The following is a 71,122-nucleotide window of genomic DNA, read 5'->3' as shown; positions in this document are numbered from 1 at the left end:
TAGGGTCAATTTAAGTTGGAAATTGACTCGATGGCAATGGGTTTGGTTTTTGTTTTTTTTTAAATACAGTCAGATGGTTTAAACTCAAAAGGCACAAAAGTATACACAGTGAAAGTGATTGCCCCTCACTATCCCAGTCACCCTATTTGCTTCCCCATAGACAACCAGTGTTTTCCGCTTAAGTAAACTTTCAGAGAAGTTGTATGCTGATACAAGCAAATATACATATACTTTAAAAATCAAGATATGATTCATCACGTTCCAATTCTCAGAGCCTATTAATCACAGAGGGAGCCCTGGGTGATGTAAACAGTTAACGTCCTCTGCTGCTAACCGAAAGGTTGGTTGTTCCAGTATACCCAGAGGCGCCTCTGAAGAAAGGCGTGGGGATCTACTTCTGAAAAATCAGCCATTGAAAACTCTGCGGCGCACAGTTCTCCTCTGATACTCGTGGGGTTACCAGGAGTCAGAATCGACGCCACAGCAGCTAGTGGTGCTGGTGGTGGATTAACCGCAGAGCAGTGTCTGCCTGCGAACCAGACTGAAGTGTTCTGCGTATACCAGGCAAACTGGGAGTGTACCTGGACCAGGCCAGAGACACACAAGTAAAAGGGACCAGGCAGGGCATTCAGGGACTGGATGCCTCCAGCCCATTACAGTTACGAGTCACTGTGGCCCCATTTTTCCAGATCTTCTGTTTGTTGAGGGGAAATCAGTAACATGGATTTTTAGGTGAAACATCCAGATTGTAAATGATTGTAACTAGTTCATTAAAAACAAGCATACACACTCTTGGACATATAACCCAGAAGAAAGAAAACTTCTGTTCACACAAAAACCTGTACATGAATGTTTATAGCAGCTTTGTTTGTAATAACCAAAAACCAGAAAGAACCCGAATGTCCCTCAACAGGTGAATGGTTAAGCAAACTGTAGTACATCCCTACCATGAGATACTACTCAGCAATAAAAAGGAATGAACTACTGATAAAAGCAACAACTTGGAATTCTGCTGAGTGAAAAGAAAGAGCCAATCCCAAAATGTTACATATTGTGTGATTCCATTTATATAATATTATTGAAATGGAAAAATTATAGAAATGGAGAACAGATTAGTGGTTGCCAGGGGTGAGGAAGAGGTGGGGTGGAGAGAAAGGGTTCCGCTATGAAAGGGCAACGTGAGGGATCCTTGTGAGGATGAAAATGCTATGTATCTTGACTGTATCAATGTCAGTATCCTGGTTTGCTATTGCATATAGTTTTGCAAGATGTTACCATTGGAGGAAGCTGGATAAAGGGTACAGGGATCTCTCTGTATAATTTCTGACAACTTCTTGTGAATTTACAATGATCTCAAAAAGTTTGAATTAAGTGAGCATACAAACCCTGGGCAGGCCTAACAAAACATATCTGCCTGGTGGACACAGCTTGTTAAACTCTTCCCTCCCCCCTCCCACCCTAAACCCCTCCCTCAAGTTCCATTTGCCAGCAAGTCTGGTAAGGGGTAGTGTCTGGTTAGCACACATCCCCTGAGTCCATTAGTTTTTTAAGAGAAAGCAACCATATGCCATGCATTCCACAGAGAGCCCAAAAACTCAGAGTGGAGTGTCTTTGAGCACCACCAACCTAGGCCATGTTTGACGTTGGGCCCTGTGTGGGTTGGGAGTGTGGTTTTGAATTTAGCCCAAAATTATTTGGGCCCAGCTGGTGGTCCATGCTGGCCAACCCCCACCTTTTCTGGGTGGTTGATTCCAACTCCCTTTTCCTGGCCGCAGTGCTTTTCCGAGATGTGGAGAGGCAGACCACCCTGTCCTTGGCACAGAAACCCTCAAGGACAGAAGGGGCCCGCAACTTGTGTGAGATGGCTGTCTACCTGATAGAAAAATGAGATAGGAAAATGTGTCCTGTGACTTCTGTAAGTGGCTCCCAAACTTCTGTCATTTCCTACCACCCTAAATTTGTGTGTACGTATGACACATTTTTGTTTATTTTTTTCATTTGCTTTAGATGAAGGTTTACAGAGCAAATTAGTTTCTCATTAATTAATACACATATTGTTTTGTGACATTGGTGGCCAACCCCACAACCTGTCAACACTCTCCCCCTCTCGACCTTGGATTCCCCATTACCAGCTCTCCTGTCCCCTCCTCCCGTCTCGTCCTTGCCCCTGGGCTGATGTGCCCTTTTAGCCTCATATTGTTTTATGGGCCTGTCCAGTCTTTGGCTGAAGGGTGAAATTCAGGAGTGACTTCAGTACTGAGTTGAAAGGGTGTCTGGGGCCATAATCTCGAGGTTTCTCCAGTGTCTGTCAGACCAGTAAGTCTGGTCTTTTTTTGTGAGTTAGAATTTTTTTGAATTTTTTTACTTTTTTTTTATTGAACTTTAGATGAAGGTTTACAGAACAAACTAGCTTCGCATTAAACAGTACATATATTGTTTTATGGCCTTGGTTAACAACCCCATGACACGCCAGTACTCTCCCTTCTTGACCTTGGGTTCCCTATTACCAGCCTTCCTGTCCCCTCCTGCCTTCTAGTCCTTGCCCCTGGGCTGGTGTGCCCCTTTAGTCTTGTTTTGTCCTTTGGGTCTGTCTAATCTTTGGCTAAAAGGTGAACCTCTGGAGTGACTTCATTACTGGGCTAAAAGTGTGTCCAGGGGCCATACTCTCGGGGTTTCTCCAGTCTCTATCAGGCCACTAAGTCTGGTCTTCTTTTTTGAGTTAGAATTTTGTTCTACATTTTTCTCCAGCTCTGTCCGGGACCCTCTATTGTGATCCCTGTCAGAGCAGTCAGTGGTGGTAGCTGGGCACCATCTAATTGTACTGGACTCAGTCTGGTGGAGGCCATAGCAGTTGTGGTCCATTAGTCCTTTGGACTAATCTTTCCCTTGTGTCTTTAGTTTTCTTCATTTTTCCTTGCTTCTGAAGGGGTGAGACCAGTGGAGTATCTTAGATGGCCGCTCACAGGCTTTTAAGACCCCAGATGCTACTCACCAAAGTAGAATGTAGAACATTTTCTTTATAAACTATGTTATGCCAATTGAGCTAGATGTTCCCAGAGACCATGGTCCCCACAGCCCTCAGCGCAGCAACTCAGTCGCTAAGGGAGTTTGGATTTGTTCATGGAGCTTCCATGACCTTACCCTGAGCAAGTTGTGCTGGCTTCCCCAGTATTGTGTACTGTCTTACCCTTCACCAAAGTTACCACTTATCCATTGTCTATTTAATGTTTTTCCACCTCCAACCCTCCCCTCCCTCGTAACCATTAAAGATTGTTTCTTTGTGTGTGTAAACCTTTTCATGAGTTTTTACAGTAGTGATCTCATAGAATATTTGTCCTTCGGTGATTGACTTATTTCACTCAGCATAATGCCCTCCAGATTCATCCATGTTGTGAGATGCTTTGCAGATTCATCATTGTTCTTTATTGTTGTGTAATATTCCATTGTGTGTGTGTACCATAGTTCATCCATTCATCTGTTGATGGGCATCTAGGTTGTTTCCATCTTTTTGCTATTTTAAACAATGCTGCATTGAAAATGGCGTGCATATTTCTATTCGTGTAACGGCTCTTATTTCTCTAGGATGTATTCCTAGGAGTGGGATTGCTGGATCATATGGTATTTCTATTTCTAGCTTTCTAAGTAAGCGCCATATCGTTTTCCAAAATGGTTGTACCATTTTGCATTCCCACTAGCAGTGAGTAAGAATTCCAATCTCCCTGCAGCCTCTCCAGCATTTGTTATTTTATGTTTCTTTGATTTGTGCCAGTAATGCTGGGGTGAGATGGCATCTCACTGTGGTTTTAGTTTGCATTTCCCTAATGGCTAGTGATCGTGAGCATTTCGTCATGTGTCTGTTAGCCGCTTGAATGTCTTCTTTGGTGAAATGTCTGTTCATTTCCTTTGCCCATTTTTTAAGTGTTTTTTTTGTCTTTTTGTCTTACCATCCTAAATTCTGTTTAAAATACCTGAGTACCACCTGTACACGTTTACTAGGTCTTCAAATCAAAGTATATACATATGTTTATTTAAGAAGCAAACTCTAAGTCACTCTGTAAATAGAAAACCAGTATCTGTTACCAAAATAGAAGGTAGCCATAAATATACACACGAGACAAAGAGATGTCTTCATGTTACGAGTAGATACTGTTTCCTGCCAAAGTCTGAGATCCAAGGCCTGCTCTCTGTGTAACCAGGAGATGACCAAGCTCCAGAGAAGTGTTGAAGGCGTAGCTGCACCAATCAGGGCTTTCTCCTTGAGCATACAAGGATCAGAAGAGAATTTAAAAGGCAATTAACTGTTGTCATATTAGAGTATTAAGGACTAAGGTGCAGCTGACCCAAGCCATGGTACTTTCAATCGCCTCGTATGCAAGAGAAAGCTGGACAATGAATAAGGAAGACCAAAGAAGAATTGATACCTTTGAATTATGGTGTTGGTGAAGAATGTTGTCTATACCATTGACTGTCAAAAGAGCAAATGAATCTGTCCTGGAAAAAGTAAGGATGGCGAGCCTTCATCTCATGTACTTTGGACATGTTATCAGGAGGGACCAGTCCCTGGAAAAGAACATCATGCTTGGTAAAGTAGAGGCTCAGCGAAAGAGAGGAAGACCCTCAATGAGATGGATTGACATGGTGGCTACAACAATGAGCTTAAACATAGCACCGATTGTGAGGATGGCGCAGGACCATGCAGTGTTTCTTTCTGTTGTACATAGGGTTGCTATGAGTTGGAACCAACTCGACAGCACCTAACAACCTAACAACGAATCATAGCTTGGCAGAATAATTTAGGTTAGAAACTTTGGTGAGCTTAGCATTTAATTAGTTAGGGGGAATTTTTTTCTGCCATGTTTACACTGTGGGCCCTGAATACGTCTCCTTGTATTGAAAAAGGCAGGGATAATCCCTATTTGAAATTTCTTCATTTCTTTCATACCATTATTACCTCAGGAAAAAAAGAGGGAAGTTTGAAAGGACAAATCCAAATTCTCCACCACCTGAAAACTAGAGCTACTTGAATGTGGTGCTGGAGTCAGTTTGTGGAGAGCTAAAGAAATATACTGAAAAGATGAGTAGAAATATGAACAGACAATTTCCAGAGAGGAAATCCAAATGGCCAACACACATAAGAAATTTTGCTCATCTTTTTCAGTAACTAGGGAAATGCAAATTGAGACAGCAACAAGCTGTCTTTTCCCACTGATCAAATTGGCATAACTTTTAAAGTCTAACAACATCATGTCTGGGCAAAGATGGGAGGAAAATGAACTCTCTCATGCTGCTGGTGGAAGTGTAAATTGGTTCAGCCAGTTTGGAGAGCTTTTTGGCACACATGTCTGCAAGCCCTTACTGAACTCTTGAGACTAGATGTGTTTCAGAATTTTTTCTTTTTTGGGAAGGGGGATCTGAAAAGTAAAGGGTACAAATACCATGTTGTGACGGTTAAGATTGTGTGTCAGCTTGGCTGGGCCATGATTCTCAGTGTTTATATGTGATCACTCCCACGATGGAATCTGTTGTGAGAAGCCAGTAAGTTGAAAGGGAGTTTCCTTGGGGGTGTGGCCTGCATCCCAATACAAGCAGATGTTCTGCCTTTTTTGCTCGCTCTGGATCCTGCAGCTGCCTCCTGTTCATCTGATATCTGGTTCTGGGGACTTGAGCTATCAGCTTACCTGCCGATCTTGGGATTCATTGGTCTTCACAGCCTGTGAGCAGGAGCCCTGCTCTCCGGCCTGCCCATCTTGGGTTTGTCAGCCCGTACAGCTATGTGAATCAGGAGAAGCCTTGCAGTCTTGCCTGTCAATCTTGGGATTCGTTGATCTTCACAGCCTGTGAGCAAGAGCCCTGCTCTCCAACCTGCCGATCTTGGGTTCGCCAGCCCCTGTGGCTACATGAATCGAGAGAAGCCTCCATCCTGATCCACGGACTTGGGACGTTCCAGCCTACAATCATGTGAGCCATTTCCTTGATATAAATCTCTCTTTATATATATTTATACGCTTTACTAGTTTTGCTTCTCTAGAGAATCCAGCCTAAGACACATGTGTATATCACCACTCCCAATGAGTTCACAAGCAGCATTCTGTTGTCAACACACTGGTTTTTCTGCAGTAAACATGAATATTCATGTTAAATGGGGGTAAATATAGAATTTACATAACCTATGACATCTTGGATCCCTGGTGGCTCAGTAGTTAGGAGCTAGGCTGCTAACTGAAATGTCCCAGTTCAAATCCACCAGCTGCTCCTTGGAAACCATATGGGGCAGTTCTACTCTGTCCTATAAGGTCACTACGAGTTGGAATCGACTCAATGGCAATGGTTTGTTCATTTGTTTTATGTCATCTTAGGTCAGTTTCCACTGACAGAGGATGTTGTTGCAAATTAATGGGAACAATGGGGTTTTTAGAGTTTTTTGGATTTCAAAACTATGGAGAAGGGATCATGGATCTGTATGTAGCAAACATGATCATGGGCATACTCTACACTAGCAACTCATCTACTCTAAGTGCATAACTTGGAATAAGGACTTCTGAACTTTTTTGAGCACAGTCCACAGTAAGAAATATAATTCACGTGTAACTCAATCTACACGTGCATTTATATAACGGAAACAAGTTTCACTGAAACAGTGTTCGCCCTTCCTACATGTGATGCACTCTGATATCTTCTATTCTACGTTTCATTTTTTGACTGTTTACCATGTGCCAGGCACATATCTAAGAATTTTTTCTGTATTTCATTTTTTAAAAAGCCATTTGATCACAATTCAACTATAAAAAAAAAAAATAACCCAATTTAAAAAAACAGGTAAAGATCTGAGTAGACATTTTTCTGAAGAAGATATACAAATGGCCAAGAAGCACATGGAAAGATGCCTATCATTTGTCATCAGGGAAATGCAAATCAAAACCACAATAAGGTACCATGTCACATCTACTAGGATGATTATAATAAAAAAGATAGACAATAACAAGTGTTGGCAAGGATGCAAAGAAATTGGACCCTCATACACTGCTGGTTGGAATGTAAAATGGTACAGTTACTACAGAAAACAGTCTGGCAGTTCCTCAAAAAGGTAAACATAGAGTTACCATATGATCCAGCAATTCCATTCCTAGGCATATACCCAAGAGAAATGAAAACATACGTCCACACAAAAACTTGTACATGGATGTTCATGGCAGGATTATTCATAATAGCCCAAAAGTAGAAATACTCAAATGTCCTTCAACTGATGAGTGGTTAAACAAAATGTAGTATATCAGATAATGGGATATTATTCATCCATGAAAAGGAATGAAATACATGCTATTATGGATGAACCTTGAAGACATCATGTTGAGTAAAAGGAGCCAATTACAATAGGTCACATATTATATGATTCCATTTATGTAAAATGTCCAGAATAGGCAAACATACAGAGAATGAAAGTAGAATGGTGGTTGCCAAGGGCCGGGGCTGAGAGGTAGAGAGTGACTGCTAATGGTTACAGGGTTTCTTTTCAGGGTGATGAAAATGTTCTAAAATTAGATTGTGGTGATAGTTGCACAACTCTGTGACTATACTAAAATCCACTGAATGGTGTACTTTAAATCGGTGAGTTTTATGAAATGTGAAACATATCTCAATAAAGCTGTAAAAAACTTTATTGGCTGGAACCCTTTACACTGATTTCTCAACCCACAGTCTGACAAAACAGCTATAGAGAAATTCTCACTCTTGTACAGAGAGATGAAAGGAAGATTATTTATTGCGATATTAAGTGAATGTAAACAAATTGAAAGCATTGCTAATTTCACTAAGTAAAAGAATGGGTAAATAAGACATGGTATGCTCATAGAATTAAATACTATATAACAGTGTAAAAGGACGAACCATAGGTATATATCAGCATGGTTAGATCACAAAACCGTAGTGTGGCATGAAAAAAGGAAGTTGTCAATGAAAGATGTACCGGGATTTCTGGTGCCAGTAACGGCATTCTCTTTCTTAACCTGAGTGGTGATTTCATGAATGTTCACTTTGCAACCTTTTGTTGAACTGAACACATACTTTATAGGCATTTTTCTGTATCTTTAACTTTTTTTTAAAAAACAAAAGGACTGATGCATGCCACAACATGGATGAACCTTGAAGACATTATGCTGAGCGAAATAAGTCACAAAAGGAAAAATACTATATGATCTCACTTACATGAAATAAACAAATATATAGAAACCAAAGATTATTCATGGCTACCAGGGGTAGGAGGGAGAGGGAAGGGGAAGTTTTTATTTGGGGGCATTGAGTTTATGTTAATGGCAGTGGAATATTTTGGAAAAGGATAGTGATAATGGTGGCAAAACAAACGTAATCAATGTCATTGTATTATAAATGTGGAAGTTGTTGTATTGTCAGATATTTTGGGGAGTATATTTTCACCACAATAAAAAACAAAAGAAGAAAGAAAGAAAAAAAAAAAAGGAAATGCAGGATGTTGTATACACACGATGCTATTTATGTCGATGTTAGGAAGATGCCAGCTATATCCATCCTTTTCTGGTCAGGAAAATAGAAGTCATTCTAGATATTCAAACAGAAAGTTATTTAATGCAAATAATTGGTTTCCAAAGTGTTGAAAGGGATGGAGGAAAAAAAGGGAAAAGGAAATATTACCCAGACATCAGGAGGCTGCTTCTACCCCTGGACTGAAGCCAAGAGCCCACACTGACTGCTGATCTGTCCAGGCCCTGCCCCTGCTGATGTTCATAGCAGCCACTGCTGCAGCCACTGCCACTTTATGGTGCCATAAAGAAAAAAAATAAAAATCCCTTTCTTCCTTCCACCTTATAATCTCCTGCCAGTGCTTCCCATGAACAGCAGACAAGGGAGTCAGAGATACGTGGTTTGGAGGCTTCTAGCCCCGTGTGACACAGCAGGGAAGGATGGAGTTGGAGTTGAGAGCCAAAAGACAGAACATCTGTATATCCTTCATACAGGAAGGCTTCCCACCCAAGTCACTATAGTGATTACAGCCAACTTTGTTTATAAAAGACTATTTATTTTACTTATAAAGTCAAAACAAATATTAATGGTTGTTAATTCTGAGTTTTGAGACTATAAGGTTTTGCTTTATCATTATGTATATTTTTCTGTATCTTTTTAAAATCTAAAAATCAAATCTTAATTTAAAAAAAAAGGAAATTACTGAAAAGATAATAAACCAAAATACTAACAGTCTTTGTGTTAGGGTGGTAAGTTTGGGGAATTTTTCCTGTTGTTTTAAGTTTTCCAAATTTCTTTGACAATCTTGTATTAAGTTTATAGTGAAGTGTTATAATAGGGATGCTCTTGTGTTTTGCCTGATTTTACATGAATGCCCTATAGTTTAGAGGAAACACTACACCAAGGAAAAGATTTTAAGCTTTTGTGACTATATAAAGCATTAGCATTAGAGATTTGTTTGCCCAGGACAGCATACTTTTAAAAGAAAAAGAAGAAGAAAGAAAGAAAAGAAAGCAATGGAAAAGTCTGTGGATTGCTTATTGTCTTAGGCTGGGTTCTCTAGAGAAGCAAAACCAGTAAAGTGTATAAATATATATATACAGAGAGATTATATCAAGGAAACAGAACGTCCATGGATCAGGGTAGAGGCCCCTCCCAAGTCACACAGCTGCAGAAGCTGGCAAGCCCAAGATCTGAAGGTTGGAGAGCAAGGCTCCCGCTCACAGGCTGTGCAGATCGACGAATCCCAGGTTCGGCAGATAAGCTGACAGCTCAAGTCCCAAGAACGGGAGATGAGAGGACAGGAAGCAGCCGCAGGATGGAGAGAGAGCAAAAAGCCAGAACGTCTGCTTATATACAGATACGGGCCACACCCCCAAGGAGACTCCCTTTCATCTGATTGGCTACTCACAGTATATTCAATCATGGGAGTGATTACATTAAAACACAGAGAATCATGGCCGAGCCAAGTTGACACACAACCTTAACCATCACACTTATTATGCAAAAGATATTTGTTAAGTGGCTGGGTGTGCTAGGCACTGGGAAAACAGATATGAACAAAATGGTGTCACAGGTTGTTTACAGTCTCATGGAGAAGACAGACAACCAAAAAGCCTGTATCTGGGGCATGAGGCAGCAAGGGAGCTTTTATTTCTGCCTTATATATTTTCGTAAGGTTTGAAATTTTGCGAGAGCCCGTGTCTCACCTCTGTAAAGAGAAACAAAATAAAGTTAAAGGGATAGAGTGCAGGCAGTGCTAGAAGAGTGATAAATACAGAATGTCCACCAGACAGCCCCAACCCAGTGATAGAGATGGGGGTGTCCCAAAGGATGCTTCTAAACAAGAAGCATGAACCTCTTCTCCTGGGTGATGAACTCTTCTGTTGTTGATGTTGTTGTTGCTATTAGCTGCAGATTAAGTCGACCCCCAACTGATGGCAACCCCACGCACAACAGAATGTAACGCTGCCTGGTCCTGTGCCATCTCCCTGATCGGTTGCAGATTGGACTCTTGTGACCTATAGGGTTTTCACTGGCTGACTTTTGGAAGTAGATCATCAGGCCTTTCTTTCTAGTCCATCTTAGTCTGGAAGCTCACAGAAACTGGTTCAGTATCATAGCAACACGCACACCACCATTGACAGGTGGTGGCTGCGCATGAAGTGCATTGGCCGGGAATCGAACCAAGTCTTCTATATGGGAGACAAGAATTCTACTACTGAACCACCAATACCCTTGATGATCTCTTTACAGGGTTACAATTGTTTTTCTAATATAATTTCCTCCTCAGAGCTAGGTAGTTAAGTAAAACCAATCCCATTTTACAGATCTGGAAACTGAGCCTCAGAAGGGAAGTGACTTCTGCAAGGTCACGCAGCCATTTGGTTGGTAGAGTAAGGATTAAAACCCAAGTCTCCTAACATCCAAGCTATTGCCAACAATATTGCCGTTGCCTTTTTTTTTTTTTTTTAATAAAATGAGAATTTATTTTCTGTTTTCACTCTTACTTTGAGTTTTAGTCGTCATTTTCTGTGAACACAGGAACTGGACCCATCTTATTATCTCTTCTACATTAATTAGTTTCAGTTTTATTTTTCTAGGGTCAGCTCAAGGACACATTGACCCAGGATATTAGTCATTAAGGGAAAAAACATAAAAAGCTTGTCCTGGGAGTTGCTGTGGAGCATTTTGTTATTCTCAAAATGCCAGTTTGGTTCTTGAAGTGGGATGAGATGTTTCGCTGCCGCAGAACTGAGTGTGTCTGTCACGGATTGAATTATGTCCCCCCAAAATATCTGTCAACTTGGCTAGGTCATGATTCCTTGTATTATAGGATTGTGTACATTTTGTAATCTGATGTGATTTCCTTTTGTGTTGTAAACTCTATCACTATGAGGTAATAAGATGAATTAGTGGCAGTTATACTGATGAGGTCTACAAGATTAGATAGTGTCTTAAGCCAATCTCTTTTGAGATATAAAAGAAAGAAATGAGCAGAGACACATGGGAACCTCATACCACCAAGAAAGCAGTGCCGGGAGCAGAGCGTGTCCTCTGGACCTGAGGTTCCTATGCAGAGAAGCTCCCAGACCAAGGGAAGATTGATGACATTGACCTTCCTCCATAGCCAACAGAGAGTGCATTCCCCTTGAGCTGACATCCTGAATTTGGACTTGTAGCCTACTGGACTGTGAGAGAATAAACTTCTCTTTGTTAAAGCCATCCACTTGTGGTATTTCTGTTATAGCAGCACTAGATGACTAAGACAGTGCCTTTCAGCAAAAATGGCCTGCATTTGGATGCAAAAGAGCTGATATTCTGAAAAGCTTCAACTTTAAATATCAGGAGAAAATTACACCTCCGTGTGTATTCTGCTTGGAGCTTTTCAGATGCTATTGGCATCTGCAATCTTTTCATCCTCACTAAAAACCAGAGAGCAAGGGAAAAGTGCTTTGAAGAGGCCCGGCAAATGCCATTTTTATTATTATGCTCATCTTACAGATGAGGAAATTGAGACCGAAAGGGGGCAGTAACGTGCGATCCCAAAGAGCTGACCCAGAACTTGTGCCCAGTGTATTTTCCTGTATTTGAGTCTGGGCGTGGGGTGAGGCAGAATATTCCCTCTGACCTGTTTAATCCTGAGAGCGAGAGGGTTCTGTTTGTTAATCATTTCTTCTCAGACAGAAGAATGGATCATGTTTCTATTTAAAATATCTTCATGGTCTTTAGACCAATGACTGGAAAATTATAGTTTGTAGAAAAAAATAATGATTTTTTAAAAAAAGCATGATAGATGAGGCAGAACATGACAGCTTCTTGAAGCGTGTCTGTTAAATAACTGATTTGAACATAAAATTAATGATGGGGTCTGATTGTGAATAGAGAAAAGTTATTGTCTGACTTCTTTCTTGAATTCCTCTAGGGACCAAAAAAACTCACTGCTATGGAATCAATTCCAACTCATAGTGACCCTGTAGGATAGAGTAGATTTCGAAGGCTGCAAATCTTTACGGAAGCAGACTGCCACATCTTTCTCTCATAGAGTGGCTGGTGGGTTCGAAGAACCAACCTTTTGGTTAGGAGTCAAGTGCTTTAACCACTGCACCACCAGGGCACTTCTCTAGGGACAAAGAACTCATTACTATCTAAGTCAGCCCCGTTCCTCCATATGGCAATCCATAATCTGCCTTCCTAGAGCTTCTAGCCATCCATGGGTCAAATTCTACCCTCAGGATCACCACACCGAATAAACTTGATCACTGACCTAGCTCCCAATGCAAACTTAATAAATTATGTCTGATATAGTCCCTGGTAGTGCAAATGGTTAAACACTCAGCTACTAGTTGATGAAAGGTTGGCAGTTTGAACCCACCTGGCGGCACCTCAGAAGAGAGGCCTGGCATTCTACTTCTGAAGGTCACAGTCATTGGAAATCCTATGGAGCACAGTTCTGCTCTGACACACATGGGGTGACCATGAGTTGGAATCAAGTTGACAGCAACTGGTTTGGTTTTTGGTTTATGTATAATACAGGTATATAGTGGAGCCCAGGTGGCACAGTGGTTAAGAGCTCAGCTGCTAACCAAAAGGTCAGCAGTTCAAATCCACCAGCTGCTCTTGGAAACCTTATGGAGCAGTTCTACTCTGTCGCAGAGGGTCGCTATGAGTTGGAAGAGACTTGAAGGCAACCGGTTTATCCTTAGGTGACTTTTCAGCTTTATTCCTTTCTTACAGAAGTGTTTAGAAATATCAATTTCCTATAAGCAAATTTTCACAATGCAGTGTTTTCACTATCACTCAGTTCAAAATATTTTAAAATTTCTCTCGTGACTTTGTTTCTTATTTATGGCTTATTTAGAAGTGTGTTGCTGAATTTTCAAATAATTTTGCTATTTTGTAGACACCTTATTTTTATTAATATCTAATTTAGTATGATTTTTGATATTTGTTTTTTGGTCTAGCATATGGGCTATATGCAGTGAATATTTCATAAGTACGTGAAAAGAAAGTATATTCTGCAATTTTTTTGGCTTAATATTGTATAATTATCAATTAGAAGTTTGTTGATACAGTTGTTTAAGTATTCTAAATCCTTACCAATATTTTATTTACTTCTTTGTCTACTGATGGTAGGTATTAAAATCTTTAGTATTATGAACAACTTTATGCCAATAAATTTGACAATCTAGATGAAATTAACAAAGTCCTTGAAAATACCAAAACTGAAACAAAAAGAAAACATTGGAATAGCCCTTCATCTGTTTAAAAAAAATTAAAATTGTAGTAAGAAATGTTCCCACAAACAAGACTCCAGGTCAAGAGTGCTTCTCTGGGGAATGCTATCAAACATTTATGGAAGAAATAATATTAATTTACACAGTCTTATTCAGAACATAGAAAAGGTAGAATTGTTTCCCAATTTTTTTCATGGCTCCAGCACACAAAACTTTGACAAGAACATTACAAGAAAATTACAGATGAATACCCATTTTGAACAGAAGCATAAAAATTCTTAATAAAATATTAGCAAAATAGAATGCAATCATACACAAAAATATGATACATTTTGGTTTATCCCAGGAATACAAGATTGGTTTAACATTAAAAAAGTCACTCACTGTATATCATCACATTAACAAGATAAAGGAGGAAAAAATCACATGACCATCTCAATTGAGGCAGAAAAAGCATTTGAGAAAATTCAACAAGCGTTCATGATAATTACTTTCAGCAAAGTAGGAAGAGAAGGGAACTCCTTAAATCCAATGAAGTATGACTATGAAATATAGTTAAAAACATGCTTAACAGTGAATTATTGAAAGCTTTTCCCCATATCAGCAATAAGGCAAAGACGTCTTCTCTCATCACTTCTACTCAATATTTTACTGGAAGCTGTAGCCAAAGCAATAAAGCAACAAAGAATGAGGAGGAGGAAGAAGAGGAGGACGAGGAGATTCAGATTAGAAAGGAATAAAGAAAGCTGTTTCTATTCACAGGCAACATGATTCTGTGTGTAGAAAACCCTGAAGAATGTTAAAAAAAAAAAAAAAAAAAACACAAACCTGCAAGAACTAATAAGAGAATTTAAGAAGATTGCAAGATATAAGATCGATATAGGAAAACTGTGTTTATGTACAAAAACAAACCAACCTGTGTTTATATAATACTAGCAACAAGCAGTTGGAAAGTAAAATTTTAAAGGATACCATTTGTAATGGCATCAAAAACATAAAATATTTATAAATGAATTTAATGAAATAAGTGCATGACCTCTATACTGAAAACTACAAAACAATGGTGAGAGAAATTAAGAAAGATTTAAATAAATGGGGAGATACGCTATGTTCATGGATTGGAGAATTGAATATTTTTAGGAAGTCCATTTTCTCTGAAACTGATCTGTAATTTCAACACAAACCCAGTCAAAAACCCAGTAGGCTGTTTAGTAGGCATTGACAAGCTGATCTTAAATTTTATATGAAAATGCAAAGGATCTAGAATAGCCAATACAATTTTGAAAAAAGAACACATATAAGTCAATTATATATCTTTTTTCATTTCAAGACTCACTATAGAGCTGCAGTAACCAAGAGTGTGATTTTGGCATAAGAATAGACAAACCTGTGGAACGAAATAGAATCCAGAAATAGATCCACACATATAGTCAATCGATTTTTTATAAAGGTGGCAAGATACTTCAACTGGAAAACAATAGCTCTCTTATAACAACTGAATAGCCAAATCCATTCACAAAAAAAATAATTTGAGGTGGATCATAGTTGGAACCATGAATCTTCTAGAAGAAAGCATAGGAGAATACCTTTGTGAACCTGGGGTAGGCAGAGAATTCTTAGGATACAAGAAAAACTGGATAAATTGGACTTCATCATAATTTAAAACTTCTGCTCTTTGAAAGACCCTAGTAAGAGAATGAAAAACCACAAACTGGGAGAAAATATTTGCAAATCATATATCTGATTGAAAAAAAAAACAACAAAAAACCTTGCATCCAGAATACATAAAGAACTCTCAAAAATCATTAATAGGAAAACGATCTAATAAAAAAAATCCACAAGAGATTTGAACTGACGTTTCACCAAAGAAAATATATGGGTGGCAAATAGGTACATGAAAATATACTCAACATCATTAGCTATTAAGGAAATGCAAATTAAAGTCACAATGAGATAGCACTGCATACCTATTAAAAAAAACAAAACATTGCAGTCAATTCTGACTCATAGTGACCATAGGGCAGAGTAGAACTGCCCTGTAGGGTTTCCAAGGAGTGGCTGGTAGATTTGAACTGTCTATCTTTTGGTTAGCAGCCAAGCTCTTAACCACTGTGCCACCAGGGCTCCATATACCTGTTAAAACAAAAAACAAACAAAAAAACAAACGCATTGCTGTTGAGTCGATCCTGACTCATAGCAACTGTATAGGACAGAATAGAACTGCCCCATAGGGTTTCCAAGGAGTGGCTGGTGGATTCGAACTGCTGACATTTTGGTTAGCAGCAGAGCTCTTAAATGTTGGCAAGAATGTGGAGCAATTGGAACCCTCATACTATGCTGATGGGAATGTAAAAATGGTACAGACACTTTGGAACAGTCTGGTAGTTTTTTTAAAAAGTTAAACATATACTATGCCTACGGTAAGAACCAGTCAGTCCATTGTTAGATATTTACGCAGGAAAAGTGAAAGTATATGTCCCACAAAGATGTGTATGCAAATGTTCCTAGTCGCTTTGGTTGATATAATCAAAACACTGGACACATCCCAACATATGAATGGATAAACAAACTGTGGTATATTCAAACAATAGAATACTACTCGGTGATAAAAAGGAGTGGAATACTGATACACACGAAAACATGAATGAATTTCAAATAATTATGCTCAGTGAAAGAAACCTGACATAAAAAGAGTATATACTGTATTACTCCATTTATATAAAACTCTAGAAAATGCACACTCCTCTACATTGATAGAAAGCAGGATAGGAGAGTGGTGCAGTGAGACACAGGAGGGAGGGACCACAACTCTGGGAGGTGATGGATATGCTCATTATCTCAATGATGGTGAGGGTTTCCATGGCGATATATATATCATATATGTGTCAAAACATCAAATTATATACTTTAAATGTCGATTAAGCTGTTTTTAAAAGTGAGAAAAAAAACAGAGAAAATAACCACAGTACTTATATCTGGAAAAGGAATTGCTTCCAGAATGTATTAAAAAAAAAAAAAAAAACTCCAACAAATTAATAATAAAAGACAAATAGTCCAATAAAAAGGTGGGTAAAAATGAACAGACACTTTATAAAGGAAGATATACAAATGGCCGGTAAGCACATGAAAAAGTGCCCAACACGTTAGTCATCAGAGAAATGCAAAGTAAAGCCACAATGAGATACCACTCCATGCCCATTAGAATGGCTAAAATAGAAAAAAGTGACAATACCAAATGTTTCCAAGGATCTGGAACAACTGGGACTTTCATACGTTGCTGGTGGAAGCATAAAATTCTACCAAATGCTTTGGAGAACAGTTTGGTAGTTTCTTATAAAATTAAACATACTCTGTTGTTGCTAGGTGCCGCTGTCAAGTGGATTTTCAACTTATATCGACTCCATGTGACAGAGTAAGAGGATTTTCAACTTATATTGACTTCATGTGACAGAGTAAAACTGCCCACCATAGGGTTTTCTTGGCTGTAATCTTTATGGGAGGGTTCGAACTGCCAACCTTTGGGTTTGCAGCCAAGTGCTTAACCATTGAGCCACCAGGGGTCCTAAACATACTCTATGGCCCAGCGATTCTACTTCTTGATATTTAACAAAGTAAAATGATAACTGCACAAAAAAATCTCGTACACAAGTGTTCATAGGAGGCTTATTCATAATAGCCCTAAACTGGAAGTAACCCAAATGTCCATTGACAGGACAGTGGGTAAATAAATTGTGATGTGTTTATAAAATGGAATACTACTCAGCAATAAAAAGGAACAAACTATGGATACACGCAAAGAATATACAAACCAATCCCATAGAGATAATGTTGACTGAAAGCAGCCAGACTCACAAAAGCAGTACGTACTACATATTCTCATTTATTTGAAGATCAAGAACCAGCTAAACTAATCCATAGTTAGAAATTGGAGCAGTGGTGGCCTCTAGTGGGGAGGGCGATGGACTGCAAAGAAACAACTCATTCCTAAAAAAAGCAAAACAAACCCATTGCTGTTGAGGGGATTCCGACTCACAGGGACCCTAAAGGACAGAGTAGAACTGCCCCATAGGGTTTCCAAGGAACACCTGGTGGATTTGAACTGCCGACCTTTTGGTTAGCAGCTGTAGCTCTTAACCACTACGCCACCAGGGTTTCCAACTCATTCTTAGAGTGATGGAAATGCTCCGTATCTTGATCTGGCAAAGAAATACACACACATATACTTAAGATCTGCATATTATACCTCAATTAAAATGTAATTTTTTTACATTTCAATTTCTATTTTAATAATGAATTGATTAAGTGCATTTGGATACCAGGTGTGCTCCCATTATGGAGTGTTTACTCTGTTCTGCAGTCATTAATCCTTACAACCCCGCAAGCAGCAGGTACTTTTACTGTTCCCACTTTATAGATGGATGAGCACAGATACAAAACAGCTTGAATCATCTACCTATGGCTTACAAAGTGGCCAGGTAAGGGTATCAGACCTCTTAATTACCCTTCTACCTGTTCCAGGCTACCTGGGTACCTGCGCTGGCCGCTAGGAACCCAGAGGAATCAGACCCAAATCTACCCTCACCGAGCGTCCAGGCCAGTGGAGGAGGTGGCCTGTGAGTGATGAGGACCACAGATGTGCCAAGGTTCCAATGGGGGACAGGGCCCTGACTCCACGTGTAAACTGAGCGAGCACAGATCTGATCAGGTTCCTCACCTGCTTTGGAGACCCTGCCCAGCAAAGCCGAGCCACACTCTGACATTCTTCTTCCAAACCACCTTGGAAATGCACTGTATTGAGGAGGCTCTTTGGTCACAGAAACCAGACACCGACTCTGGTGGCTTAACCTAAAAGTGGGGCTAATTGAAAGGATACTGGGGACTCCCAGGATGTCTGGGAGCCTGGAAGAACAGGCTTGCCAAATGGGCTGGGACCCAGGGTGCTGATGGAGGGGGAGCACAGCAGAGGACAGGGTCCCTCTGCATGTCCCTGCTCCACAGCAATCAATACAGCCTTCAACTGTCCCCATGACCTTGGCCCCTTGCTGAAGGAGCTAATCCAGGTGATTCACACACCTTCCCATGCTCCCCTGGCTGTGCTGGGAGGAGGGAGGCGTCATGGATGCTGTGGTTCCCACCTAGAAGCCCCCTTCAGGACAGAGACACTTATTGCCCTAGCTGCCAGGTTTGCCTGCTGACAGCTCACAGGGAGGCATTGTCCCAGGGGGAAGGGAGCTGCCTCTCCCAAGGTTAGGTCCCCTTCTTGCCGGCAGCCCACATCTAATGATCAGTCAGTGGGGAGGAGTGTTTCCAAAGGGCCAGTCCCCTGCTTCCACGGGTCCATCTCTAAAGGGCCACCCCAGCTCCAAGCTCCCTCTGCCACTCCTCCCCCCAAATGACATCTTTGGAACCATAGGGCACTTCCTTTTCTCCCTCTGCCTGATCCTGCTTTCCTCACTCCCTCAAGGTGTTGCTTCCCAGGCACTCCCTATTCAACTTCATGCACACAAATCTTTCTCTCAGAGATGTTTCCCTCAGAACCCAACCTGCACTAGAGAATCTGCCTCTTCATCTTCTTCCATGGGAGGCTTCATGTGCTCCCAAAAATCCATTCCACGGGGTGATGCGAGATGATGACTTGTTCCCCAGTATCCGTTTGGTTCTTCCTGCATCAGTCACGGGACCTATACATTTTGGTTGAGCTTGAGGCTGCCTGACTAACAACATTTCCCAGACTCCCTTGCAGGCCATGGTCATGTGATTAAGTCTGGCCAATAGCACGGAAGTGAAGTTACCTGAGCAACTCCTAGGCTATGCCCTTGAAAGGAAGGAGCTTCCACTCTTCCCTTTACCACAGACTGGAAGAAAGGTGTGCTGGCGGAGCTGAGGTAGCCATTTTAGACCAAGAGAAATGTACATTGACGATGGCAGAGCACCAATTAGGTTCTTCACTATCCTAGAGCTGGAGGACCTGCCCTGGACCACTCACACAGACGTTTCTGTAAGAGGGAAATAAAATACTAGCCTGTTTAAAACCAGTTGCTGCTGACTTGCCTCTGACTCATGGCATACCCACATGTGTCAGAGTAGAACTGTGCTCCACAGGGTTTTCAATGGCTGATTTTTCGAAAGTAGATTGACAGCCCTTTCTTCTGAGGTGCCTCTGGGTAGACTCAAATGTCCTACCTTTCAGTTAGCAGCCAAGAACATCGACTGTTTGTACCACAAGCTGCTGTTAATTTTGTCATCTCTGTTCTAGCAGCCAAATATATATCCTAGTCAACAGAGAGGATTCTATAAAAGAAAGATTGGATGTTGAAAGATCAATCAGTACAAGGGAGGGTTCTAATACACGCAGCCACAAGAACAGAGTCCTTAGAGAATGCCTCATCACCTCTCTGTCAGCCCCAAATCACACTTCCCTCCCCTGTACGAAGTTCCCAGCACAGCCATGGCTTCCTGGAGGGACTGGCCTGTGATCAGAAGGAATTCGGTGACACTGACAAAATGATCAGCTTAGCGGCCCTGGCTGGATGTTGAGGTTTGGGAAAAATTTGAAGTTAATGCTCTTAAATGTGTACATGACCTAGTTTACTCTTTCCATTTTAAAACTCAGATTAAGGTCATTAAACCTTATCTCAATAATCAAGTTCATAACTTTGCAGTCACAGCTGTAGATCTGGGAGCAAACAAGTAAAGGGAAAGAGAAACCTCAAATAGGGGGCTATGTCTAAAAGGAAAAACAAACTTAATTGTAAAGAAAAGTTAACAACAAAATTAAGGGTAACTTATGCTTTGTTTTGAGCTCTAAAGACACAGTGGTTAAAGCATTTGGCTGCTAACCAAAAGGCTGACAGTTCAAATCCACCAGCTACTCCTTGGAAATCCTATGCGGCAATTCTGCTCTGTCCTATAGGGTTGCTATGTGTCAGAATCAACTCGATGGCAATGAGTTTGGTTTAGTTTTGGGTATGCTTTATTTAATAGCTTGGAAGTACAAATAGAGTTCATCTCAAATTTTTCAAATTAAAACAGGCTTGAGTCTTCACATACTGAATAAATGTTGTTTCTCTTTCTGAAGTTTTAGAAAACTTTGGAGGGATTACTAAATCCAATAATTCAAAGAAACTAGTCTGACTTCCAAATATCTCTTGAAAAGAAAACTGGAGCAAGGACCCAGTTTTTGGCTGTGATTACTTCTGCCCCTGCCACATAGCGTGTGTGTTGAACACTGGTCCTGTGCAACCCCAAACAAGTTGCCATTGAGTCGACTCCAACTCATAGTGACCTCATGTGTGTCAAAGTAGAAATGAGCTCCATAGAGTTTGCAATGACTGATTTTTGGAAGTAGAACCAGGTCTTTCTTCTGAGGCACCTCTGGGTGGAATCAGTCCTCCAACATTCTGACTAGCAGCTGAGTGTGTTAACCATTTGCACACCCAGGGACTCCAGTGCTATGCTAACACTCTCATGGCTCTGGATCTTTCAACTGGCCAAAGTGTTGCCCACACTCATTAAGACTCTGGTTTATAATCTCATGTTCAGCCACTGTTCCCAGATCATAGCCATCATGCCAGGTCACTATTTTGGCATAATATGTGACTCCTTCATTCTCTGCCCCCTGACATATATACAACATAAACCTGGAATTGAGCAAGGGTCACTATGCCCCAGTGGTGATTTCCCCTTGTTAGCTCTATATGTCCATTCTTATGATGGGTCTCCAGACAGCACCACCTTAATCCATCAGAAAGTTTGTTGTAATGGACTCTCAAAAGAGAAGGGGCTGGGATCTTGATTACTTTGTGCCCAGAAGGTAATGTGGCCTTGATGCAAAACTTCCCAACTTTTCCCTAGCCACTACCTTTGACTAGCTAGTGGGCCCCATTATAATCTCCTTCTCCCAAGGCAATGCGTACCTCCTTCACTAGCTTTTTATTTACCTAACTAAGAGGAGTTACTGAAATGATTCTTCTCAAAATGACAAAAATTTACTCTAAGGTGACTTTTTTATTCCACTTAAAGAGGTGAGGTATTACTTCTAAAAAGCAACTTCTCTTATTTGGAAAAAAAACACAACAAAAACTAAGTTCCATCTAATTGGACACCCTGCAACACATAGTAAATGACCACCCATCATTACACCACCCCGACACAACTAACAATTGATGGTTGTGTGTTCTCTGCCAGTCCTTGACCGCCACGTGCAGGCTTATTCTCACAGAGTTGTTCAGGCACCCAGGCCAGCAGGGAATCACCAAGGCAGAAAGCAAGCTTTTACCCGACTTTGCAGGACTGGTGTTCAACAGTGACACCTTGTGGCAGAAACTAAAGCAACAAGGCCACAGACCGGATTTTCCTGTTTGTCCTCCCTTTGCCGGGGGTTCTGGACCAGGGCTGACTCCTTTGGACAAAGTCAGCCCCCAGGTTCTAGATCTAGTAGTTTGGAGGAGGAGGCTCAAAAAGGATATAAAGAGACTTTTGTCCTACGTGGGGCTTAGGTTCAAAAGCCCACACAGGACGCAAAAATCGCATATACTCAATTTACCCTCGGAAGTTGCTTAAAATACCTTAAATTAGCAGAATTTAGGGCTCTTGGAAGTTCAGAAGATAATAATTACCTTTTTTTCCCCCTTTTAATTTTGGCGGTGATCTTGCTTTCTTTGGGACGGTGAAGACCAAGGTCTAGTTTAAATGGAATGGGAGGTAGAAAAGGGTGAAGGAATAAATGAAAGTTCTCTGTGTCTCTCTCTCATACCTCTGATATGTTGCAAGTTAAATAGCATATGATATAACCCCATTATGTTACTGGTAACATGGGATATAGTAAAAACAAACCAACCAACCAAACTCATTGCTGTTGAGTCAAATTCTGACTGATAGCAACAGAGTAGAACTACCCCATAGGGTTTCCAAGGAGGAGCTGTTGTATTCGAACTGCCGACCTTTTGGTTAATAGCTAAGCTGTTAACCACTGAACCACCAGGACTCCAGTAGGATATAGTAGGCATGGATGTATTATGTCATTTAATCTCACAATAACTATATGAGGTAGGTATTATGATTTCCCACCTGTTCTTTGTGGATGTAGAAACTGAGGCTCTGAGAGGGCCCATGATTAGCCTCAAGTCTGGAAAATGGTCAGTTAGTGACCTCTGCCCAGTCCTGTTGGCTCATCATGTGAGCTTGCACAATTCTGAACCCCAGAGGCAACCTCAGCTTAGGCTCAAGCTGGGGCCCTGCTACCCAAGACATCACACAGTGTTCTATAGGAGAGCTTCAGATCAAGGGCTCTTGGAGCTTGTAGGAGTGGGATGGTTCCAGCTAGGGGACAGGAGTCAGAGACTTGCCTCTGAGGGGGTGGTGATGGATTTTATTCCTGTAGATGTTCAAGGTGGGTGATGAGCAGAGCAGAAAGCCATGTCAGGCAGGAAAAACAAGAAGAGGAAATATGGGGCTGGGAGGTAGAGCTTGTTTCTTGGGGATTAGGGTGTAAAGTAGGAGGGCAATGTTTTGAACTAGAGAGCTAGGGGGGTACCAGATTAGGGTGAGCCTTGAGTGCCTCATGAGGTAGGGAAGAAGGACATGGGAGATCTCAAACCCCCTGAAGCCATGCTCGGATTGCCCAGAACGTGTGGCTGACGGGTCCTAAACTAAGGTTGAAATGGCCTGTCTTGAGGTTTGCTGCACAGAGCATCTCTCTGGGCCTCTGCTTCTCACATATGAAATGACAGTAATGATAGCTGGGGCTGTGAAGATTGCAAGGCAGCACAGTGAATAGTGCTCAAATATCTATGATTCCTGCATGAACCCATTAGAAGCATTGACCAGAGCTACTTCATCTTAAACTTCTTCTAACTATCTTCATAAGTGTGGGTGTTGGGGGCTAGTTAAGCTGGGAGCAGACTGGAGCAATGGGTCAGTCAGTGGCAGGTGATAGGAAATCCAGTTTAAACTAGCAAAAAGGAGTTTATGATCATTGGGAATGGACTGTGCAGGCATTGAACTGGCTCAGGCCTGGCTCAAGTAATAACCCAGGATTTGTCTCTCTTAGTCGCTCGATTTTGCTTTCCTAGAAGTTGGCCTCCTTCCCAGGTAGGCTCCTTCCATCTGATGCCAAAGATGGTCACCAGCAGCTCTTGACTTAGAATCCTTACCTGTTAATTTAGCAGCGTCACGGGGGAAGCTTGCCTCTTCCAGAAACTCCCAGCAGAAGTCTCAGGGAGAGATCCACTGGCCCAGCTGGAATCACATGCCCATCCCTGACCAATCACTGTGACCATGCATGACTTAAATGCCAGCCCTGGACCATCTCAGGGACTGAGAGTGCAGGAGGGCCAGTTCCCCAAAGAGAAGAGATGAGTCAGTCCTGTTAACAAGGGAGGGTGCTGGGTAGGTAACCCCACTGCTGCTCACCCCATTAGTCTATGCTTCTGAAAGGTGGGATCAAATGAAGGCAGCTCTCCCTAACAGCAGAGGCATCACCAAGGCCCACAAGCAAGATGGGAAAGACTCCATCCACACCGATGACTTTGATCATCCTGAGTTGGTCAGGTCCCCTCCCAGATGGAACACTTTCAGCATCAAGGATTTGAAAGACTAGCCGGTCCAGGCACTCACTGCAGCCCTGTCTGGCATCAAGCCCAGGTGGGACTCCTTCCCATGACTGCACGGATTTTTTTCTAAAGTATCTAATTCCTTATCAGTTCGTAATAGTCTGAATTTAGATTCCTGATGGGATTCACTTAATGGAAGGAATCTGTGAAAAATAGATAGTCTTAAGTTTTTCTTTTCTTACACAAATGTTTTCCCAATTGCACTGTTACCTCTTCTTCCCATAATATTTGGTAGAGTGCTTTACACCCAGTAGGTTCTTGATAACATTCTAGTTTGTAGCACACTCTGCAGTCTGTAAAGGGCTTTTGATCATGTCCTTTCACTTGTGTTCACATCAGTCCTGAGAGAGAGCCCAGCAAGAATTAACATGTCCATTTTACAGTTCAGGAAACTGAGGCTCAGAGAAGTGAACTGACTTGCCCAAGAGCACACGTGAGTGGCTAGCAGATCTGGGATTTACACCCAGCCCTGCCTAACTGCCAACCTCTTCCCTGAGTGCTGCATCAGGCTACCCCTTACCAGGAGAATGGAGCAGAATTTTCTACTTGGGATAGGGTTGCCAGATAAAATACAGGACACTCATCTGTTTCAGATAAACAACAAGTTTTTTTTTTAGTATGATTAAGTCCCAAATATCACGTGGGACAGGCTTACACTAAACAATTATTTGTTGCTTATCTGAAATTCAAATCTAACTGAGCTTCCTGCATTTCTTTGCTAAACCTGGCAACCCTAATTTGAGGGAAACTTTTAATAGTCACTGAGGCCCAGAGAGGGACAGGGATTTACCTGAGATCACACAGGGAGTTAGTGGAAATCCAGGACTTGAACCAGTCTGCCTTTTCCCGAGACGTTAGTCTTGAACCTCGCAGCCCCACGTCTGCCAAGCTCCCGGGGTGGTTGTGGAGGGCTTGGAAGTCCCTGGAAGGGGGATTGAGAGCACACAGCCACTCTCTGTCCAAAGGCTGCCTGTGTGCTCTTCCCCTCCCCAGCTGTCCTACGAGGCAAAAACAGCTCCCAGAGCAGAGGAGCTGCGAAGAGCCAGGTCACAGCAATTAGAGGAGATGGTGTTGATTGAGATTTCCAAATAGGGAGCACGGGCTGCTCAGGAAGCAGCTAATTAAGCAGGAGACTCCAATTAAGAAGTAATTGGAGTGTTTGCAGCAAACCCCAGCAGCGGCCCTGTAGAGCAGAGAGAACCACAGGCTCAGACTTCTGTTTCTTGTATTCACTCACTATGAGACCTCCAACAAGTCATTCACCTCGCTGGGCTACTGTTTCATGGGCTGTGAAATGAGGGGATTATGCTAGTTGATGTTGAAGGACCCTGCTGGCCCCAAGGACCCTGCTGGCCCCAAAGTGGGTGACTCCAAGGAAGTGGGAGGATTCCTTCCCTCCAACACTGGAAAATTTTCCACCACATACTGTACTACTGTTTTGTATCTCTCACTCCATTTCACCTAAGGTCTATTAATTTCTCACTTGTAGTGGATTCAAATTCCAGTCTATAAGCTCAGCTGTGCAAGAATTGTGCCTTTCTTCATTTTTCATACTCCAACTTAAATTCTTTTTCTAGATCCTATTCCTCTAGGGTGGCAATTCAAGAATTCTCTTCTTCCTACACCCAGGATGCACCTACATGCTACCACCAACAGTTGCTGTTGAGTTAACTCCGACTCATGGCAGCCCATGTGTGTTAGAGTAGAACTGCACTCCGTAAGGTTTTCAATGGCTGAGTTTTTGAAAGTAGATCGCCAGGCCTTCCTTCCAAGGTGCCTCTGGGTAGAGCTGAACCTCCAACCTTTTTGTCAGCAGCCAAGCATGTTAATCATTTGCACCACTCAAGGACTCTTTACCTACATTTCTTTTAAATTATTTCCTTTGGCTAAATTCTGCCAGGATGGGTCGTTACACGTCATCAATTTCTTAAAGCATTCAGAGAGGCAACTTCATATTGTGGAAAGAATTCTGCATTTAGAGTCACACTTGCTACGTGAGAACATCTCCAAGCTTCATTATTTTCCCATATGCAAAGTGGTGCCAAGTCATGGAGGGAGGTCAGCAGCCTGCACTGGGATATCCTTGGTACCATCTGGGCCTCAGGAGTGGTTGGTTGATTAATAATGGCCCCAATGTTTCTTGCTTCTCAATATTCACATCCTTTGGTAGTGCCCTTCCACACTGGCTCCAGGCTTGGCAGTATAACCTGCTTTGAACAATGGGATGGTAGAAAACTTGATGCATGCAGAAGCTTGCAAAAGCCCTTGCTTACTGTAGTTTTGTCTCTTGGAATCCTGCCACTGCCATGAGAACACACCTGGGCCAGCTGGTTGGAAGGATGTCAGAGGTACACCCAGGGAGTCAATGACAGACTAACTTAGAAGGCTGAATCGTCCCAGCCAAGGCCATCATAGCTGACCCACCATCTGACCCCAGTCATCTGCTAGCCACAGCCAAGATCAGCCAAGCCCTGCCCAGATTAGCAGAACCACCCAGCTGACCCATAAACTCATACGAAATAATGAATGGTTGTTATTGTAAGCCTCTAAATTTGGGGGTCATTTGTTATGCAGCAATAGCAAATCAATGCATGGCTTTCTCCTGCACCCTACTAGGGCTCAGGAAATGAGCCCTTCTTCCTAGACCCACATGAGTGGTTGACATTCTATGTCATGTATAGGAGAAATTCTCCTGTCAGTTAAAAAGCTTTATAATCCAAAGTACAGGAGGTCCTATCATGTAGTAATGAGTAAGTTCCTCTCATGATGTTCTGGGGAATGCAAAGAAATTCTGTCTTCGTAGAAAGTAATCTGATAAGGTGTACCAACACCAGTTGCTCTTGAGTGGACTCTGACTTAATGAAGTATCATGCATATCAGAGTAGAACTCTGCTCCACAGGATTTTCAGTGGCTGGTTTTTTGGAAGTAGATCTCCAGGCCTTTCTTCCAAGGCACACCCAGGTGGACTCAAACCTCCAGCCTTTCACTTAGCTGCCAAGCACATTAACTATTTGCACCACCCAAGGACTCCTAATATGTACCAAGGGCCTTTAAATTGGCCACAACCCATTGATTCAGTCTATATTCTAAGGAAATAGTCTGAAATTCGAGAAAGAATAGAAAACCTTTATAACAAAGATTTTCATTACAGTCTTATTCATAGTAGCAAAAAAATCATAAAACATCTAAATGTACAATAACGCAGTTAAGTAAATTAAGATATGTCCAGTTGGTGATATATTATGTATAGCCATTTAAATCAACATTCATAAACTACATGGGTAATACTGTGCTATGCTGTTAACTGAAAAAGCAGATTATAAAATTATACATGATATAATCTCACAGATGCAAAAAAGTGGGGAATGTTAGTTGCATTTGAGTGGTAGGATTATGGCTGATTTTTATTTCATTTATGTTTCTGAATTTTCCATATTTTGCACAATGAGCATGTATCATTTTTTTGATCTGGAAAAAAAACCTCCTTATTTTTATCCATGAATGTAGGTATAACCCAGGGTATAGCCAAAAAACACATAAACCGCTCAGATGGAATTTAATACAGGGAATTGGTTACTCAGGTGATGGATTTGCCGAGAAGTCAAACAGGTGACTGTGAGGTAACCCAGAGATTAGCCTGATGGGAAGCCGCTATCAGCCGAAGGGTCAGAGAGAGGCGTTGGTGTTACCCTGGAACAGGATTACCTGGTGAAGCTAGAACCATGGAGAGGGTTTCCTGGTAGGAGCTGGGATCGTAGAGGTGGGCTGTCCCGGGGCAACTGAGGCCAAGGAAGAGAATTCCCTCCCAATGCTGAGATATCACAGGGAGCAGAGGGAGGGAGAAATACACTGGCCTCTCCTCTCTTCCCACCTTTCAATACTCCATCACCGCTGGCCATCAGCCAAATGGAAAGCCAGAGGGGAAGTGTAGGGCAGGGTGGATCTGAGTGCTGACGGACAATTGGCCGGCATGGTGCATGCACTTTTATGTAGCAGTGGTCAGTGTTTCTGTATAAACCTGGGTTCCACCCAGTTTTGTTTGGTTAAGATGTACATTTCTGCATCTCCCCAGAGGTATCGTGGAACTTATTTCTTTTGGCTGCAAAGTACTCCACTCATTGGCTTAACTATTTCCCTATTTTTTTGTATTTTGGGCAAATTTCAGTTTTATTGTTTCTATAAAGACTGATAGCAGCATCTTTATATACATTGTTTTAACATTTCTTTTAAATTATTTCCTTTGGCTAAATTCTGCCAGGATGGGTCGTTACACGTCATCAATTTCTTAAAGCATTCAGAGAGGCAACTTCATATTGTGGAAAGAATTCTGCATTTAGAGTCACACTTGCTACGTGAGAACATCTCCAAGCTTCATTATTTTCCCATATGCAAAAAGAGCAACACTCCTGGCTGCCTTCCCAGCAGCCTTTGGGAGGACTGGCATGGGTGCCTGCCTATGCATCCACCTGTGTTCATGGCACACTGGTGTCATTGTGATGATGATGAAGATGATGAAGATTTGGCAAAATTGGAATCGGGATCAATGAGCATCTCCCCTGGTGCTGGGAGAGGTCCAGTTCCTTCCGTAGCTTCCCCAGAACTGGGATCCAATAATCTGAGGAGAACAATATCTAGGCCTTAACCACGCCACATCTGAGCATCTCCATGATTTCCCTGCAGCCCACACACTTTGTGACAATGTAGAGCATATTTTAATTATAAATGCTGAGACACTGATGGCCAAATCCTGCTAAACTTTAGAAGGCTTCCCCTACCCTCCCATGCTGCCATATTCATTTCCCCTTGTTTATTGAATTTGCAATTTTAAGAATTTTTTTTTAAATAAAGCATCTGGTGTAGGTTTTATCAGTTAGGAATACTTACCAGGTGGAAGTAACAACAAGCCCATTTCTTGATGGCTTAAGCATCATGGTTTATTTTCTTCATGAAACTAGAGGAGAGTAGTTTTCTGTCTTTGGGTCTTAGTGATACTTAGGGACACAGGATCTTCTGGTCTTTCCTTGTCACTTTTCTTAGTGGCTGGTGAACTTCTGATAGGTCTCTGTCTTACTCACCTAGTGCTGCCGTAAGAGAAATACCACAAATGGGTGGCTTTAAAGAATAGAAATTTATTTTCTCATGGTTTAGGAGGCTAGAAGTCCAAATTAAGGGCATGGCTCTAGGGGGAGGTCTTTTCTTGTCTATTTCAGCATCTAATAGCTGCCATCAATCCTTGGCAATCCTTGCTGAGCCTTTGTCTTTCTTAGAATCTGTCTTCCCCTGTGTGTGTCTGTGTCTATTCTGCTCTTTTTACACCTCAGAAGTGATTAGATTTAGGACCCATTTTACCCTGGTATGATCTCATTCACATAACAAAATAAAAACCCTATTTCCAAACATGGTCATATTTATAGGTACCAAACCAAAAAACCCGTTGCCATTGAGTTAATTCTGACTCATAGTGACCCTATAAGACAGAGTAGAACTTCCCCATAGGGTTTCCAAGGAGAGGCTGATGGATTCAAACTACTGAACTTTTGGTTAGCAGCCAAATGCTTAACCACTGTGCAACCAGGGCTCCTCTTTACAGGTACAGGGGTTAGGATTTCAATCTATATTTTGGGGGGACACAATTCAACCCATTACAGCCCTCCTTGGCTAGAACTGTGTGCAGTGGGGGCTAAGAAAACAAAGGTCTCTTCTAGACAAGGCACACTATTGCCCTGAACAAAGCTGGGGACCATCAGCAAGGAATGAGACATTGTACAGACCACTGCCTGGTTGGCCTCCCAGGTTTACAGATGTTGTGGAGAAAATTTAGGGAAAAAAAATGTCTGATCAACTTTGGTTTTAGGTGGAGGTTTGTAAGGCTCAGGAAATTTGCCAAGACAACTGTTGTTGGCAGACTAGTCAAGGGGAGAAGAAAGCTACTTAGTTCATGAACATGTGTTGACACAACTTGTACACGGAAAGATCGTGGAAGCTTCATAGACACATCCAAACTCCCTGAGGGACCGAATTGCTGGGCGGAGGGCTGGGGGGACCATGGTCTTGGGGAACATCTAGCTCAATTGGCATAACACAGTTTGTAAAGAAAATGTTCTACATTCTACCTTGGTGAGTAGCAGCTAGGGTTTTAAAAGCCTGTAAGCAGCCATCTAAGATATTCCACTGGTCTCACCCCGTCCGGAGCAAGGGAGAATGAAGAAAACAAGATACAAAGGAAAGATTAGTCCAAAGGACTAATGGACCACAGCTACCATGGCCTCCACCAGACTGAGTCTAGCACAACTAGATGGTGCCTGGCTACCACCACTGACTGCTCTGACAGGGATCACAATAGAGGGTCCTGGACAGAGCTGGAGAAAAATGTAGAACAGAATTCTAACTCACAAAAAAAGACCAGACTTACTGGCCTGACAGAGACTGGAGAAACCCCAAGTATGGCACCTGGACATGTTTTAGCTCAGTAATGAAGTCACTCCCGAGGTTCACCCTTCAGCCAAAGATTAGACAGCCCCATAAGACAAAACGAGACTAACGGGGCACAACAGCCCAAGGACAAGGACTAGAAGGCAGGAGGACACAGGGAAGCTGGTAATAGGGAACCCAACGTCAAGAAGGGACAGTGTTGACATGTCGTGGCATTGTTAACCATTGTCATAAAACAATATGTGTACTGTTTAATGAGAAACTATTTGTTCTGTAAACCTTCATCTGAAGTACAACTAAAAAAGAAATAAATAAACATATGTTGAGGACCCACTGCCCTCAAGGTCTTGAGCTTGGCTTGGACAGACAGACAAGTCAGACATGGATCCTGCTCTCTGAAAAGTCACAGTCTCGTGGTGGAGACAGACCTGAGCACAAATAATTCAAATGAAATCCATGAGAGATTTGTGGCTGGGGCATGGCGGAAAGAACTGTTGGCTTGTGTCTGTGAGAATCTGTGGTTGTGTGTCTGAGCCTGTGTGTAGCTGACTGTGACACTGTGTGCCTGTACCTGTGGTTGTGTAGCTGTGTGACTGTGACGCTGTGTGCCTGCGCCTGTGGTTGTGTGGCTGTGTGGCTGTGACGCTGTGTGTCTGTACCTGTAGTTGTGGGGTGTTGTATCTCTCTCTCCTTCAGCACGGCTGAGGAGAATCTGTGTGTGTGCTGTATGTTGTTTGCCTCACGTTTTGGTGGGAAGTGGAGCTAATTAAGAATGAGTGACAGAGGCCAGGCAGCGCTGGTGGCTAATGAGCTCCCGTGGCCATGGAATTCCCTCGGTGCCAGTCTTCACTGGTACAAGTCACTGCTGGGAGCCCAGAGGTGGCAGCGATGATTTCATCTAGCCCACAGTGTGCAAACTTCCTAGGCCCATTCCTGCCTGTCACAAGATGCTGGCTGAGGCTGCAGCTGAGGGCTGTACATGAACTCTACATGTACCCAGGAGCTCTCACAAATGCAGTAACTTCTTGTCCCTCTGGGCATCACCTGGTGAGTACATTGAACCAGTTCCTGGTAGGCAGAGGTGGCCAAAACAGGGTCAGTTTTCATGGTGACTGTGAGTGCTCTGGGTCAACAAGATGTTTGTAGGCAGTCCTGGAGACAATAGGCCGGGTCACCTGTCAAGCTCAACTCATTCCTGTTACAGAGTGGCTCAGAGAGAGCTGGAGACATGAACAAGGTCATCCAGAATGCCAGCGGATGTTCTCCACTCTCCACCGTCCTCACCCTGGCTGACCCTGTGGACGGCAGGCATCACCTGGCTTCCTTGGTCTTGAGCTTCCAGTTGGGTTCAGCCAATGGGAGGCATCAGCTGGGCATCAGAGGGTAGGAGATAGAGAAGTTGGAGTGTTTTACCACTCACCCCAAGTTTGGCAGTGGCCATGACTCACAGCTCCTCTCAGGTGACCCACTGCTACCACTCTCACTGGCTCCAGTAACCACCCCCTCTTGTCCCTTCAGGTTTGGGGGTGACGGCTCCCCACTGCTGCCAGCCCCAGGAGTTGCACAGTCCTTTCTGGTTCCTGTAACTCTGCCCTCACCTCAGGTAAATCACCCCTTCTCTAAACTACTCACAGTCAACCCTCTGAGTAAGCTATCTCTTTCCTGCTGATGTATAGACTTTGCCATTGTGCTAGGGGCAAAATACACCCTTCCTCCCTCTGTTCCCGTGTGTCTGTGCTGGCCTCCAGGCCTTTGCACTTGCAGCTTCCTCATTTGGAACACTCCTCCCCGGCATTTCCTGTGGCTGACTCCTCATTGGTTTGAAGCCCTGAAACAAGCCACATTTAACATATTCAGCAGTGCTTGGCACAGTGCTTGTTTAGTATTAATGAATAATAACCAGTTGCCATGGAGCTGACTCTGACCAATGGAGATCCCATGTATGTCAGAGTAGTACTGTGCCCCGTTGAATTTTCAATGGCTGATTTTTTCACAAGTAAATTGCCAGGCCTTTTTTCTGAGGCACCTCTGGGAGGACTCAAACCATCAACCTTTCAGTTAGCAGCGGAGCACTTAACCATTTGCCCTGCCCAGAGACATCCAACGAACACTAGCTAATGTTACTGTTGTTGTTGCTGTTGTGTTAAATATGTACACAATTGCAGGGTACAGGAATGGAAAGCGCTCTTCACGTCTTTGACCTCAACAATAAGTTTGAATGTAATTAATGTCGCTGAATTGTACAGATATAAAGGGTTGAAATGACGAATGCTTACTTGAAATTAAAGCACAAGGTTTTAATACTGTAATACCTGCCCCCCCCAAAAAAACCCCAACTTATTGTGAGTCAATTCTGACTCACAGTGACCCTGTAGGACAGAGTAGAACTGCCCCATAGGGTGTCCAAGGATGTAATCTTTACAGAGGAAGACCCTCAATGAGACGGATTGACACAGTGGCTGCAACGATGGGCTCAAGCATAACAATTATCATGAGGATGGCGCAGGAACAGGCAGTGTTTTGTTCTATTGTACATAGAGTCGTTATGAGTTGGAACCGACTCAAGGACATCTAATAGCAACAATCGTTGCAGAAGCAGACTGCCGCATCTTTCTCCCTTGGAGTACCCGGTGAGTTCAAACCGCCAACATTTGGTTAGCAGCTGAGCACTTTAACCATTGCACCACCAGGACTCCTTAATACTGTAATAGGATGTGTTGATTTAACTACTATTAACTAATATTGAAATATTGGATCTGTGCCAATTATTAATAATCTTTGGTTATTTCTGTAGTTAATGTCCTTTGCGTGCCTGTTTTTTTCCATATTATGGTTTGGGGGTTTCTTATTCATTTTAAGTTGAAATCTACTCCAAGATTTCATGAAAGGGGAAAATAATAAGTATACAATGTTCAGTAGCTCAATGTGTTATCACAATGACATTTAAAAATAAGATATATGTGGCTAAAACGTGGGAAAAAATTCCTCTCTTCAAAGGGGCCTTCCTTGACCACTGTCTGCTTTGGGCCCATTTTGTCCCTCACGTGATCAGCTGTGCCCTTCACAGCACTTAGCACAGTTTGTACTTATGATTTTTCCTTTGTTCCAGGTTTGTCTCTCCCTCTAAACTGTGAGCTTGCCACAGGCAAAGCCCTCATCTTCTGTGTTCACTGCTGTGTCCTCAGTATCTGTGTCTTAGCACATTAGGCTGCTGTAACAAAAGAGGCCCCCACACTGGCTTGGATGACAGAAGTTTATTCTTCCTACAGGTTGTAGTGTGGGCAGGTGGTCCATGGCTGGCAAAGCAGTTTCAAGTGTGGTGTCGGGTACCTCCTCCCTTCCCCAAGGCCCCATGCTCCCCAGGTCTCTTCAGCCACTGGGGTACTACTTAAATAAAACCCTCTCTTACCCAGAGCACTCCCACTCCCTTTGGCCTTAGGTCCTGGCCTAGACGGCCCCAGACCCTTGTTCTCCCAACCAGAGGCTCATTAATGTGGCTTCCCAAACCACAGAGCCATTTCCCTGAAATGAAGTCAGCCTCTCCCACAGGACGGAGGGCTGCATGTATTGTCTCAATTGTTGTTGTTATTGAATATTAGTTTTCTCCCAAAGGTCAGTGTAAGTTATTCCATCACTCTGTGCTTCAGCTTCTTCATCTGGAAAATGGAGGTAAACATAGTTCTCCTTGGGTTGTTTTAAGGATTGTTGTTGTTGTTAGCTGCTATCAACTCCTGTCAACTCCAACTCAAGGCAACCTTACATACAACAGAATGAAACAATGCCCAGTCCCGCATCATCCTTGTGATCACTAGCATGTCCATCCTTGTGGCTACTGTGCCAATCCATCTCACTGAGGGTCTCCCATGCCCTTCTTGGCCCTCTACTTCACCAAACAAGATGTCCTCCCCCAGCGATTGATCCTTCCTGATGACATGGCCCAAGCAAGCAAGTCAGACAGTATTCTGTTGTGATACATAAGGTTTTCATTGACTGATTTTCTCAAGTAGATCGTCAGGTCTTTCTTCCTAGTCTGTCTTAGTCAGAAAACTAAGCTGAAACCTGTCCACCATGGGTGACCCTGTTGGATTTGAAATATCAGTGGTATAGCTTCCAGCATCACAGCAAAACGAAAGCCGCCACAGTACCACAGACAAGCTGACAAATGGGTAGTGGTTTTAAGGATTAACGGAGTATACAGCTTTTAGAACTGAGCCTAGAACATGCTAAGTGCTCTTTAAATAATATTATGTCTTTCTTCTCAACTTTATCCTGAGGCAGGCTGAGCAGGCATCACTTCATTTTTCACATGCAGAAATGAAGGACCAGAAAGCTGAAGCTTTCTTGCCAAACATTGGCAGGTGGCTGGGTCTGGGTTTCAATCCAGGCCCGACTCTCAGTTACTTCACCATAAAATCGGGATGATTGTGGACCTCCTTATACGACTAGGTCTGAAATGACAAATATATATTATATATATTTTACCACAATAAGAAGTATGCAAAATGAATTTTTTTAAAAAGTGTGCGCCATTCCCCTTCGTTGTGTTCCACTTGACGCCACCCGTGGTCCCAGCGATGCTCCTGGCAGCCCTATGGTCAGCTGCTTCTGTTTGGTTGGAGGGAGAGCTGGGCAAACAGAGGCCCATTGTCTCTGTCCTCTGGGGCTGTCGTCGGGGCCTCCTCCCAGGTTCCTGCCCCAAAGACACTCCCAGCTTTCGCTCAACCTTGTCTTGGCTTTCCTGGGTGGGGGTGGGGACTGCACCCTGAAGAGATCACCAGCCCTGCTTTACGGATGCGGAAACGAAGCTTAAAGACTTGTCTCAGGTCAGAGCTGTTGAAGATGGGGCAGGGGCAGGGGTTCACTCTGGGAGGGCGCGTGTGCGGCCTCAAGACATAGAGGTATGGGTCCCATTGGGTCAGAGACTGCAAGGCCAGAGAAATCCCTCATTAACTCGAGGAAGCAGGCGCAGGGAACACGGACCCTCGCCCAAGGTCATACAGCACCAGCCGCCAGGAAACCCAAAACCAACCCGTTGCCGTCGAGTAGATTCCAACTCATAGCGACCCTACAAGACAACATACAACTACCCAATAGGGTTTCCAAGGCTGTACTCTTTACGGAAAAACACTGCCACATCTTTCTCCCGCGAGCGAGGAGCAGTTGGTGGGTTCGAACTCACATCTTTCTCCCCTGGAGCGGCTGGTGGATTACCGCCAACATTTGTTAGGCAACCGAGTGCTTAACCACTGCGCCACCAGAGGTCCTTCCGGGCGGGGAAACCAGGCCTGCCTTTCTGCCGGACTAGCCTCGTTTCCACCCAGTTGGGATTCAAGCCTGCACAGCGAGAAGCGGGGGAATTACAGTGGCTCCTCCCCCGGGACGTACGCTCCAACCGTCTGTGACGCGAGGTGCTGAAATCTCGCCGCGGCCCCTCCTCCCAGGGGGCGTGGTTTCCCGAGTCAGGCAGAACTCTACTGGTTATTTGCCTGCGGCGGGCGGGACTTCTCGCCTGCTTGGCCTTGAGGGCGTGGCCTCCTTCTTGGCGGCGAGCTCAGCGCGGGATTCCATCCCTCTGTGACGCAGGCGCCGGTACGAGCAGGGCGGAGCCGAGCCCTCCCAGAGCTCCGCCCCTCAGCGGAGGCGGCCGGGCTGGGGGCGTGTCCTGGGCGGGGCCCCGCCTAACTCGTCCCCCGCCCCACCCGGTCTTGAAGCGGCTGCCACCGCAGGGAGGTCCCGGCCCCGGCATGTGAGTGTGGCGGGGTTGGGGATGCGGGGTGGAACGCCGAGCCTGGCCCCAGGGGTCTCCAGGGGTCCCTGTGGGCAGGGGTACCAGTGCGCGGGCGGCCGGGCCGGCCTGCCAGGTGCGGGCCCACGTGCAGAGGGCGAGGGGCGCCCGCGCAGGGTGCGCCTAGGCGGGTCCTGCGCTCCTAGCCAGCCCTGACCCCTTTCTCCGCGGCTGAGGAACAGCTGCAATGGCAGCAGCTGGTGCCGGCTTTCTGGTGCTGGTGCGGCGGCTGCGGGAGTGGGAAGGGGAGGTAGCCGCGCGGCGGGACCAGAGGTGACCTCCTCCCCCGGCTCGGGGTTGGGCCACAGCCTCCGTGAGCCCAGACCTGTTTCTGGGAACCGTAACCACAGCTCTCACGGACAGAGAGCTTTCTGTGCCGGACTCTTGACAGTTCATTATCTCAATCCTCCCAACAGCCCCCATTTCACAGTTGAAGAAACTGAGGCTAAGGGCCCAAGGCCACACAGTTGTTCGGTGGAATGGTTGTAATGTGGGAGTGCAATGCTGAGGCCTTGCAGCCAGACTAGGGAGGGAGGGGGCACCCCGCTGCTCCTCAGACCCCTTGTCTGTGTGACCTTGGGCATGTCTTCCCCTCTCTGAGCCTCTAGTGCGGTCTTGGCGCCTGCCTCCAGGGCTGCTGTGAAGATTGAGTTAGGTATTTCAGGGAAGGACGGTGAGCACTCAGTAAAGGTTGTTATTGTTGCTGTGGCTGCTGTTGTTAAGTGGCGCCTTTGTGGGCGCTGGGAGTAGTGGGTGCTGGGACAGGGCTGTGTGGTCAGCTAAAGCGGGCCTAAGGGGAGGGGGTGGCTGTGATGGCTGCTCTCCACACTGAGGCTGCTCCATCTGTGCACACTGAAGGCCACACACAACCCAGCTGTACCAGGCTGTGCCGGAGACGCGCTGGCCCATCGTATACTCTCCACGCTACAATATCACCTTCATGGGCCTGGAGAGGCTGCACCCCTTCGACGCAGGGAAATGGGGCAAAGTGATCAATTTCCTCAAAGGTATGGAAGGTTGCCTCTCACCCTACATATACTCCCTCCACCCAACCTGTCCCCCATCCCCATCATCCCTAATGTTTTTCCTTGAACTCAAGCCTCAGACCCTCCTACCTCCAGTCTCATCCTCCCAGACTGCCTTCTACTCATGCTGTCAAAGGTGTCTTTCCAACCTAGCCCTCTAAGCACCATGTGTACCTGTCTGAAACTCACACTGGCTCCTCATGGCTGTGGACCTGAGTTTTGCCTCTGCCCCTGGAGGCCCAGTAGAAAGGGAGCTGATTAACGATGGACACAGAAGAGCAGAACTTTGGAGAAGTTCAGTGTCCATGCCCAACAAGCTCAGATAGCCCAGGGGCAGAGAACCTTTGCTCCAACCTTCTGAATACAGGTGGGGGAAAGTAGGGCCCAGAAAGGTTAGGAAACATGCCCAAAGCTTCTAAGTGGCAGAGTAGGGTCTAGAACTCAGAACCCCAGGCTCCTAGCAGGGCTCCTCGCTGAGCAAGGTGATGCTCTGGAGCACATCCATTTTAGCTGTAGCTTGTAATCCAGTGGTCTGATTTAGGTGGGAAATTCAGGCATCACATTGGACTGGTGTGTGAATATTCTCCTTATTTCCTCTATCAAGGCTTCTTTCATTGAGGGAGGTAGGAAATGTTACCTGGACGTGTTACCTGGCATAGGATGAAGCACTGAATATCTTTAAATCACACCACCCTTCTGATCACATCAAGGGGAAAGTCTCACTTTGGGACTAGCCTGTCTTTAACACCTCTCAAGACTTGCCCATCTCCCTTTTTAACAAATCTAGAGCAAGCCACTGTGCCTTACAGAAAACAGGATCCAGTTAGAGATTTATAATAATGTGTTTCCATTGTGTTTGTTTTTTGGTTAACTTCTGTTTCTGGCAAGTGATAGTGATTTTCCATTTGCAGTAGTGACCAGAAAGAAAAATAGTAGGTGGAAAAGATGTGACACCAGGTGAGGTGAGTGGAGCTGAGCCCACCTCAGACCTTGCAGTCCTCTTGCCTTCCTGCATATGGCCCCTTGTGCGCCATTTCCTGCAGACCCAGCATGAGTTCTCTGCTAGTCACCCCTTCTCAGACTCCTATGTCACCCAGGAGCTCAGCACAAGGGTTCCTTGTCTCCCTGTCTCTGAGCTGACAGTCAAGCCTGAGTTCCCTCCTTTTCTGCTCTGAGGATGAGTGTGGAGAGGAGGCAGGGACCCTATGGTGAAAGGCCTCGAATGTCACGCCAAGAAAGGAATTGGCCCCTTGTCTGAAGGCAATGGGGAGCCATGGAGTGTCCTGGGAGGAGGAGTACCTGCCTGGAGCTATACGTGGGAAATGTATGCAACCAGTTGGTTTCTACCAGGGTTGGTTTCTAAGGTTGATGCAGTAAAATAGGTCTCCTAAAGTCTGACCTTGTCACGTCAATTCCCTAGAACCCAGAGCACCATGGTCCTGTCCTGCCCATGCCCTGTGGCACTGCCTACTCTCGGCCTCAGGTTCTTCGTTCACCGAACAGAGCTGATCCTGTCTGGTGTGTGCAAGGGATGATGAAATCATGTAGTGTTTCCCAAACATCAGTCATTTTGTACCCACTCTTGGGGCCTTGCCATCTCCTCATACCACCTGTTCTGTTATTTTCTTCATATTTTTATTTACTTAGCCTCTGGTTTTAAATACTTAAACTTGTTTTAAAAGGCACCATTATGCATCTAAATGGGAAAAGTCAGTTTCGGTTGCCGTAAATAGAAGGTCATGGTACAAAAGAAATGTCATGAAAACACAGCAGTGTGATTCCATCCAGGTCAGTTTCTGCTGCCTGCAGGCTGTGAGACGAAGACCTGCTGTCTTCGGGTTAAAAAGGAGCAATGTCAGGCAGGTGTTAGCGGGAGGCCAGCACCCCCCTGAGACTCTCCAGATGTCCTCAGAAGGCTGAGAGAGAATCGATAATAGCTTTACTCACCTTGAGGGTCAGCATTCTTGACTCTTGTGCCACCTGCCTCTGAAAATTGCTCACTCACACCTGGACTCACCTCGTGGCTGTTAGTAGCTTGGAAACACGGGGTTGCTCTGTGCACAATGTCCGAGTATGAGGGCCTGGCCAGTGTGCACACTGGCTTGGGAGGTGGCCGTTCTCAGAATACCCAAGAGCCAGCAGTCCCCTCCTCTGTGGACAGGGGAGGAGGGCGGCCAAGTCTGCAGCCTGGGAGCAGGGCCTGGCCTGGAAGTCAGCAGGCAGCAGGGTGCCATTCTGTGATTGCAGAGGAGAAGCTTCTGTCAGACGGCCTGCTGGTGGAGGCACGGGAGGCCTCGGAGGAGGACCTGTTGGTGGTGCACACGAGGCGCTATCTCAACGAGCTGAAGGTACAGGGCAACGGGCCCTGGGGGGCTGCCTGCCCAGAGCCCCTCCTCGCTTTTGGGACTAGATGGAGAGGGGGCTGGAGATGGCCAGCCACGGCCAGTGGAGAGGGGGCAGCAGCTCAGCCTGGAGAGGCATAGCCTTGAGGGCTCCCACTCCTGTCACTGGGGCAGGGGGAGCATGTGGTCTGTGGCTCCCAAGGGAAGGAAGAGAGAATGTTATAAAAAGGCAGACACTAGGGATGGGTTAGGCTGCTCCAGGTGGTAGTGAACTCCCCGTTGCTGGGGGGTATGAAAGCAGGGATGTCCACTTGGTGGAGACTGAACCTGCGCAGGGACTTTGTGCTTCTACATTGGTGACTTAAAATCCATGCTCTGTGGACAGGCCTTAAAGACTACTGCTGGGGTGGTATATGGGGTGGGGGGAACCCAGCCCTTTAGCCCATCTAACCAAAGCTGTTTCACTTTGGCCTGTTTTTATATTGGGCTGAAGTTTAAGATTCTGTTCCAAGGACTTCTGCTGATAAAGACTTGTCAAAAACTGTTAGGCAAAAATCTCATTTTAGGTATAAGCAAGTGGGCAGGTGGGGTGGGAGGGCGTGGGGGATGAACTTGAGAACGCCTGTTCCTTCCAAACTAGGCCCAGCATGGCCAGAGCCTCTGGTTTTCAAAGAGAAGCCAGAAACCCTGATTATTCAGTGGAATTTCCTGATTTCTTAATGGGATGATGCATTTTACGGTTTTAAAATCCCACCTGCAGACTGCACTGGGCTCCCAGGCTGCCCACTGTGGCCTCTTTCTAGAGGAGCCCAGAAAGGTCCTGTCAGAGGCTGGGTTCTATGGCCTGGAGTTTAGTCAGTCCACTCTGTAGGAGCAGAGGGGAGGTGGGAGGGGGCATCAGCACCTGGGGCCAGTGTGAGCCCTGGTGGGGAGGGCCAAGGATGCCACGGGTGCTCATCCCCTAAGAGTATGGGAGCCTTGACCCCAAACCCTGGACTTCACTGCTGGATTTGTCTTAGACTCAGCCATAGCGGATTCCAGAGGTCAACAGGCTGAAAAGCCAGACCCAGAGAGGGGTTGTTCTTTTCTTGTTCAAGACAACCCAGGAAATAGGGGCAGGTCTGCTGGAGACCCTGTCTTCAATGTGGGCACCCAGACCCGGGCCATAGCTGCTACCTCCCTACCCTCTGCCACCCGACCTGAGCTGTGAGAATTCTAGATGGGGCCACGGCAGTGTGAGCTCATGAAAGATTACCAGGAAGAGGCTGACACCTGGCTCCTGGGCGAGGGAGGTGTGTGAGGCCTTGGCAGGGAGCCCAGCGCTTGGCTGCCCTCATTTCCTGGTGCCCGGGCATGCGTGGTCAGAGTAGAGTCCACAATCTAGAGGGTGAAGTGAGAGCAGAGACGGGGGCGTTGAGTTGGACAGGGAGACGCCAGCACAGGGTGGGGCCAGGGCTGGGGTGAGTGGACTGAGAGAAAGGTTGTGGATGGGGAGATGGCCTTCCACATGCCTGTCCTTGGGACCCCAAAACATTGACAGAAGTCTGCTATATGATAAGTATTATGAGAAAGTCTCAATAGAAAATTAAAGTCAAGGGCAGGAGGAGAATTCAAAGATGTCAACTGAAAAGGCAGACCAAGATGCTGGGATTGAGCTGCATATTTGATTTGAAGCTACCTGGCAGCCAGAGCAAAAGGAAAAACAGGATGATGTCTGTGGCAACTACTAAGGTGAAGAGGTATTCATTCAGTCATTCAGCACATCTGTATTTGAGTGCCAGGTTCCTGCTCCCATGGATTTGCATTTTCATTGTGGGGGACTGAAAATAAAGCAGTAAACACACAAGAGCATTTCAGAGAGCACCAAGGGCTAGGAAGAAAAGTAAAAATAGAGGGTAACTGAGTAGAGGTGTGCTTAGTTAGACTGGGTGGTCAGGGAAGGCCTCATGGAGGAGGTGGCATTTGAGCTAAGACTGAAGAATGAGGACTAGGTGACACTAATGTGGAGCTTTGAAGGGAGAGCATTCCAGAGTCAAAGGTCGGAGGGGAAGAGCATCCTGGAGGGGTGCGGGGGCTGGGCTGAAGGGAGCAAAGGGCTGGGTGGTACAGATGAGGTCAGGGAGGCAGCAGCGGCCAGGTCACGCAGTGTTTGGAGGCCGTGGGGACGCTTTTGGATTTTGTCCCAGGTACTCTGCTGCTCAGGTGAGACCCATGTCCATTTCAGACATTGCTGGCATCTGGGGGCTGTGGCTCAGGAGCCCCCCACCCTACCCCCCTTTCAGCCAGATGCCTGTGATGTTTCTTTTCTTTTCTCTGCTGTAAGCACCCAGAGAGCTGTCTTTGGAGAGTCCCACAGGTCTCCCAGGGACTGTTGCTTGGCTGTTTGGGTTCCGTGTGTACTGGGGGGCACCTACCTCTTCCTGCCCCACCTCACTCTGCCCCCCTACCCTGATTCTAGGCCCCTGCCTGGCCCTTAGGTGCTTAATAAACAGGGCCCTGAAAGAGAAGCAGTAGCCTATTTGCAAGGCAATGTCAATTCAGGGAAACAAATGTTTATTGAGCATCTACTGTATGCAAGGCCTAGAGTTGGCCCCACAGAGGGTGGCGGTTGGGTTGGGCCAGCACAGGGCTCTTGTCTTCTGCTGACCCTAGTGACCATTTGCTGTGAGGTAGGGGTTAGTGCAGATGCAGTGTTCGTATCTTGTCCTTGTTCACCCCATGCTGGGCAGTGCTTAGGTCACACCGATCCCGCTAATATTTAGAGAGCACCAGGCCTTGTTCTAGCGGCAGAGATAGAACAAGAGAGACCAAGTTCACTTATGGAGCTGGCATTTAGGTGGCGGGGGTGGGGGGTAGAGACAATAAACACAACCACCAAGTAAATGATAGAGGGTGTTAGAAGTTGTTAAGTGCTATGGGGAGCAAAGGAAGGGGATGGAGGAGGCCCATACCATATACCAGACCAGTTGTCGTGCAGTCAGTTCTGACTCCTGGCAACCCCCTGTGTTTCAGAATAGAACTGTACTCCACAGGGTTTTCAGTGGCTGATTTTCAGAAGTAGAGTGCTAGGCCTTTCTTTCTAAGTGCCTTTGGGTGGACTCCAACTGCCAACCTTTCAGTTAGCAGCTGAGTGCTTAACCGTTTGCACCACCTAGGGACTCTGGAGGGGGCCCAGGCAGGGGTATTTTAAATCGTGTTGTGAGGTCAGGCCTCTCTGACAGGTTTCCACATTGAGCCCACATTCAAGGCCTTGTGAAGAGGAACTCCTGTTTAAAGGGGTGTGCTCCACAAGGGGAGCCCTGGTGGCACAGTGGTTAAGAGATCGGCTGCTAACCAAAAGGTCGGCAGTTCAAATCTACCTTGGAAACCCTATGGGGCAGGTCTACTGTGTCCTATAGGGCCACTATGAGTTGGAGTCGACTCGATGGCAATTTTTTTTTTTTTTTTTTGGTTTTGGCTCCACAGGGAGCTCTGGTGGCTCAGTGGTTAAAGCAATTGACTGCTAACCGAAAGGTTGGTGGTTTGAAACCACCAGCAGCTCCCCTGGAGAAAGATGTGTCAGTCTGCTTCCGTAGAGATTTGCGGCTTTGGAAACCCTATGAGCTGTGAATTGGAATCGATTCGACAGCAGTGGGTTTTGGTTTTTTTGGGGGGGGCCCGCACTCATAGCCAGTGGTTGAGCCTGGGGTTGAGGCAGTTTGGCTCTGAGGGGGACCCTGAGCCCGGCCCCTCCCACTCCCACACAGCCCAGTCCTTTAGTGCCCTGACCCAGTGTGAGGTGATTGAGGGCCTGACTGTTTGCAGGTCTGGGCAGCCCCACCCTGGCCGGCTGCTCAAGAAGGTAAAGTATCTGTCCCCTCCACTGTAGCACACCTGCCCACCCCTCCCTGCCAGACTGCTAAACGGAGCTTCCACTCTGACTGCCCCCGGAGCGCCTTGGCCGGAGCGCCTTGGCCGGGGCTTTGTTAGCACTGGAATTCTGTTTTTCAGTTCCTCCTCTTTTGTCAGTATGTGAATTTCCAAATGTCACCCTCCTCCTCCCTCCCCTCCACATCTGGCCACTCACCCAGGCTCTGCCCTCTCATCCCTGCCACCTCCTCTGTTCTCACAGCCCTGTCCTCCTTCTGCTGCCCCAGCTGCCAGTCTACATGTCCCTCCCACTTATTTTTCACCCCAGCCACCAGTGGTCTTTACTACAGCAGCGCTGTCTATGGAACTTTCTGCAGTGGTGGACGCGTTCTGTGCCTGCTCTGTCCCATCTGGTAGCCATGAGCCACAGGTGGCTTTTGAACGCTTGGAATATGGCTAGTGTGACTGAAGAAAAACATTTTAATAAAAAAAAAAAATTAATTCATTCATAATTATATGTGAGTAGCTGCATATGGCTGGCGATGACTAGGTTGGACAGCCCAGGTCCAGAGCATGAGCAGGCCACATCACTGCCGTGCAGAAACTGCCGCAGGACCGGAGGAGAAGCTGAAGGGCCCAGCCCCCTCTGTCCCTCTCCTAAGTCTCCCCCTCCCACATCCGGGCTTCCAGCTTTGCAGACTCACATGTCCTCCTTTTAGCTGGATTCCATTCATGCTCTGGGGACTTCATGCCAGGCACCCAGACCATGCAAAATTCACTCTAGCTTAGAGGTTCCCAAGTGTGTCCCACAGAACTCCAGCTTTGCAGAAGGTTCTGTAAAAAGCAAAGGGGCAGGCAGGGGCTTGTGGTTGAAAAGTTTGGGAGACACTAGGTAAAGCAAAGTTAGAGAGGATTCTTTACTGCAGAACCTCCCAGAGCCTTTAACATGCCAAAGTGCCTTGTGAATTTCCAAGAGGAGGACAACATAAGCAGTGTTTCCCAAACTTATTTGGCTGTGGAACCCTTTCTTGGTGTAGTATTGGGACAGGCCAGCTGCAGTGGAACACACTTAGGGAAATGCCCTTCCAGTGGCTTTGTTTATATATTGGGCCTCTCAGTAGGCAGCGATGTGGCTTCTTGTTTTTTGGATTTCCATCCCCTTCTGGCTTGCTTAGGGTGGAGGGAGACAGTGAGTTAATTTATTCCTTCAATGGCTCTTTGTTTGTTTATTTTTTTACTCATAGGAAAAATGGTTCCATACCTACCACATGGAGCCTACACTGGGCAAGTGATTGGTGAGTGAAGAGGCTGGCCTGGTAACCTCAGGCAGAGCCCTGCCCTCACCTATGCCCACCCCCACCCCCACACACACAACACAGGGGTGGGTCCTGCAGCTGTTGGACGTTCATGGTCCAGCTCTAACACCCTCGCTGTGTTACAGCAGGTGGACTCCCAGGTGGGGCCTTATGGGCACCTCTCCTTTCAGAGGTATGGGCTGCAGGTCTGTGCTCACTGGGCCTGCCCTGGAGGGAGAGGGCGTGGGGAGTGTCCCAGCCTTCCCAGCCGCCACCTCTCCTCAGCCTTGCTGGCCCGGGAGGGGTGCCTACCTCAGCTCTGTTTTGCTTTGTGTAGGTGCTCCCTGGTCAGCGCGCCCACCTGACCCTTCCAGGCATATCCTCTTTCCTCCAGCACACCTGCTCTTGGCCTCTCTCTTTCCTGCTCTGCTGTAGACGTGCTCTGGTCTCGCCCACCTTAAAACTCGGCTGGGATAAATGATTCTCAGTGAATGAGAGGCCTGGTGGTGGAAGGGAGGGAGAGAGGACACCTGGATTTCCAGTCTTGGCTCTGTCCGTGGCTCATCGTGTGACCTGGACAGATCCTCCCTGCTCAGGCCTCAGTGTCCCCTTCTGTGTGTTCTCCTGAAGCCATCTTCTGCTACATGGCTGTGATCCGGACCCCTGCGGCTCCTGGTATGGCCACAAGAGGGCGGTCAAGGGTTTGGAAGCGCTAAGAAGGAGGCCGACTTCGCTTTAGAAAAACCGTTCTGTGTGAAACTGCCCTGTTGTGGAGCCTGAGGGTGGTGGGGAGAGGTGCTCTCATTTCTTACGAAAGGAATGTCCCTTGACCAGGTAGTTCACCCAGGGCCACTGTGAAACCACCCTCAGAGTGTCGAATAGGGCATGTGATTGCCCAGCCGAGGTCAGGGGCTGTGTCTCTTTCCACAGTGGTCCTTTGCTGTCGCGACCATCACAGAAATCCCTCCTGTCATCTTCCTCCCCAACTTCCTTGTGCAGAGAAAGGTGCTGAGGCCCCTGCGGACCCAGACAGGAGGAACCATCATGGTAGGTTGGGAAGCAGGGAAGAGGGGCTGGGCTGGGACCCCCACACCCTGGGCCCCTCCCCACCCTGGCCTGTCCGTTTGGAGTGCCCTCCCCCTATGTGGTAGCTGAACAAAATCCTAAGTATTTCTCAAAGCCCAGCAACAATGACTCTTTCTCCAAAAAGGCTTCTCCGTCCTGGGACATTAGAATTCATTGTTCCCGCCCCAATGGCCTTCTGTTAGAGTTACCGTATATGCTAGTATATAAGATATAGCCCCATCCCCCAAAGAGCATATCCACAAATTATGGCTCCAGTGTACCCAAATTTAGGATGGAAAACTGAACCCCGTAATTAAATGATGGATGATGTTCCCCCACCCCCATCGTGGGTGTAGCAATAAAGGGAAATTAGCTTTCATGACCTGTGTGTAGTTTTCTGAAAAATTCACTGCGGGCTGCCAAGGTGATTGGAGGTAGAGGAACATTCCAGACTTAAATGTTTGGGGAGCTAACCCGGCCTTGGATCAGTACTTACTGATCCCTCTAGCTTTTTTTGTTTTTGTTTTTCTTCCTCTATTTTTTAAAATTGTGGTAAAATATACATAAAATTTACCATTTTAACCATTTTTGGGGGTACAATTCATTGGTGTTAAGTACATTCACAATGTTGTGTAAGCATCACTGCTATCTATTTCCAGATCTGTTTTATCATCCCACACAGAAACACTATACCCATTAAGCATTCGCTTTCCATTACCTCTCTCCCAGCACCTCCTGCTAATGTTCTTTGGAGCTTTGGGAATTTGTACTTTATTTGGTTAGGAGAATATTACTGCTTACCCAAAAACTGTGATCTCCTACAGGATTGCAGTATTCAGTCTACTGAATTTCCATGAGCAAAAAATAGCCTATGTTCTCTTTCAGAACCTCATTAAAATCATTGTCGGCTCAAGTATGATGATAAGTAGTTAACGTATGTTTCTTCGAGTTTTCCTCACAGAATTGCAAAGGGGCTCCCACACTGCCCCTGTCATATGCCAGTCCATCTGGACTGCTTCTGGGACTCCTTTGAGGGTGCCTCCCACCTCATACATAGCTCAGCGCCACCCAGAGCCCATGGAGACAGTTGGGGAAGGGCTGAGTAATGGGTAAATGAGTGGGGGCAGGACCTGGCCTCCTGGCATCACCTGTGCTTTTCTCCCAAGGCAGGGAAGCTGGCTGTGGAGCGAGGCTGGGCCATCAACGTGGGTGAGTGCTGCTGCCCCGGGAATGTCCAGCTGCAGGGGCCTAGGGGCAGGGAGGGTCCGGAGGAGCCTGGGGTGGCACTGTGCACAAAAAGGTCTACTGCTCATCACGTGGCCTTCTGGAGGTGGCCCCTGGGAGGGATAGCCGGTCCCTCCATCTAATGTGGGGCCTTGTCTCAGAGAGTTCCCCAGGGGCTCTCCAGGCCCCCTTTGCCCATGTCTGGTGAGGGGGGTTCCCTCCCGCAGAGAGCCTGTGCCATCCCGGGCAACTCTGTGTGGGGCTGAGGCTGCTTCCATGAGGCTCCCCGAAGGCTCTGTGCCACTTCCTGATGGACAGCCCGCTGGGACATGGTCATGTTGTGTGGTAGGTGGATAAACCCAGGGTCAGTACCACCTCCTCCTCAGGGCTTCTGAGGGCATGCGCTCCCCAGCCCCAGAGCAGTGGGATTTGTACATGCCCTGGGCTCTGCCACAAGAGTGACTCATGGGGGGGCTGCACCCAGCAGTCTTCCTGGTCCCTGCCATTGTCCCCCATGGAAGGACAACATTTTACAGTTTGCAAAGCCCTTTCCCCTCAGGCCTCTCATGTGAGCCTGGCATAGTTGTTATCAGGCCCGTTTCAAGATGAGGAAATGGACATCAAGAGAAGCCCAGTGGCTTGCCCAGAGCCCCAGGCAGAGCCCCCTTGGCTGTGAACTCTGCAAGGGGAGGGCCTGGGTCTCGGGCGTGTTGGTGCCACCAGGAACCGATATTAGGTCTGGGGTAGTGATGGTGTGGTGACACTCTGCTGTATATTGATGGCAGGCTTCCAACCCAGAACCTGGAATGGCCCTCCCCACATTAGAAGGCAGTTAAGGGAGCCGATCCGGACCCAGCTGGGTTTGAATCCTGGTTCTACCATTAGCTAGCTGTGTGACCCTGGGCAAGTTGCTGAACCTCTCTGTGCCTCAGTTTCCTCACCTGTAAAATGGGGGTGATGATTATAGTACCCCCCTCATAGGGCTGCAGGGAGGTTTCAGTGAGCTCAGTGCCTGGTGAGGAGTTCAATATATGTGAGCTTTTGTCCTCTCGTCATTACCCAACAGTGGCTGCTTGAGTGGTGAGAAAGATAAGCCCCTTGTATCGACGGGCCCAGCTTCACACTCTGTACTGTGGGGCAGGTGCTGGGCTAATTTCAGAGGGCCCTGAAGCTCAGGTTCCCCTGAGCTTGCAGGGAAGGGTCTCTGCAGGGCACTGAGGCTCCAAGGCTAGGGCCTCAGGGATGGGGGCAGGCAAGGTAGATGAAGCTGGACCCTGGTCTCCGGGGCCCTCCCCGTTACCGGGGACAGCTGTGACCAGCAGATGGCACCCTTCCCAACCATCTCCTCTACCACTTGCAAAATCTGAGTGGCCCTTTGTCAAACCTGGTGCTCCCTGCCCCACACATATACCCTGGCATGGGGGAGTCACAGAGAGGCAGGCCCCAGCTCTGGGAGCAAGGAGCAGCTTTCTGCCGTGGAAAGGAATGAGCTATCGTCACCTGGGGGTGTTAGCGGGCTCTGGCAGCTGACTTGTCCAGAGACCCTGAGAGGGCTCTTGCTCTGGGCAGAGGTGGTCACGATGGCACAGCCACCTTCTGACCTAGGGCTGGAGACATGCAAGTTGCTGAGTTTCCTTTGCCCACCTGGAGTCTGAGGAGCAGGCCCTGGGAGCTGAGCTGGGAGGGGACGCTGGGAGAACCGAAGCATGGGGGCCTGGCCCTGACCAGCACCTCTGTCTGCCTTCTGCAGGGGGTGGCTTCCATCACTGCTCCAGTGACCGGGGTGGGGGCTTCTGTGCCTATGCGGACATCACACTTGCCATCAAGGTGAGTTGTGAACATGGGCGGGGGAGGGGGTGCTCACCTCCAAGAGCCCTCTCTGGCCAGGCCCTGGGCTGGGCCCAGGATCCTTCCCGCGACCCCAAGTTTGGTGTTCTCACCCCGTGTTATGGAGAGGGAGACCAAAGCTTAGAGAGGGACGGGCTGGCCGGGGTGGCTCGGCCAGGCTTGGACTCAAACCTGACACTTTCTCTTCTTCTGTGTCACTTGGAGGGGTTGCCTGTGATGAAAGGTAGATATTACAACCCTCGAAGGTGGCAGGGACCTGGGGCGGGGGGGTGGGGGTGAGGGGGATGTATATGGAAAAGATTGAATTGAGGGAGGAAGAGGAGGAGGAGAAATGATAATGATGGTGGTGGTGGTAGTGGTAGCAGCTGGCATTTAGGGCATGCTCACTCCCATGCCAGCCTCCATTCTCTGTGAAATAGAATCCGTGTTTACCCTCATTTTATGGATGAGGACACCAAGGCCCAGACGGGTAAGGCACAGCTGAGGAGCAGACTGGCCCTGGCCTCTATGTCCGTCAGGCCCCCAAGCCCCCACCCACTCTGCACCCAGCCTTGTGCTGGGCATCAAGACTGAGCTGAAGTGCTCCCTGCTTCTGTGGGGCACACAGACTAATGGGAAGGCAGGCAGGTCAGGAGAGGGGAACACAGGAGACCTTCCCGGACAGACGGCGTGGAGGGGAAGGAAGGTTTCCTTGAGGAGGAGGCATGAGAGCTTGGCCTTAACAGGATGAGGCAGACTGGGGATGAAGTTTCAGGCACAACCTTGGGTAGGGCTCCCAGGGCTCTGGGGTCACTGGGGAACTGCTGTCACTGAGGGCCAGGCCTAATCTCCTGCCCTTCAGCAGCACATGCCCCCTTTTCCAGGGAGCCTTCCCTGACTGCCTCCTGCAGCTCTGCCTGCTGGTCTGTTTGTTTGCTCACATGCATGTGTGTCCTCCCAAGCCCCCCGTCCCACCTGGGCAGCACCCCAGATCCTGCAGCCCATCCAGGTCTTCAAGTCTCCTCTCTCCTCCCCGTGTAGTTTCTGTTTGAGCGTGTGGAGGGCATCTCCAGAGCCACCATCATCGATCTCGATGCGCATCAGGTAAATGCCAGCGTGGGCTGGGCTTCCATGGGACCTCCCAGGCCCCACAACCTCCCTGTCTCCCCTAGCAGCCTCTCTCTGTTGTACAAACCCCTCACCAGGGGGCTCCCCTCCCTCTGGGAGCACCTCGAGCCCCAGGGTGGCCCCTGCTGCCCCCGCCCTGATTTCCTATCTCTCAGGATGAAGCAGAAGGGCTGTCTTTGTCCCTCTGCCCACTTGCCCCAGCCAGGGGGTAGGTGGGTAGGAAGAGCAGGTCCTGCTCATTGTCCTGCTTTTGAACCTGGACCCTCCCTTCCCTTATCCTGACCTCCTTCCCTTCCCTTTCCTCCCTGCTTCCCCTGCCCCATCACATACCAGGCTGATGCTCTTCCTAAATGCTCTAAACTCTGCTATGGCTCCCCATTATTTCCTAGTCCATTTGGGGCACCCACCTCCTGTACAAAGCTGGTGAACCTGTGGACCTGCCCCTCACATACAGGTCATGCACGCAATTCAGGGCTGCACAGGCCTCTAAAGCCACTGGTAAGAGCTCGTTGTCTAGGGGGTACATCACCAAAGTGTGGAGACACTCCCTTCTCAGGACTCTGAACCCATTTCTGGCTCCTCTGGTCAGGGACAGAGGAGTGGATTCCAGAAGTTCTTGAAGGCCCCCCACGCCACTGCCAATGCAACTTTGTGCTCATTGGGCCCTGCTCCGAGCTCATGGGACACTGAGCTCCTGGACCAAGTCAGGAGCTGCTGCCCTCCCAGATGTGCACAGCCTTTTAGAGTTTACTCTTTCACATCCATGAGCCCAACTGATCCCACCACAGACTTGAGAGGGTGGCCAGGCCAGGACTCAGAAAAAGGAAACACAGGTCTGGGGCTAGCTCAAGTTCACACATGAAGGTCATGGGCCATGTTTTGAGGTTGAAGCCCAGCTCTACCACTTAATAGCCATGAGACCACTGACCCCAGGGACAGCGATGTTGCCCAGGCCTGTGGGGAGCTTCCCAGGGCAGGGATGTGGAGGTCACCTGCTTGCAGGCGGCTCTGTGTTCTTCCTGCAGGGCAATGGGCATGAGAGGGACTTCATGGGTGACAAGCGTGTGTACATCATGGATGTCTACAACCGCCACATCTACCCCGGGGACCGCTTTGCCAAGCGTGAGTTGCTGCTCTGCCCCTCACCCTGACGTGTATTCTTACTTAGATGGGGCTTGCTATCCTGAGTATTTCCTATGTGCTGGGCCCTGCACAAGTCCCCAGCATCCCTGTGAGGTAGGGATTGTCCCCATTTTACAGATGAGGAGACTGAGTCTTAAGGAAGTCAGTTGACCCACCTAAGATTATATAAAGCTATCTTAAACACACATATAGGTTCTTAAATCACCCCTCATTTAGTAGTTTCCTTCTCCTAGGTCTGCATCGGTCCAATAGAAGGTAGGGAAAGACAAAAAAGAAATAAGGAGAAAAGTATAAATAGAAAATACACAACAAGATGGCAGGAATAAAGTCAAATATAATCACGCATTGCCATCAAGTCGATTCTGACTCATAGCGACCTTATAGGACAGAGTAGAACTGCCCCATAAGGTTTCCAAGGCTGTAAATCTTTACAGAAGCAGACCGCCACATCTTTCTCCCACATATAATGGCTGGTGGTTTGAACCGCCAACCTTTCGGTTAGCAGCTGAGTGCTTTAACCACTGCACCACCAGGGCTCTTCTCAAATATAATAGTTATTGAAATAAATGAAAGTGGTTTGAACTCATGAGTCAAAAGACAGAGACCATGAGATAAGATTTGAAAACATAGGCACCTGCCCAGTTTGCAGACTGGGGACACATATGCCTGAGGTGTGAGCAAGGCTGAGGAGGGTAGGCCAGCCACCATTATGGCCAAGGTACCAGTTTTTGAACTGAATCTTGAATGTGTTGACTTTGGGCTTGAGGGCACAGCAGGGTGTCCACGTGGTTGGGCAGTAAAACTAGACATTGCCAACACGGGTCCCTGAATCCCCAGGGCAAAAGTGCTTCTGCTCTAATCCCTGTTCACATCCTTTTCTCTGCAGCTCTCAAGTAACCATTTTAGGTTAATTTTGGGTGAGATAAGAAACGGAGCAGTGCCTTTGTCTCAGGAGGACAACTGGCTTCCAATCCAGGCTAGGGCACTGACAGGTTCTGGGACCCTGGACAGCCTTCCCCTTCCTGAGCCTCAGTTTCCCTTCTCTGTAAACTGGGGCTGTTCCTGTCTCTGTCTCAGAGGCCATCCGGCGGAAGGTGGAGCTGGAGTGGGGCACGGAGGATGATGAGTACCTGAATAAGGTGGAGAGGAACATCAGGAAAGCCCTCCAGGAACATCCACCCGACATAGTTGTGTACAACGCAGGCACTGATGTCCTAGAGGGAGACCGCCTTGGGGGGCTGTCCATCAGCCCAGAGGTAGGTCCTGACCCTGAGGTGGCGGGGGGCTCTGCTCTGGGGACTCAGCCGTGGCAGGAAAAGTGAGAGCGTTGATGCTTCTGGTGTCAGAGAAGAGCTAGGTAGAAGCAGCGGCAATCAACCTGGGCCAGGATTACGCCTGCAGCAGGACTTCCTGATACCCTCCTCCCTCACCACTCCACAGGGCATTGTGAAGCGGGATGAGCTGGTGTTCCAAATGGTCCGCGGCCACCAGGTGCCCATCCTCATGGTGACGTCGGGCGGGTACCAGAAACGCACAGCCCGCATCATAGCTGACTCCATTCTCAATCTGCATAGCCTGGGGCTCATCGGGCCTGAGTCCCCCAGTGTCTCGGCCCAGTGCTCGGACACGCCTCTGCTGCCCACAGCAGTGCCCTGACCCGAGCTGCCCTGCTGGTCACCTCCCTGCCTGCTTTGAGCCCACCTGCCCGCCCACCTGACCTCCTAGTGCTTTTTGTTTTCTAGCCTGAGGGGCGGTGCAGGACAGCCAGCCAGGAAGCCTGGGCTGCTGGGCAGGGAGAGTGACCTGTGTGGTCTCTTGAGAACATGGAGGGGCGGGGACCTGTCCCGACTGGGCTGGCAGCTCCTCCACCCTCCCCACGGCAGCCAGGAGGGTCTCCAGGCCCCTCTGTGGGCCAGGAACAGAAGGCAGAGCCTGAGTCCCAGGGAGGACCTGCATGGGCCCTGGGGAGGGGAGCTCATAGCTGTCTCAGAGAAGAGAAAGGAGGTGGGCAGTTCACAGAGGAGGGGAGAGGATGGGTCAGGCCCTGGGAAGGCGCAGGGAGGCCCTGGAGGTGGGGTGTTCTGGTTTTCCAGAAGTCAGACCCAGATGGGATCGAGGAAGTTTCCATCTCTACCATGTTTGGCCTTGCCCCCTGCTCTTTAGTCCATGAGATTTGCTTCTCTCCTCCCTGCCTCAGCCAGGGTGCGAGGAGCAGGTGTGCCCAGGGACGGGGCTGGGAGCAGGGTGCTGAGCCAGGCTCCAGGGTGTGGGGACGGGGTTCCCAGATCGCCTGGCCTTGGATTTGAGGGCAGTAGGGAAGGGGTTGCAGGTGGCTTCTCCCATGTGGGTCTCCCCTCAATAAACCAAGGGCTGAACCTGGTCTCTGAGAGCCCTTCTGTGTGATTGACAGATGGGGAGGCCTGTGAGCCCTGAAACCCCTACTTCAGCAGTGGTCTCATCTGCAGGTTTAGGAGGAGGATTCTTAGCTCGGGGAGGGGCCTGAGCGCAGGAGCCTTGATGGGGGCTGCTGACCCAGGTGGACGGGGCAGAGGAAGATGGGGTCACAGGAGGGCAGGGCCTGGCAGGTGGGAATCAGGGATGGATACAGGAACTACAGCCCCAGGTAGGGCCTGAGGCACTGGCAAGCCCAGACTGGGGGTCTTGGAGGGAAACCAGGGAGTCTCCATCACAGCCAGGACCGCAGGGGGCTATGAAGGCAGGTGGCTGAGTGGGGCCCTGGATAGGGCTGCTGCCTCCACAGGCCTCACCTAGGCCCTGACCTATCTCTGTGTCCAGGGTCCCAGGTGGGCCCTGACCTCTGGCCCTGGCAAAGCCCCAGGCCTTGGCCTTGTCTTCAGCTCTAATCTGAAGGGGACATTCAGGGCTGCCCAGGAAGCCAGGTGCAGGGAATGTCCACCCCCTCCATTGCCTGGGCATGTTCTTAGCTGGTGACTGTGGCCTTGACCACAGTCGAGGGAGGGAAAGTGGGCCAGCTGAGGTGTCCCCTGTCCTCAGTCAGCCCCACTGATGGAACTTGTGCTTGTGGTCATTTGGGGATGCCCCTGCATTCACTCTCCACTCCCTCTGCTGGGGGGAAAGGGTTCCAAAGTCACAAATTGGCTCAAATGTGCTGACCTCCTGGCTCGGACCCCGAGGCACTAACAATGTACTTGGACCCCGCACCCCCCCCCCCGCCCCGCCCTGGCCAGTAGTCCCTCTGGACCTGACTCTCGGTACCTGATATCCATGCATTGCCACCTCGGGCCTGGGGCATCGGGCCAGACAATGTACATGGTGTGGCGTTGTTGAGTTTCTGTTGTTCATAGAGCGTCATAAAGGCTCTTGAGTGGACCCAGCTGCTGTGTGTTCTTGACGTGAACCACCCTCCCTCCTGAGGATGATGTGAAGTAAAGATTAGAATTCACACAGCACACGACCAATTCATGCTAGGATTTTATTTCATCCCTGCAGTCCTATGAAGTAGGCAGGCGTTCCCATTTTACCGATGAGGAAACCAAGGTTTAGAGAGGGGAGGGATTTGCTCCAGGCCACACATCGAGTGAGTGGGAGAGCCAGGTTTGGACCCAGCTCTCTCTCGCTCGCTCGCTCTGTGTGTGTGTGTGTGTGTGTGTGTGTGTGTGTGTGTGTGTGTGTTCTGCGCCAGCTGCCTCAGATTTGGTGGGGGAGAGAGGTGGGATGGGGTGAGGGCGAGGATGTTGCTCTTCAGACAAGAGAGAGAGTCTAGGGCCCCTGGGGGCTAAGGTCTCTGGGAATGGGGTCTGGGAAACCATGGGGGTGGGCAGGCTGGCAGAGCTGGACTGTGAGGGTGGCTGTGTGTGGTGCAGTGGGGACAAGGGGTGCTTTCCAGCCTTGAGCTGCAGTTCAAGCATGCATGGGAGTCTGCCACCCTGGGATGGGGTTGACCTGGGGCTGGTGATTCTATGCTGGGGCCGAGGGGTTTAGGCAGATGATGAAGGCAGAACCTCATCTTCAGCCTGGCAGGGTGATGAGGGACTCCCAATGTCAGCAGTGCAGCCTGGGCGGGGAGCAGTGCAACCCCTTGAGGGTCAGACACCTTGCCAGGCAGGGATCTGGGTCTGTCCCGCGGTAGGTGTGAGAAATAGGATAAAGGTGACATTGAGTGAGCACATACTAAGTACGTGCCAGTCTCTGTTCTAAACTCTTGATGGGAATTACCTGCTGAACCTCACAGCACTCCGCGGGAAGAACTGTTTTCATCCCTAATTTAGAGATGCAGAAACTGAGGCATAAAAAGTTTTGATTGCTTGCTCCAAGTCCACAGCTAGTTAGTGGAGGGGTGAGGATTTGAAGTAAAGCCATGAGCTCCAGAACCCTCAATCTGTAAAATGAGGACTATGAGTGACTTACCTCATGGGGTGGCTCCAGGAATACACGTGTCAATCCATGGGCTGCACTTAGGGTGCTGTGTGGCACTTTGTTAGCGCTCAGTAGAGGTTAGTGATGATGATGATGATGAGTTTCCTAGAGGTCAGGGAGAGGACTCGAGGCCAGTTGAGGTGACGTGTTCAGGACCTGTTCTTAAGATCTGTGTGTTTTACTGTATGCACATTATATCCTAATTTTTAAAAGTCCAAGGGACACACGCCAGCTCCAGGAAGTGGCTGAGGGCCCACCCAGCAGCTCTGGCAGGCATAGTGGGTGCTCACAGTGGGGTGCGGTGTGCCTGGGTTGCCAGGCTGGAGTCAGGCTCAGGGAGGACTGGGGAGCTTGAGAAAGCATCGCCAAATAGGAGCCCACGTGGGCACAGTCTGCTGGCTCCGGCCAGCCGCTAATGCCCGGCAGATATGGGGTTTCTGTGCAAAAGGAGCCGGGCCAGTGTCTTCGGAGCTCTGGAGCAGACATCCGGCTTGGGAGGCGGAGCATCCGTGTGCTAGGGGTGGGCAGGCCGGGCTGCGAGGGGCTCAAGCAGGCAGCTTAGCCTCTCCGAGCCTGATTTCCTCAGCTGCCGTGCTGGGTCATATCCTGAGTTTGTAGGGCTGGATTGGGTGGCAGAGGAGGTGGCAGGTGGCAGTTTGGAGCCTGCCACCAAGTTGGCGCTGTATTCATGCCCTCCTCCCTGTAGAGTCCACCACTCTATCACCATGCCTGGCTGTGGGGGTGGCTGAGGCCTGGGGGGCCTACATCTCCCAAGTTGAGTCACAGCTCCTTTCTCCTTGAGGGACCGGTGAGAGGCCCTCTGGCGAGAAACCCAGCCTGTCACCTGGCCTCCCACAGGAACCGTGCTTGACTGTGGACCAGCAGGACCCCGGTGGGAGACAGAGACAGGAATGCATACATCCACCCCTGCTGCCTCAGGCGTAAACAAAGGCAGAGGCTGGCACAACCTCCCCCCAGCCGAGCGGGACTCCCGGACAGATCAGAAGGAAGACTTCTATGATGCCTCCCTGACTCCTCAGCCAAATGTTTAGGGTTTAGGGCCAAGAACTCCTTCAGGGCAGCCTGCCCTTGAGTTGGTTTCATTCAGCTCAGCCAACGCTGGCTGGGACGCCCTGCTCCTGGCTCAGGAGCAACTCCCTCAACCCCTGGAGCCTCAGCCCTGGAGTGTACTGTCACTGTGATTGTCAGGGAGGCAGCAGGATGCAGTGGTTAATGCATGGGCTCCGGATCCTTACCAGACGGCTAGCTGGGTGACTTTGCCTCTCTGTGCCTTAGTTTGCTCATCTATAAAATGGGGTTAATCACACCAAGCTTACAGGGTTGTAATGAGAATTAAATGTGTTTTATATATATATACATATTTATAAAACAAACACCCATTATCTCACAGTTTTGTCACTCAGGAATTTGGGAACATCAATGGCTCAGCTGGATCTCTTTCTAGAGGCTCTGAGTGTAAATTCACTACCAAGATCATTCAAGTTATTTGAAAAATTCTGTTTCATGGTATTGTAGAACTGATTCTGATTTCTTTCTTTGCTAGCTTTTGGCCAGTTTTCGTTCTCAGCTTCTACTGGTCACCCACATGTCTTGGCTTGTGGGCGCATCCCTTCATCTTCAAGCCAGAGATGGCAGACCAAGGCCTTTTTACACTTCACATCTCCTCTTCTGTCGCATCTTTCTGATTTACTTTTCTGCCTGCCTTTTCTACTTTTAAGGGCTCATGTGATTACATTAGGCCCACCTAGATAATCCAGGATAATGCTATTTAAAATATCCCTTCACAGTAGTACCTATACTAGTAGTTGCTTGACTAACCATGGGACAAGAATCTTAGGAGTACATCTTTAAAATTGTGCCTACCACATGTTGTATCTGGCTACCTTGCTAAACTCACTTATTAATCTAATAATTTATGTGTAGATATTTGAGATTTGCTATGTGCACAATTATATTGCCTAAAAAACCTGACAGTGTTATTTATTCTTTTCCAGTAATTTTTTAAATAATATTTTATTGTGTTTTTGGTGAAAGTATACACAGCAAATTAGGTTCCCTTTTTAACAATTTGTGTACACATTGTTCAGGGACATTGGTTATGTTTTTCACAGTGCGTCAGCATTCTCATTATTTCCACTCTGGTTGTTCCATTTCCATTAATCTATTTCCCCCACGCCCCCCCAACCCCTACCCCAATACCTTCTCATCTTTGCTTTAGGGTAACTGTTGACACTTTGGTCTCACATAGATGATTTTTTTAAAAGAATCACCATACTTGTGGGTGATAATTGTTTATTTCATAAGCCAATCTGTTATTTAGCTGAAAGGTGACCTCCAGGAGTGGTTTCAGTTCAAAGTTGAAACGATATCTCAGGGCTGTAGTCTTAGGGGTTCCTCTAGTCTTAACCAGTCCAGTAAGTCTGGACTTTTTTAAGAATTTGAGTTTTATTCTACATTTTTCTCCTGTTCTATCTGGGAGAAAATCTACTGTGTCCCTGGTTAGAACAGTCAGTAGTAGTAGCCGGGCACCATCTAGTTCTTCTGGTCTCAGGGTAGATGAGGCTGTGACTTGTGTAGACTGTTAGTCCTGTAGACTAGTTTCTTCTTTGAGTCTTTGGTTTCCTTCTTTCTCTTTTGCTCCAGACAAGTAGGCATCAATAGTTGTATCTTAATGAGTTAACATTTTTAAAGTGCTTAAAACAGTATCCAGCATGGAGTAAGCACTCAATACAAGTTACCTATTGCGATCGTTGTCATTGTCTTCATCATCATGGTCATTATCATGTCATCATCATTGTTGTCAATATTGTCTTTATTGTCAGCATTATCATCATCATCTTTGTCATCATTGCCATCATCCTCATCAATTGTTATCATCCTCATCATTTTACAGATGAAGAAATAGACTTAGAGGGTGAAGTGACTTTCTCAGGATCACACCATCAGGCAATGAATGGCAAAGCCAGGGAATGGATCCTAGTCCATCTGACTCCAAAACCAATGTCTGTTCTCCAAACCAAGCCCTCTGGCAAAGGACTGGGATGAGAATAATCTTGGTGAGCATTGCATCCCATGCCCCATCTGGATTTCTAAGCCCTGCGCATCTCCCAGCCTTACCAGCAATCCTGGGAGAGACAGCCCTCAGCTCCTCCACTGTCCAGACGAGAAAACAGCCCACTGGGAGGAGGACACTCATCCAAGGTCCCTGAGTGGGCGAGTGGCAGGGCCAGGTAGAGAGAGATGTTAGTGGTGCAGGGGAGTGGCTGTCTCCTGGGTCTGGGGCCTGTGGAGATGGCCCTTCTGACACGTCCTGCCTGTGAAATGCTGGACAGCTGAACACATACACTTGGCTTCCTGCAGGGCCAGTGGCTTTCAACTTGAAATTCAAAGTACAAAGTGATTTTTTTTTTTTTTTTAAGTAAAATACAGCAGGCAGCTAAACCTGCTTTATGGACTTGGTGTGTGCACAGTGAGAGCTGGGAGAGCCCCTTGGAGACCACCAGTTCCCACCTGCTCATGGCACATGGCACGCTGAGGCACACCTGGTGGTATTGCAGCTGGACAGGGTGGGCTGGGGGAGCTTGCTTGGCTCCAGGCCAGGGCTGATGGTCATCACCATCAGTTTGTAAACGAAGAACTGAGGCCCAGGGAGGGCTGTAAGGATCCTGACACCCCTGGCCAGCAAGCTGGGACCAGGACCTGGCCTCCTTCCTTACACCTGACGCTGCCTCTGCACAGGGAGGTGGAAGGGAGGGACCATCCACTAGATGACATGGGAAAGCCTCACAAGGAGCCTGGCCCTGCTAAGACCTCCACACCCATGTGCTACACCACCGCTGGGTGCTCCCAGTCTTCATTCTCATGACAACCTCCCAGCTAGGGGCCATGAGCTCCATTTCAGAGATTAGCAAACTGAGGCTGAGAGGCCCACAGGACCTGCCACAGGGCGCATGTGCCTAAGCAGAGCTGGCTGATCTGGCTCCAATGCTGGACTCGATCTCACGCCCTCTGCCACCACCCTGGGCTTTTCTCTGGATTCACTGTTGTTATCAAGGTTAAAGGAGTCTGTGGGCTGGGTGACCAGGACAACCTGCTGGGGGCTTTGGAGAGTTGGCCAGCCTGGATTTGAATCCTGCCTCTGCTGCTTGTGTGAGCCTGAGCAGGTGTGACCCAGCGCAGGTGGCATCCGCTGTCTGAGCCTCACTTCTTTCTCTGTAGAGGACTGTGTGAGATAATGGAAGTGGCACTGGCATACAGTAGCTGCATAATGTATGTGAGATCTGCCATGGAAGTTCCCCTTCACCCTGTTCTGTCCTCATCGTCTCTTTGCCCAGAACATGGGCAAAGCTGTTTCTCCATCTCTAGTTTTGGGCATCCAAGTGGGCTGCTAGGGTGGCCCTTTCAGGGGGAGCCTGAGGCCAGGGCCTCTGAGGGAAAGGCCCCCAGGCCTAGTTTTGCCCACTCCCACCCCTCAGCCCAGTCTCTCTCACTTCACCAACCCACCCTTGAACTCCTGCCAGCAGCACCTTAACCCTGAGGGCTGGCTGCTGTCCTGGAGCATTCACAGGATCTTCTCGACTGTGAGGACCTGGGCAGCACAGCCAGGCCTGGCCTCTGGGATGTGGGAGAGCCTCCCTGAACCTGCTGCAGCCCCCAGCAGGGAAAGGGCTGGGCCGGTCACTGGAGCCCCCTAAGCCATGGGAGGAGAACCATTTTCCCTAGGGAGGCAGCCTTATGCCGGGAAAATTCAGGCCCTGGTCTCAGATCTGTGTTTGAATCTGGGCTCTTGGTGACTCTGGGCAAACAACCTCTTTGTCCCTCAGTTTTTCCCTCTGTAAAATGGGGATAATAATGCCTTCCCTCCCAGAGTTGACATGAGTGTTAAAAGAGATCAGGCAGTACCAGCACTAGTCTAAGTCCCCCTCACACCCATGCCTGGCGAGACGGCGCCCCCTTTCAGAAGGGGCTTAGTATGATGGGTATGTACGCAGGCCAGGGAGCCAGAGCAGAGGGTTCAAATCCCATTCCTACTCCCACTCCCTGTGTGACCTGGGGCAAGCGACCACCTCTCTGTGCTGCAGGTGACCATCTGTAAAGTGGGGGTCATGCTACAGCTGACCTCTCAGAGTGGCTGGGGGGATAAATGAATCAGTCCAGTTAAGCTCAGAGAACTGTACCTAATAAACCTTAGCTCTTAGTATTACCAATGGGCCAGGGATTGTGATATTGGCAAAATCACAAGCCTTCATGTCCATCTAGCCTGCAGAGCGGCATTCAGTGATCTTACCACAGCTGTTGTCTGGGGACCTGCTGTGGGCGGGCCCTGGGCTGGCTGCTGGGACACAGACCACGCCTCAGCTCCCTACTCGATCTGTTTCCCAAGGGTAGGGCCCGGGCCTGTGGCATCTCTGGGTCATTTGAGGATAGAATCAGAGTCCACAGGGTCAGTGTGTGCAGGACCCTCATGGCTCTTCTAGTCCAACCCTCTCGGTGCACAGATGGGGAAACTGAGGCCCAGAGGGACAGGCAGGAGCTGGACCCATGGGGGGCCGCACCAGCGAGGCAGTGTGACATAATGCTGAGAGCTTGGTTTTACTCCATAGCTTGGCTGTTCACTAGCTGTGTGGCCCTGGTAAGGCATGTCACCATCACCTGAGCTGCAGTCTTTCCTGCCATAAGATGGGGCTCAAGATAGTGCCCCCTCAAGGGTCATTGAGAAGATCAAATGAGATGTGATGCAGGTAAAGCAAGCGCTCAATTAATGTTAACTAATGGTGGCACAGTTAAGGCGTTTGGCTGCTAACCAAAATGCTAGAGACTTGAGTCCACCCAGATGTGTCTTGTAAGAAAGGCCTGGCAATCTATTTTTGAAAAATCAGCCATTGAAAACCCTATGGAGCAAACGGAACAACCGGAGCAGAAATGCTGAGAATGTTCACAAATTGTGAAGAATGTAACCAATGTCACTGAACGATTTGTATAGGAATTGTTGAATGGAAACTTAAATTGCTGTGTAAACCTTCACCAAAAACACAATCAAATATTAAAAAGGAAACAAAACCTCTAGAGCACCTCTGACGAGGTTGCCATGAGTTGGAGTCGACTTGATGGCAACTGTTTTTTTTTTTAAATGATAATTCAAGTCAGAACGAGGAAGAACATTTCCCTAACCAGAGCTGTGCATAGACCATCACGATAGTGGTGGACAGAGACAGAGGCTTCCGGGTTCGCAGGCACACTCTAAGCAACCGAGCAGGAACCTCTCTGGTGTGTGCTAAAGCCTCACCCCCACATAGCTGTGCTTTGCAAATGGAGAACGGGAGCCTGGGAGGTCCTGCGGTTTGTCGAGTTCTCACAGCCAGGATGGAAGGGGCAGGGCCTGCTCTGGGGCTTCCTCCAGAGCCTGGAGTCTAACCTGCCTGCTGTACGCGCTCCACCTCTGGGGGTCATGCCTGGATGACCTCCCCACCCAGGAGGTGTGTCGGTGGAGGTTTCCTCTCAGAGGGAAGGCCCTCCAGCTGGGCAGCTGTTGGGCATATTCCCAACCCTTTCCCACTCCTGAGATCTTCGCTGTGGGGCAGAGGCCTAACTGGGGAGGAGGGGAGAAGGGGCAGGTAGGGCGCAGTCCGTGTGCCCTGGGCGCGCTGCTTGAGGCTGGGCGCCAATTAGCAGTTTCTGTTGGCTGTCATGATATTATGATCAATGGAGAAAAGATTGACGCTGTCAAGGATTTCATTTTACTTGGATCCACAATCAACACCCATGGAAGCAGCAGTCAAGAAATCAAATGATGCATTTTATTGGGCAAATCTGCTGCAAAAGACCTTTTTAAAGTGTTAAAAAGCAAACGTGTCACTTTGAGGACTAAAGTGTGCCTGACCCAAGCCATGGTGTTTTCAGTCGCCTCATGCATGCAAAAGCTGGACAATGAGTAAGGAAGAGCGAAGAAGAATTGATTCCTTTGAATTACGGTGCTGGCGAAAAATATCGAATATACCATGGACTGCCAGAAGAATGAACAAATCTGTCTTGGAAGAAGTACAGCCAGAATGCTCCTTAGAAGCAAGGATGGTAAGACTTTGTCCCATGTACTTTGGACATGTTACCAGGAGGTACCAGTCCCTGGAGAAGGACATCATGCTTAGTAAAGCAGAGAGGGTCAGTGAAAAAGAGGAAGACTCTCGACAAGATGGATTGACACAGTGGCTGCAACAATGGGCTCAAGCATAACAAAGATTGTGAGGATGGCACAGGACTGGGCAGTGTTCTGTTTTACATAGGGTCGCTATGAGTTAGAACCGACTTGATGGCAGATATCAACAACATTGTCCGTTTTTCCATTGCCAGCTGTGAGTGATCATTCCGCAATTTAACACTAATTACCTAGTTAGGCCTCTACTGTGGGGCCCTGGTCTTGGAACTCTTGGGGAAGGGGTGGCCTGCCAGGGAGGTTCCTTCTGGGCGGAGGGCAATGGGCTGGGCCCCCAGAACCCCACTCCCTCTCAGACCCTTGAGCCAGTGCACGCAGTGCTGGTCGTCTCGGTAACCGATACCCAGGCGGCCAGACAGAGTTATGGCATGTGGCTGGGAGGCTATTTTGTCTAATAGGCTAAAAGGCTTTTGGAAACTCCTGGAGCCCATCTGGTCCTAGTTACACCACAATACTGCTGTCTCTTCAGCTCACAGACAAGGGAGCACTTTTATTTCTCGTTTCAGAGCTCAGGAATGTGCCTTAAACACTAGCGGGCAGACGCCCATTTGGTTCCCGGAGTTCCTTGCTCACGGGCTGGACCCGTCATTCTTTTAAAGGGCCCCTGCTCCTTCCCTTGGCTTCCCGAGCCCCAAGCCACCCTGGAAATCCTGAGAGTGCTGCGGGGAGGGCAGCCGCTTTGTGATGTCCTCAACCTCTGTGCTTCCTGTCTGGATGATGGGCCAGATGACTTCCAGGGCTCTTGTGGGAACTGAACACAGCCTCTGAAAACCCTGTGGAGCAGTTCTACTCCGACACGTGGGGTTGGAATCCACTCAACAGCAACTAACTGATTTTTTTGAGACCTTTCTTCTGAGGTGCCTCTGGGTGGACTTGAACTGCCAACCTTTTGGTTAGCAGCTGAGAGCTTAACTGTTTGCACCACCCAGGGACTCCCGTTGCATGGTAGGTGCTTGATAAATGCAGGTTTTGCAGTTAGCTAGGTGAATTTTAGCAAGGCCCTGACCGGTCCAAGTGAAGGTAGCCTCCCCTGTAAAATGGGGTAGAAAATGGGGTGAAGGAGCTTCGGAAAGGGCTGTGTATCTCTAAGGGGAGTCAGAGATCCTCACGCATCTCACCCACCCATAGTCATCTCAAGAACCAGGAGGTGAACACAACACAAACACTCTACATCAAAGATATCTCTCAAAGGGGCCAGGCCAGCCACTCACATGCTTTTACTGGGCCCGAGTGTGTGTGTGTTGTGGGATCCCTGCTGGCTGTGGCTGCCCCATAATGCCTCGCTTACCTGTGACCCTACCTCTCCAGACTGGCGGACTCTTGGCTACAGCCTGGGACCACTGTTTGGGACAAGCAAGCAGCCACCCTGCTTCCTTGAGGATGTCCCGCTTCTCCAATCCTGTCACTCTGGTGAGGTGCCCGGCTCAGCACCCTGCTGTCCCCACTCCAACCCTGCTGCTCCTTTCAGGCCAGCCGGGGTTGCACCTCTGCCCCTCCTGAAATTAGGCATCACCATGTGCTTGCTTTAGCCAATGGACTGTGACTGCGAGTGGGTTGGTCACTTCCAGGTGGAAGCTTTAAGAGCCAGTTCACGTTTCTCCATGTTCCAGGCCAGAATCTGTCAGTCTGGGTCCCTGATTGCCCCAGATGAGTAGAGCCCCCGTCAAACTGGGAGAAGTCCACAGACTGAGCAGGAAATAAACCTTTGTGGTTTTAAGCTACTGAGACGTAGGGGTGGCTTGTTACTGGAGCACAAACTAGCTCATCCTGACTGATACACACTCCATTTCCCTGATCACAGAGAAAGTAGTGATGCAGTGGGACTCCTGCTGGACCAGAGTCCTTATCTAGAGTTAGTCATTTTATGACCGGAGGGAAGGGGCCTAGTCTTACAGGTTATAGAGCAGCCAGGGGCGGATTAACCAGTAAGCAAGGTACGCACAGGGCTTACTTGTGTTTACTTACTAATCTGTAGTGCACAGTTTCACCACATCAAAAACAGGTGAAATTGTGTACTACAGATTAGTAAGTAAGCACAAGTAAGCTTGTGTGTACCTTGCTTATTGGGTAACCAGTAGCTGAGAGCCGGCATATTTCCCACCACAAAAAAGAAAGCCTTTCTGAGTATGAAAGAGTAAACTGATTTAAAAAAAAAAAAAAAAAAAGGCAGGAAAGGGGAATCCTGATGACTTTAAGACAGGGCAGCCATGAACAGCAGTACAAGTTGTACACTGCACAACTCTAGGGGGTGCTGTTCACACAGTAATCACTTCTGATGTGTGTATCAGGACAATCTTCCAGCAGACGGCAGTAAGTGTCTTTAATGTGCACAAAATCGCTGTTCAGGCTAGCCCCCATGCTGTTTGAGTACCGTATATTTTCAAAAATATCGCACCCAGGTAAATAGTGTGCCTGGGAAAATAATGTGTGAGTGGGTTGTGTGGTTGGCAAAAAACGTATAATTTACACATTATTTCCATAAAAATACGGTACCTGATTTCACCCAGAGCTTCCCTAGCTCAAGCAGTACTTGGTAGGATGTATTCTTGTGATAAGTTTCGTTTGTTGTCAAGCTTCGCTCACAGCCCCATCGTTGACAGTCTAGTCACCCACAAAACACACGAAGCTTGTTTTCTATTTCTAGAATAAACCGTATGTGCTTTTTAAAATAATAGCTTGACAGTAAAAGAGGAGACAGCACAACCATTAAAAGCAGACACAGAACAACAACAACAACAAAAATGGCAATTTGGGGCCGTTTGTGTGGGTGTAAATGACCTTTCCTATCTCAACATGCACCGAGACCCCCACTGTACTACTCTGTGGCCTGAGAATTGTCCGCATTGTTAAATTTTCTCTAGGAATACAGAGAAAACATTGTGTAGACTTCATTTCCTCTTAAAATGATTAAATTAGAACTGTGTTGTTGCTTAAAATGATAAACTAAAATTATCTTGAGAATTCACATATGTAGCATAAGCTAGACAAATACCATGTCATCATATAAGAAAGGATGGTGTCAGCGAGGTCCAACCCCCACTCCTGCCCGACAGGAACCCTGACCCCTCAATGACTATAAATGACAAGAGTTGTCAGGAAAGTTTGGGGAGTTGTAGGCTCTGGGTTCAGACATTCTGGGCTGGAGTCCTGGTGCTCCCTCCTTCCAGTTGTGTGACCCTCACTCAGAGCCTCAGTTGCCATGTCTCTAAAATGGGCATGCTGACACCTGGAGCCCATCTGGGCCTCGTTACACCTCAAGGTGTGGTGGGAAGGGCGAGGTGGGCATGGAGATCACACAGTACATGGTTGGTGCTCAGAGCCCAGCGCTGGCGTCAGGGCAATAACTGGATGGGCTTATGCACAGTCCAAAGGGCCCAGGCCCACTGGGCTTGATCTCCACATGGCTTCGCTGAGTGCAAGTCACTCCACCCTGGTCTCCTCCCCTGTCAAGTGCAGATCACAGCACGTTCTGTGGCTGCTCATTTCATTGTCTGTCCTCCCTCTAGAAAGAAAGGGGCAGGGACTGGGTCTGGTCCCTCAGTACAACCCCAGAACAGTGCCTGGGGCACTAGTAGGGGCTTGGTCCACACTGTCACTTGCTCCAGCTGGGGGGCAGTTGGCTAGTGCCTGTTGGGGCTGCCCCTGCCCCCTAGACTGTGGGAAACTGTCCAGGAAAAGTCTTTGGCCAGGCCAGGGTAGAGACCTGCCTCCCGTCCCACTTCTGTGGACCAGCAGACCTGGTGTCCCCTCCAAATCTGTGGGGCCCCACCCACTCCTGGGCAAGTGCCCCCTCTCCCCACCCCACTCAGGGCCCCTTCCCAGGTTCCTCTCTGTCAGGCCACTTGGCACTGGCAGGACATCAGGAAGGGAGCTCCTGGCCCCTCCAGCAGACTGAGGCCAACCCACAATTATTTTTCCACCTGGCATTTCCAAGGCGCTGCTAGCACACCAGTGGGCAGGGGAGGAGCGAAGCTTCTCCTCTCCCTCCTAGGGTGAGCTGGCTGGGGCCGGTCAAAGCCCCTGCTCTTCCAACCTTGGGCCGGTGACTTCATTTCCCTGGCCTCAGTTTCTTCATCTGTAAAATGGGAATGATCTTAGTAACTACCTCTTAAGGTTGTTGTGAGGAATAAATAAGTCAACTCGTGTAAAGGGCTTAGGGCAATGCCTGCCACAGAGTAAATGCTGCAGAAAGAAGGTATGATTATTACTGTTAAAATTCATTCTGACCTGGGTTCTAGTCTTAACTCTGACACTTTATAGTCCCTGTGCTCCCATGTGAGGAGAGGGCTGTGAAGTCCACATGAGGTCTCATGTATGTGAAAGTCCAGCTCAGAGGCAGGTACACAGGTGAAGCTGAGTCCATGCAAGGTCCCCCCTTCCTTCCCTGGTGCTCCCTCCCCTCTTTGTTCTTCTAGCCTGGGAGGTGCCCAGAGGCAGGAGACGGGTCCTCTGACCTCTGACAGGTCCTCCCAGCTTCATCAGCCACAGAAAGGGTGGCCCAATGGGCCTAGGGATGTGGCTGTGTCCCATCCCCCATTGTGCAGAAGAAAAACTGAGTCCTGGGAGGGGCAGGCCAGCCCAGGTCACTCTGCAGCTGAGCAGCTGTTCACCCAGCATCGCCGAGGTGTGGTCAGCCCAGCTCCCTGGGGTCCAGCTATGGGAACATGTTGTCTCAGCCCATCTGGCAGCCGGCCTCGGCTGTTGTTTGGGACAGAGAGCAGTCATCAGCCCTGCTCCCGATGGCCCACCCTGCCCTCAGCTCTTGTAGCTGCCTGGCTGACTGAGGTTGTGTGCTGGATGACCTGGGGCAGGCCTGAGCCTCCATGGGCTTCTTTGCCACCTAAAGAACTGAGAAGGGGGTGTGATGCCGTCATCTGAGTGCCCCTCCAGCTCAGGGCCTGTGGAAGGAGACAGGAGGCCATGGGGAGGGTGTCAACGCTCCACAGGACTGCGCTCCTTGACTGCATTTGGGTGGCAGGAAGAAGATGCAGAGGCCAGGGTGGCTTCTCTGGCCATGAGCCATCTCCTCCACAGCCCTGCTTCCCTGCCTCCTCTACTCACCTCCTGCGCTGGCCCAGGTGGGTCTGTGCTGAGGGGAGCAGCACCTGGCGTGACCAGGTAATGGACGAGTGAGCCGCCAGGGCCCTCCAGAAGGGGCTTCCTCCAGGAGGGACAATCTATGGCACTGGTCAGGGCAGCTTGTCCTGGGCCAGGTGGATCTGGTGAGGGAATGGGGCCAAGATAGGCCATGTAGGGGTTGACAGTCTGCCAGAACCAGGAGGAGCAGCAGGGTCCAGCCTTCTAGGCAACCAGGGAAACCGAGGCAAGGACCCAATCATAGGGCCTGGTAAGCATGACCTGGAGAGGAGGCAGCTACTGCATTGACACTGGGGCCCAGGGTCACTGCTGATCAGGAGCCCAAGCCTGTGGCCACTGCCCTCCAGCCCTACCTGCTGTTTCCTCCCTGCTGTCAGGTCGGACCCAGGCCCAAGCAAGGAAGGCCCATTCAGGGGCACTGGAGCCTGGGTCCTGGGTTCAAATTCTGCCTATGCCATGCCCTGACTGTGTGTCGTTGGGCAAGCCTTTTCTCCTCACTGAGTCTCCATTTCCTCTGCTATGAAACGGAGAGCAATGGCACCACCACGCAGGGTAGATGGGAAGCTTGGCAGCCAGGTATGCCAAAGGCCTGGTTTGCAGTCGCTACTCAGTGCCTGTGTCTTCCTTACCCGTCTCTTCTGTGGCCAGAGGGCCTGAGGAAGCAGGTGCTGGCTGGGTTTGCACCGGCGCTGGCTTCCAAGGCCTGGGAACTCTCCAGGCGTGTCCTTGGCTGCCCTTGCCCATGGTGCCAGCCGAGGGAGGATCCTCTGCTTGTGGGAACTTGGGCCAATCCCAGGAACAGAGGCCAGACTGTGGTGGGGAAAAGGAGCAGGCTGGAGGCTTGGCCTGGGCTCTGCCAAGGTCTCTTGGGCACGTGACAGAAAGTGGGCACCTGCTGGCCAAGCCAAGGGCCAAGGGCTGGGGCTGGGTCCAGCACAAACAGTGGCGACCCCCTGGGGCTGGGCATAGGGAGACCAGGGAAGCCTGTAGGCACTGAGTGGTATGTTCCCAAAAAGTGCTTGGAACAGTGCTCACTCGGGAGCTCCCTATGGTGGGTGGATGTGTGAGACGTGGGGTGGGGGGTGGTGCCTGCTGGGCGGGGGACATCTAGCTGGTGTTGGCAGTCAGAGTCCAGAGCCACGATCAAGTGTGCTGGCCTTGGGCTGAGGCGTCAGAGGCCAAGCTCCATCCCTGGGCAGGTTGGCCAGACCCAGGCAGGCCATAAGGACATGGACCAGGGCTAGAGGTCAGCATGCCTTCACGCACACGAGAACAGGCACCCTTTCAGCAAACACAGCTGGCAGATGCAGGCATGGGGACCGGCGTGTGGGTTCAGCCCTGTCCCTGGCCTGGGCATCCAGATGCCCTTGTACAATGACACCTTGCACTCCTGAATTGTCCTCAGAGCCCGTCCTTCCCCAAGGCTGGCCCTGAAGGGCAACTTCTGTGGGGGAGGGAAGCCTTGACTGCCTGTGTCCCCAGACTCCCTGCCTTCCTCATCGGTGACTTCAGGCCTTGGGGGTGGGGCGGAGTGGGCTCTCTCTAACACCCTGACCCCAGAGTCTGGGGGTCCTGCCCACTGGCGTCCTGGAGCAGACAGGGTTGGACTGTTGAGACAACTTTATGAAGACTTGGGGTGCCTGAGTATCCCCAGCAGGGAGCCAACAGAGTGCGGGTTCCCTGTGGAGTGACCTCCTGTAGCAGATGCTGCAGCTGCTCTGTCCAGGTACCCGCGAATCAGGCTGCGGCTGAGGTCTCTGAGCCCCAATCTTTGCCCGCCTCCTTCCTAGGCCCTCTCCCCTTCCCTCGCTGCCTCAGAGGCTCTCCAGGGAGCCCTCCCTCCTGGCACTGCAGCCCCCCAACCAGGGCAGGGCCAAGCTGAGATGGGGCGCTTTTCACTCTGGGCCAGGGGCCCCCTCAGAGCTTCAGGGGTTGTCTTGGGACTCTCAGGAGCCAGTGGACTCTCCAAGGAGTGCCCCCCCCCCCCGACAGCCTGGGCATTGGAGAGACTCAGGGGAGAGAGCTGGGACTGCAGATAGAGGGCTTGGGTTCCACTGCTGGCCTTCTGGGGGTCCTTAAAGAGCTGCCGCCTCTCTCCAGGAAAATGGAGAGTTGAGGTTGAAATTGTGGTTCTCTTAGCACATTCCCAAAAGAATGTACTTGGCCTATTAATTTGCAAATCCTCCAGCTCTGATAGGAACTAAGCCATCAGCTTCCCTTCCCCCTAAAGGTTCTGTGGCTGCAGAATCTCAGAGTGTCTAGCCCCAGAAGCCTCTAGGGCCATCCTTCAGTAACCCAGCAAAATCAGTGCTTTGAAGGAGGGAAGCACAGGGGACTATGGGGGACAACTCCAGTCAGGGAAGGCTTCCTGGAGGAAGAGTCATTTGAGCTGAGCCTTGAAGGGTGAATAAGTACATCTCTGTGTTGGGAAGGGCATTCTAGGCAGAAGCATAGAATGTGCGAAAGCCCAGGGGCATGAAAGAGCTTGGTATCTTCCAGAGAAGGTGGGTGGGGCAGTGGTTGGAACCTGGAAGACTGGAGGACAGAGCAGGGAGTTCTGGGTTCCCTGATGCCTTCTCCCTACTCCACAGCCCCTCTTGTTTGGCCTCTTCCTCCCTGCTTCCAGAAAACCACCTCCCTCTTTGGCAGCAGGAATGACATGCACTTTGAAGTCAGGCATATCTGGGGGCCCTCCCTGTCTCTGCCACTTGTTTGCTGTTTAGCTTTGGGCTGGTTACTTTTTCTTTCTGAGCCTCAGTTTCCTTATCTGTAAAATGGGGTCCATCCTCCTTCCATCCACAGTTGTGATGACAAAAAAAAAAAAAAAAGGGAAAAAGCTTGGCTAAATCCTCTTCCAAGCTCTGGTACAGACTAGGGGTTAAAATAATGAAAAATCAAAGAACCAAGCAACAACATTAAAATAGTGAGTTTCTTCTC

General features: G+C 48.2%; 1 protein-coding gene across 3 annotated transcripts; it reads left to right on the top strand.

Moving 5' to 3' along the window:
- Positions 1 to 36,398: 36,398 nt before the first annotated feature.
- HDAC11 (histone deacetylase 11) lies at positions 36,399 to 53,282 on the top strand. Of its 3 annotated transcripts, XM_004368373.2 has the most exons (10): positions 36,399 to 36,522; positions 37,420 to 37,568; positions 39,834 to 39,934; positions 46,003 to 46,119; positions 47,304 to 47,346; positions 49,112 to 49,188; positions 50,230 to 50,292; positions 51,342 to 51,438; positions 52,537 to 52,715; positions 52,900 to 53,282. In XM_004368373.2, coding segments are annotated over exons 1-10 (1,044 nt in total). In that variant the 5' UTR covers positions 36,399 to 36,520; the 3' UTR covers positions 53,116 to 53,282. The 3 variants fall into 3 exon arrangements, with proteins under 3 accessions (XP_004368430.1, XP_004368431.1, XP_023584359.1); XM_004368374.2 differs by lacking the exon at positions 36,399 to 36,522 and having other exon boundaries at positions 37,426 to 37,568; positions 46,072 to 46,119; XM_023728591.1 differs by lacking the exons at positions 36,399 to 36,522; positions 46,003 to 46,119; positions 47,304 to 47,346; positions 49,112 to 49,188 and having other exon boundaries at positions 37,487 to 37,568; positions 52,900 to 53,115.
- The last annotated feature ends 17,840 nt before the right edge of the window (positions 53,283 to 71,122 follow it).

This window comes from Trichechus manatus, unplaced genomic scaffold (genome assembly GCF_000243295.1).
Source record: "Trichechus manatus latirostris isolate Lorelei unplaced genomic scaffold, TriManLat1.0 scaffold00001, whole genome shotgun sequence".
Lineage (NCBI taxonomy): Eukaryota > Metazoa > Chordata > Mammalia > Sirenia > Trichechidae > Trichechus > Trichechus manatus.
The sequence above is the reverse complement of the archived record's forward strand: the minus strand, read 5'-3'. Positions and strand labels throughout refer to the sequence as shown.

What these genes read in the sequence shown, in the direction of transcription:
- HDAC11 (XM_004368373.2), top strand. An exon ending in GCTATCTCAACGAGCTGAAG is followed by an intron (nt 39,935 to 46,002) that starts GTACAGGGCAAC and finishes CTCTTTCCACAG; the next exon opens with TGGTCCTTTGCTGTCGCGAC. An exon ending in GGCTGTCCATCAGCCCAGAG is followed by an intron (nt 52,716 to 52,899) that starts GTAGGTCCTGAC and finishes ACCACTCCACAG; the next exon opens with GGCATTGTGAAGCGGGATGA.